The sequence below is a fragment of the Ornithodoros turicata genome, chromosome 4 (genome assembly GCF_037126465.1).
Source record: "Ornithodoros turicata isolate Travis chromosome 4, ASM3712646v1, whole genome shotgun sequence".
NCBI lineage: Eukaryota > Metazoa > Arthropoda > Arachnida > Ixodida > Argasidae > Ornithodoros > Ornithodoros turicata.
Genome location: NC_088204.1, coordinates 56,674,467 through 56,745,641, shown reverse-complemented (window position 1 = coordinate 56,745,641; position 71,175 = coordinate 56,674,467). Strand labels below are relative to the sequence as shown.

Here is a 71,175-nt window from a genome sequence, read left to right as displayed (position 1 = left end):
GATATCAATCGAGCGATCATCTGAAACAAAGTCAAAGCAATAATTAATTCAGGCAAACATTTTCTAAGCAAGCAGTGCGAATACATCACAGAAACATATATATTTCATTCAAGACCCACTAGTGGATTCGAAGTGAGAGAGGGAAGCCGCTAACCATAAAGTTCCCGTACACTTTCGTTAAGGTTCCGCCCTCAGGGAGCAGGGGAATTCTCCCGCTCTCTTGGTACACAATGTAGTTGAAGGCTATAAACTCGCTCCCCACCAAGTCAAGACATCGAGGGTCAGTGTGGCCTTTTGTACACAGCAGAGACAATGGAAGCGTACATTTTTCCTTACACATTGCATCTTATTGTAAACCATTTTGCATAATTCTCACAGCGGGATATTATTAATATTCTAAACCTGATAACATAATAAATTTTTAATCAATAAAATGATTACAGATATGATTTAATTAAGTGTAGAAGCGAACTAGAAAACAGAACAAACAAGGAACTTTCAGCGAAGAGATGGACGGATTTTGTACTCGCTACCATAGGTCATGGGAGGACATGATAAAAAGCTGTTTCGAAAAAGAAGAGCAGCGAAACAATTCTATTATAATAGCAATTTCAATACGTTTTAGACATGGTCGTATTCGGAGATATCGTTCAAATTATGGAATTTAAGGTGCAAGAACTTGTATGCCGAATCTACAATAGTTATAAAAATATTTGCACGTCAACATCGGAAGGGCCGCTGGGATTGATGGTGGAGTTTTTGAGGTTTGCTAACGAAGAATTGAAATACACTAGACCAGATGTAATTGTAATCATTGCAATGGCCATTGCATTAATCAAGAAAGCAATCAGATCGAATTACCATATACAAGTAGTCTATATATCGCACGATTTATTACGGATTTGTTGAAATTACACCTAACGGTTGAAATGGAAAGTACCTAAAAAAATCTTATCACTTGATATATTCGACTGCAGCGTCTGCACAATTATCTTCTTCTACCAGTTCTTGCAATGATGTCGAATGAGAAGAAGTTCAATATTATCGTACAAGGTCTGATGTATCATCACTTATTGAAACTCAACGAACATATCAATTGTGGTGGACCACCGGACGATTTTCATCTAATACTCTCTTGTACACCATTCTAGAATCTTCATACAAAGAAAGGAAACATCAATAAGAGACTGTGCAGGTTCATCGCAACAAAGTGCAAGTTGCTGAAGCAATACAAATACGGCGACAACGTATCGCCTGCATTAATCAACGCTTGATTCAAGCGCCCAATAATAAAACTAAACTATTTGATGTCTTCTGAATTCATCAATCAAGACAACAAACGAAAACTTTAGAGTTTGGAATAGAACAACTGTAATTTATCGAAATGAACAAGTGTATAACTGAAATAATAATAATTGTAATATTCCTCATCAATGTAATGAATTTTACGCATCGAAAACAGCTTATTAGTATGGCTAGATTGAACACAATGATTGCTAAGGAGACGATTATTCCACACTTCGTACAAGGATCCTCGCATGGAATCAGCGCTGACAATGCTGTGCTGAAATGCTGTGATAATAGAATTTCGATAAAGAAATTGTTTCGCTGCTCTTCTTTTTCGAAACAGCTTTTTATCATGTCCTCCCATGACCTATTTATTTATTTGCATATACTGCAACCTCACTAGAGGTTATTGCAGGAGTGCATCAAAAAAACGATCTACAGGCAGTTCGCGAACAGTGCCGTCCAAAGTGTTCCAGACGGTGACACAACACGGAAAAAAACTATACTTGAAGCAGTCTACACGATATGAAAACTGAGTAAGATTTAGATGATGAGCACTTCTGAGAGAGGACGTTCCGGCATAAGAAAGGTATTTATCAAAAGAAATCTTCAGTTTGTTGTTAATGATTGCGTGAAAAGTCCTGAGAGAGAGGGCGCGGCGTTTGGCTTTAAGTGGACCGAGACCAAGATCGTGAAGCGCTGTACTAGGCGAGAACAAAGGGTCGTACCTCGCCAAGATAAATCTGACTGCCTTACTCTGGACCTGCTTGAGCTTTTTTATATCAGAATTGCGGTAAGGGTTCCAGGCTTCGCAAGCATACTCCAGAACTGGACGTACCAGAGTTTTGTACGCAAGCAACTTAGTCTCGACAGTTGAAAATTTCAGAGACCTCCCCAAATAGCCTACCTTTTTCAGAGCTTTAGAGCATGCATTCTCTATGTGAGGAGACCAAGAAAGCTTAGAATTTAAGGTAACCCCTAAATATTTATAAGCATCAACCCTAATTACAGGCAACCCATCAATTTTATAGTCAAAAAGTAGTGGATTATGGCGACGGGTGAAAGTTACCATTGCACATTTTTCTGAATTTATATCCATACCCCAATCACTGCACCAAGTAACTATCTTATTTAGGGATTCTTGAAGTATTAACTGTGTAAACAACACAGTCATCCGCGTACAACCTTATCTCTGCCGGAACGTCCTTTACAATGTCATTGATAAACAAAGAAAAGAGCAATGGCCCCAGCACAGAGTCTTGTGGAACACCAGTTGTCACAAAAACCTGTGCCGAAGTACAGTGGCCAAACGAAACAGTCTGAGTTCGGTAGGAAAGGTATTCCTGAATCCAGTTGACTATGCTCGTATTTCTCAACAAACAACGTAATTTAAATATGAGCTTACGATGACACACACTGTCAAAGGCTTTCCTAAAATCTATAAATATAACATCAGATTGTCTGTTAGCATTTATAGCACATGCAAGACTGTGTACGAGTTCAATAAGCTGAGTAGTGGTAGAATACCCTCGTCGAAATCCATGCTGACGGTCAGATAATAAGGAGTACGATTCCAGGAAATCGGAGATATGATTGCATAATACGTGCTCAAAGAGTTTACAAGTGGAAGAAGTTAATGAGATAGGTCGGTAGTTCTGTACTAACTGCTTGTTGCCCGATTTAAAAATTGGTACAACAATAGCTTCCTTCCAAATACGAGGCACTTGTCCGGAAGAAATTGATTTAGTAAAAATTATTTTTAAGTACTTCGACATCCATTCGGCATATCTCGACAAGAAGACATTTGAAATTGTGTCGGGACCACTGCTCTTTTTACTATCATGTTTCAACAGTTGGTTGAAAATGCCAGAAGCAGAGAACAGCATGTCATTGATGTCCGGGATATCAACACTTACTGTAAAATAAGGAAATTGATCGTTGTGAATACGAAAGACGGAAGAAAAATATTCATTGAAGTGATTGGAAATGACAGAGGCATCCGAGGAGGTAGCGCCATCAATTATGAAGGAATGCAAAGTGACTTCTTTCGGACGGATTGAATGCCAGAACTTCCTTGGATTTGACTTCAAAAAATTACTTAGTGTCACATCGTAGTAAAACTTCTTTGCGGCCCGCATTTTTACTTTCAGAGTCTCCTTTAGAGACCTAAACAAACCGTGAGAATAATGTGAGGATGGGTGATTATTACGTAAGCGCCTTGCCCTATTAAGACGGCGTCTAAGATGTAGTATCTCACGCGTTATCCAAGGGTTGTCCTGATTACGCTTCTTAAATTTAAAAGGAACAAAGCGAGTGATACATGTTGCAACTAACGTTTGTAGTGCTTTATATAAAGTGTCGACGTCAGCTGTCTCACTGAGAAGAACAAAGTCGTCAAAAGCAAATGATAATTCGTCGATGATTGCTGTATCATTGGCTTTCGTGTAATCGAGTACTTGAATCACGTTGCGGTTGACTCTGGCAATACTAACGTTTAAACGAATTAAGATACCTTGATGATCAGAGAGACCATCAATGACTTCGCAAACATAACCCTTCTGAGCAGCACTAGAACTGAGAAAAACCAGGTCAAGGGTTGAGGACTTATCATGTTGAGTGCGTGTGGGGCAGTCAACAACCTGCACCAGGTCTAGTGTGGAAGCAAGATCGATTAGGGACCGACCAATAGCAACGTCCCGATTGCCCGGCGTTAAGGTGGACCAAGACACTGTTGGCAGATTAAAGTCACCCATTAAAATAAATTTGTGATGTGACAGATGATAACGATATACGTAACTCGCCATTAAAGAGAAAATATTACTGATCGAACCGGGAGGACGATAGATAGAAGCAACAATAAAACACTGGCGGTATGCTTGCACTTTGCACCATACCAATTCAATATCTTCTATGGTAGGCAAGAGTGTAACTTGAAAGGTATTTCTAATCAACAGGGCAACGCCTCCTCCACGAGTAGATCTATCTTTTCTAAATGCAAGGAAGTTGTTGGGAACAAACTCGGCATCCAAAACTGATTCCGATAGCCACGTTTCGGAAATAGCGATAATGTCAGGCGCATAAGTGTAGATAACATGCTGTAACTCCAGACTTTTATTGACAATGCTTCTGGCATTTACATTTACCAAACACAAAGAATCATCTCTGATATATGTCAATCTTTCGTCGGACGTACATACCGACTTGAACGCAACAGCACACGTTCATTCGACATATCATCCCACTTGTAACATTCACCGTTAATATAAAGTCGGTCAAACCTCAGTTTCACATTCTCCCCCCTTTGCCTGTTTACATCAGCACTAAGCCACAGCTTTTTTCGGATGTCGCGGAGCCGCCGTGAGAAGTCTTCTTTCAACTGAAAGGCGCTCCCCTTTAACTTGTGGGAGTTACGGAGAATCTGTACCTTTTCACGATAATCCCCTAGCTTGAGAATGACAGGTCGTGTGTTACCAGGTCTTCTAGTGCCTAATCAATGGCACCGCTCAACCGTGCTTACAGTTAGACCAAGTTTATCTTTAAACAACTCATCAACAGCAGAAGAAAGTATGGGTAAAGACTCATCCTGAGTCTCAGGTAAGCCGAAAATTAGCAAGTTATTTCTTCTTTGTCTGTTTTCTAAATCGTCGACTGTGAATTCCAGGGCTGTAATTTTTGAACGAATATCACTAACATTATCGCTGCATTTTTTTACTTCATCAACAAGATTGCTCGAACTAGCAGCCATATTTTCTAATTCCTTCAGTCTGTCATCGAAACTGTCCAACTTCGTATGGATGGAGGCCTGATTCATCTTAAGATCATTAATGGAAGAAGACAGCTTCTTCTGACCATCCAATAACTTACGAAGTATATCATGAACACTGTCATCTAGGACAACGTCGTCACCTCGCGAATCTCCTTTAGCGCCCCCTTTAGGCCCAGGGTTTTCTTCAATATCTCCGGCAAGCAAAAGTATATTGGCAATGTCAAAGCAACAATCCATGAAACAAGATACAATTGCAAGTGGGCCAGGGAGCAGTAACAAAAAGCGATCGTCTGATCTAAAGCATTTATAACGAGATTGATTGTTTACCTGCAAGATAAAATAGAAGTTCGTGAACGGCATGTTCACACTGCTGCCGCAAGGCCCACTGAAGCCGTAACGCTGCTGATGCCCTTTTAAAGCGTCGTAGATGTCGCTGCATGGTGCACGAAGGTCGAGGACGACGGTGACAAATGATAACGTGGAGCTCGGAAGGTTGGTAAACAGTTCCGCATGTTTCATGCGAGAAATCATCAGCGGAGCAAACAAGTGCTATGGTAGCGAGTACAAAATCCGTCCATCTCTTCGCTGAAAGTTCCTTGTTTGTTCTGTTTTCTAGTTCGCTTATACACTTAATTAAATCATATCTGTGATCATTTTATTGATTAAAAATTTATTATGTTATCAGGTTTAGAATATTAATAATATCCCGCTGTGAGAATTATGCAATATGGTTTACAAAAAGATGCAATGTGTAAGGAAAAATGTACGCTTCCATTGTCTCTCCTGTGTACAAAAGGCCACACCGACCCTCGATGTCTTGACTTGGGTGGGGAGCGAGTTTATGGCCTTCAACTCAATTGTGTACCAAGACAGCGGGAGAATTCCCCTACACCCTGAGGGCGGAACCTTAACGAAAGTGTTTCTGTGATGTATTCGCGCTGCTTGTTTAGAAAATGTTTGCCTGAATTAATTATTGCTTTGACTTTGTTTCAGATGATCGCTCGATTGATATTAATAAAAATATTCTACTAGTTGGGCAGGTATTCTTGAGATGTGTGTGTTGATTTCCTCTGTAGAAAGCTTACATTAATTTACATTTCAGATGCGTTGTTTGTTTGTGGCTTCTGTGTGTAGAAATTATTGTTGCAAGTTATCATAAAAATGATGTAATTAAATTTGTTTCTCGTTTTCGAATGAGTATTGTTTCTATCACTGGATAAACTTGACTTTCTCTCTTTGCTTCAGATGTTCACTCGAATGATATTTTGTGAGTTGGGAATTATGTATGCATGATTCATTAGTTGTGTCTGTTGATTTCTTGATTGATTAACAATAATCTGAAATACATTAAATTCACAATGTTTCTCGTTTTGATTGAGTATTGTTTCTGCCATAATATTTCTCGCTTGTTTATATACTACAGTCGACCCCCGTTTATCCGGACGGTGCCGTTCCCGGCGAAATCGTCCGGATACCGGGTCATAAGGATAAATGAAACGACCGAATCCCAGTAAACCATAAACGTCTATTAGACATACCAGAAAGATCCAAACATCTAAGACATTTGGGATGTCTAGTAGACATCCGGATATGTCCAGCTAACGTGGAATGGATGTACTATGGATCGTCGGAAGCTCATCTATAACAGTATAAATGGATATCCTCTGGAGGCATTGCGACGTCTACTATCGTCGTCAACGCCCTATAGATATATCGTCGTAACGTCCTATAGATGTTCCTACCGGATTAACATACGATAATATAGACATATGACGAAACGTTGTTTCGACTATCAATTCAATAGTAATTTTTACGTATCGCGCTAGAAGAAAGCGTATCTATCTTGCGAGAACGTGAGAAATTGGAGAACGAGTAAAAGCAAGTTCTTCTATTTGTTCGCGTCCTGCTCTCTGCAAAGTATCTACGTAGCACTCTTCCACCAACACAGGAAACCTGTCAGTTTGACAGCTCCACTCAGTAGGTAACCTCATTACAGATAATAGCCTGAATTAGAAACACAATATTTGTTAGCAACGAATATCAGAAATGTTAGCGGGCAGTTTGACTCATTGCAGACGTACGAATTAATTGCAGAAACACATCCTCGTCACCGTTACAAACGTTTTCGGCCCCACTACACTTAACAAACATCCCACAACTATTGGCATTTTACTATATGTTCCATCCAGTACGCCAATAGAGGCTACTGAGAAATGCCCAAGCCGTGTCGGGTGGGGTACGGCCACGGCTACGGCATTTGCGCTGTTCATGCACACAAAATAGCTGAAAAAGGTGATTTGCAATCTGGTCTATATATGTTGTCGTATGTTAATCCGGCAGGAACTTCGATAGGACGTATATTAGACGTCGCAATGCCTCACAAGCACGTCCAATGGATGTGCAAATGTCCAGCTGTTACATCCAGAAGATATCCATCAGTTATGGATGATCTTCCGACGATCCAGAGTACGTCCATTCCACGTTAGCTGGACATATCCGGATGTCTACTAGATATCCAAATATCCACGGTGTACCATCCTCTAGATGTCCATTAGACGTTCGTGGTTTATTGGGATAGAAACGTCCTACAGAGCAAGGTTTAATTAAAACACAGAAATCTCGACAATGACAGCTGTTACATAGTAGTGTAGGCACTCGATTCCTGCAAACTTTTGCTAATTGCATAGAGTTGAGACACCCCAATAAACCACGTGTTCTTGAGAATCGACCCAGCAAACCACGAACGTCTAATGGACATCTAGGGGCTGGTACACCGTGGATATTTTGGATATCTAGTAGACATCTGGATATGTCCAGCTAACGTGGAATGAATGTACTATGGATCGTCAGAAGCTCATCCATAACTGTATACATGGATATCTTCTGGATGTAACAGCTGGACATTTGCACATCCAGTGGACATGCTTGTGAGGCATTGCGACGTCTAATATACGTCCTATCGATGTTCCTACTGGATTAACGACAATATATAGACCAGATTGCAAATCTACTTTTTCTGCAATTTTGCGCGCATGAACAGCGCAAATGACGTAGCCGTGGCCGTACCCCACCCGACATGGCTTGGGCATTTCTCAGTAGCCTCTATTGGCGTACTGGATGGAAGATATACTAAAGTACCAATAGTTGCGGGATGTTTGTTAAGTGTAGTGGGGCCGAAAACGTTTGTAGCGGTGACGAGGATGTGATTCTGCAATTAATTCGTACGTCTGCAATGAGTCAAACTGCCCGCTAACATTTCTGATATTCGTTCCTGACAAATATTGTGTTTGTAATTCATGCTATTGTCTATGATGAGGTTACCTACTGAGTGGAGCTGTCAAACTGGCAGGTTTCCTGAGTTGGTGGAAGAGTGCTACGTAGATACTTTGCAGAGAGCAGGACGCCAACAAATCGAAAAACTTGCTTTTACTTGTTCTCCAATTTCTCACGTCCTCGCAAGATAGATTCGCTTTCTTCTAGCGCTATACGTAAAAATTACTATTGAATTGATAATCGAAACAACGTTTCGTAAACGTACGTCTATATTACCGTATGTTAATCCGGTAGGAACATCGATTGGACGTATATTCGATGTCGCAATGCCTCACAAGCACGTCCACCGGATGTGCCAAATATCCCGCTGTTACATCCAGAGGATATCCATTTATACAGTTATGGATGAGCTTCCGACGATCCATAGTACATCCATTCCACGTTAGCTGGACATATCCGGATGTCTACTAGACATCCCAAATGTCATAGACGTTTGGATCTTTCTGGTATGTCTAACAGACGTTTGTGGTTTACTGGGGAGTAAGTATTGCTCCGCTTTTATCCAATATCACCGAACTCCTCATGTAAATATCTCATCCTGGATCACCTGATCGCTCACACTTTTAGATAGCTTTTAACTGTCATACTCACTTGTTATCGTCATCCTCCTCTCTGTTATCCTGGTCCATCTCATCTCTCATACCTGTAGATAGCTTTTAACTACCACACACTCTCTCTCTCCCATAATCATCTCTCACATACTCACCGTAGTTTTGGCGCTCTATGGCCTTTGTTGCCCTTTGTGCCATTAAACCCATAATCTCTCTCTCTCTCTCTCTTGAGAATCGGATAATACTAACATTTATTTGCGATAGTTGATCAATAAAAATTTTTGCCTCTGTGCAAATTGACCAGTCCTAAGAATATTCCCCTTTGGAGGAAAGAATGTGAAAGAGAGTCCCCCACCCATAGACTGACAAAGGACGTGTGGTTTCTTCGCTTTGGGCTGTATAGAGAGAGAGAGAGAGAGAGTGACCCCGCCAGACTCAAGTAGCAAAGATAGCTGGCTTGGTTGTACTGCGTGTAGGATACCTCCGTCAAGGTAATGTTTATAGTGACTGAGTAGGATGAAAATTGTAATATGTTCAACTAGATTAGGTCGCAAGGATGATTTTATGATAGTTCAAAAGATAGATTATTTCCATTTCAAGTTATTAAATTTGTAATGTTTCTAGTTTTGATAGTTTGTTTCGATATTATTTTCTTGCATGTGTCTGTTGTTTACACGTTGGCAGATGCTCTGTTTAGAATGTTTCTTTGCTGTTCAGCGTTAAGTCCGTGCATGTTTATTGTTTTGATAGATTGTTTTTCAATTATTTTCTTGTGTGTACCTCTTGTTTACGTGTTGGATGGTGCATTGGTATGGCTCTTAGCTGTTGATCGTGTTTCTCATTATTTCCTTCCATGTATCTATTGTTTACGTGTGGATGAAGCGCCGTTTAGAGTGTTTCTCTGCTATTCAGCGTTAGCCTCTGTGCTAGTCGCGGTATTAAATTTCTAAGTTTCTTATTTTGATAGATTGTTTTTCAATTATTTTCCTGCATGTATATTTTGTTTGCGTGTTGGATGATGCATAGGTTTTGCTCTGTTAGCTATTGGTCGTGTTTCTCATTATTTCCTTGCATGTGTGCTATTCACGTCATAAGAAATTGATTAATTGTGCAGTGTTAGAATATTCAACCTAGCTTCCCATATTCTTTATTATGTGTATTGCGTTTCTTTTGCTTTCTTTTTTTTAGTGTTTCTCTCAACTTAGCTTCCCATATTCTTTATTATGTGTATTGTATTGTGTTTCTTCGGTTTCATGTTTTTGGCTGGGTTTTTCTTTAAAAAAAATGTGAATGATGTCGGTCCAGATGTGACGGCATCGTCGCTTGGTAGGGTTGCCGGTGCGCATGTCCCTACTTGCATGTAAACCGCCTACCACATGGCTGTTGTAATGAAAACAAAAATATGCCTGTAAAGTTGATCCAGGTCTGATGGTAGCATCGTTTAGGTGTGTTGGTGGTGTGCATGTCTATACTTGCATGTAAACCACCCACCGCGCAGATGTTGTACCGGGAAAAAATACCACTGAAGTCGGCCCGGGGTGAAAAATGTGAATGAAGTTGGCCCAGGTGTTGTCAGTGTGCATGTCCCTACTTGCATGTAAAGTGCCCACGCGCCACCTGAAAAAAAATGCGAACGAAGTCGGCCCAGGCGGAAAATCGCCAAAGAAGTCGGCCCAGGGTGAAAAATGCACAACGATAAGGGCACGCTCAGCCCTTCGGCCCGCTGGTAAGCATCCTGACAGCCCCTCACCCGCGCACCACCCACCGCGCGCTGGAAAAAGAAATTCGCGAGAGAAGTCGGCCCAGGTTGAAAAATGCCCTCCGCCAACGTGCCGACCACCGATCACCTCATCAGTTGGATCCTTGATCCCGTTGCATCTTCCGTCTCTGCTTGGACCCATCTTCACGTTGGATACTTGTTCACGGTGTCACGTGACCCGATTGGATCCTCCTTGTCGTTGGACCCTTGCGCTCGTTGGACCCTCGAGCCACAAGCGATACCGGCATAGCGCGTGCAAAACAGAAGCGAAATTGTACGAATAGGAGACACGGTTACTGCCAGTAGTATAGCGCCGTTACGCACAACAGCCACTTTTTTCTAATCCAGTTCTAGGAATTTCTAATCCACCACTAACCCAATTCTAATCCAACACAAGCCAGGTCTAAGCCATCCGATTGGTGACCCCACTTCGATTGACAGACCCCCTTTTTGGCTCCGCCTCTTCATGCTGAATGGTTGAAGCTGTCATTGATGACCCCACTTTGATTGACAGGCCCCCTTTTTGGCTCTGCCCCTTCACGGTGATCCATTCAATGTCTACTTGATTGGCTATCCTTCATTGCCGCCCTATCAATTCACGTAGTCATAGACACCCAAATGGTCTATTCTATTCATTTCTAAACATAGTGGTTCGCTCATGACATTCTATTCTATTAATTTCTAAGTCTACTGATGGGCCCCCAAATTGCTCACCTCTCTATTGATCCAGGGACTCAATTTCTGAACCTAGTGATTGGCTCAGGATTCCATTGGCTGCCTATTGTACATGCTCCATATACTGATTCGTGAATTCCACTCACAGGTTACTCCCTCATATGCTTGCAACTGCTTATTGGTTCATAATTTCAACCACAACATAGACAACCGCTCGTGGGTCAATTCCATTCATTTCTGGGCCAGCTCACAGGCCCCCCAAATTGCATATTGGCTTGGGATGCTTTCTAGTTAAGCCAGGACAACGCTTCGGAACGGTAGGGACATATAAAAACACGGGAAATAGTTTTCAACATTTATTAAACACATCATGGCATTCTCAGAGAGATTGTAGTTCTCTCTGGGGCACTTCCAGGCACACTGGACATTTCCACCCGCATCCATGGCGTTTTTCGCATAAGTACCATGTGGATCACCCAGGCGTTCGTCCTTCTCCGTCCACGGCCCAGTCCCAGACCGCATGAGAGAACAGCATGTCACTGAAATATCAGTTCTCTTCCTGCACGTCTTCTGGAGCGAAAAAAGAACATTATGAGCTTCATTATTTACATCATCCATTTAAACTTACCATATTCACAGCTTCCGTAAGGGTAGGATTCGATGTCATTGCAGAGGTATCGCTTGTCGTCATATGCCATCAGACTTCTTTTGACGTTTCTGATGGTGTACATGCACTGTTTCTTTCCAACTATTGACACTTGCTCATTCGATACGCTCGTGTGGTTGAATAAGGTATCACAGTATTTCTCATAGAGGAGGTGCTTGCGTACACTATTTTTCTTTACCCCTTTAGCTCTTGCAATTTGCTTTTCTCCAGCTAGTTTGGTGGAGTACATTTTAGCTTTCAAGCATATTACTTCTTCGCTTCTTCGATAGGTACACTACCAGTTTCGCTTTTGAAAGCCCCAAGTCTGCCATGATTCTTTTCACTGTACGGTGGATGATCCCGGTCGAAGGAAGACAAATCTAAGTGGTCGTCGACGATCGCTCGTAACTGATCTTCGTAGTCCTTGCAGAATAGGCCGAGGATCAGAGGATCCGTGTCAAAGTAACAGGTAATCACTGGACAAGTGAGCTTACTCAACAGGGTTTCGTAGTAGAATGAGTACATGATTAATTTACTCAGTTCCAAAATCGTAAACCCAATCTGGAGCAGGAAATCGCATTGCACTTTTCTTTTGCACATTTCGTACATGACACAATCCGGGGACAAAATTTCCATCCTCAGACATTCCGCCCGACTCCCGAGGCGACTCGCCGTCTCCTCATCGCAGGTTACTCGAATGTCCCGCATGTTAAATTTATTTAAAAGCGTTCTTCCGAATACCGTATTATTTGAGAGTTTATAGAATTTTTTTCGAACGTCGTGCTCGAGGCAACGCGTCTGGCAACATTCTCCTCTATGTAGGGACGCAGGAATGGTGCCTGGCAAAATTTTAGAATTCTGTGAATTTTCGTCACTCTCATACGCAATCTACAATAGAGTGCGAGCAGCGCGTCATGAACGACGTATTCGACCTTGTCCTTGCACGTGAGCAGCAGCTTTTTGGTGTTAGCTGGCTGATACATTAACCCTTCGAGGAGCCCTCGCTGGAATGGCGAAAGCCAATCTTTCGGGACGACCATCTTCTCAGGAGCCAGGGGAAAGTACCGTGTCAGTGCGTGGATAGATTTTGGATACTCCAAGTCACATACATACAAGTGACCAACGTCTGAATCAGTGGTGTGACGCATAAAACCCACAGAGCTAAAATCCTCGACCCATTCGAAATCACCGACTCGGAGGTGTTTTGTCATACTGAATCCATAAAGATTGCTGCAATCTACCGTATATTGCCGCGTATAGGTCGACTCCGCGTATAAGTCGACCCCCAAAATTCGACAACGCGTATCGAAAATAACGCCACCGCGCCTTCATCGAAAATAACGTCTTTATTGCAAACGAGCACTTATTCGTCGTCATCACTGGACACTTCTTCCACGATAATGTCTTCTTCATCGGCACTATTCTCCCACAATTCGTCGTCTTCGGTGCCGTCGAGAGCGTTGGAGATGCCGCACTTCAAGAACGCCTTCTGCACCATCTCTTGGGGCAGCAGCTGCCATGCGTCGCTCACCCACTGCGCAATGGTGCCGAGGGACGCCCGCCTCACGCGACCGGATGGAGTCATTGGAAGGTCTTCGCGACTCATCCATTCCTTATAGGACTCTGCCAAGCGGTCCTTAAACGGCTTGTTTAAGGCGACGTCCAAGGGTTGGACGATCGGCGTGAGCCCACCTGGAATGACGACCAAGTCACAGCCGGCGTCAGACATTGCCTTCTTCACCTTCTCGCTGATGTGACCGCGGAAGGAGTCCAACACCAGCATGTTGTTCGGCCGAAACAGCGCCCCCGGACGCCTCCACCAAACCAAACGGAGCCACTCCAGAACGGTGTCTTTGTTGAAAAAGCCCTTCTCGTTGGCTCGCACGATGACGTTCCGAGGAAATTTCTCGTCCTTCGGAAGCGTCTTCCTCCGAAAAACGATGAAGGGCGGCAGCTTGTGGCCATCGGCAGTGCATGCCAGCATCACTGTCAATCGCGTCTTTTCGTTCCCTGTGCTGATGACACTCACTTGTCGATCGCCCGTTTTCGCAACGGTCTGCCGCGATGGCATATCGAACCAAACAGGGGTTGGGTCCGCGTTGCCAATCTGGCTGAGCAGGAATTCCTTCTCCTTGCGGAGACTGATCACGTAACGTTGAAACGCCATCAGTTTTTCTTCGTACGCGTCAGGCAGCTTTTGACTGATCGTTGCTCTCCGTCGCAGCGAAAGTCCGTTCCGCTTCATGAAGTTCGCTACCCACTTTTTCGAAGCTTTAAACACGTCACGCAGAATTCCCAAACTGTTCGCCACGGCTTTAGCTTTCGTGGCTATGTCTTCGTAGTTGACTGCCAGTCTCCGGTCACGCTGCTGGTCGACCCAGTCGGCAACTTCTTTTTCCACTTCCACGTGGTGTCCTTGCTTCGGACCACGGAAGGAGCGCCGCGTGTTGGAACAAGCAAAAAGCTTCTCGCGCTGCGCACGCCATCCCCGTATGCACTTCTCAGACACACCGAACTTCCGCTCCGCCGCAACGTTGTTCGTTTCTTCGGCGTAGAGGATTGCCTGCCGTTTGAATGCGCTTGTGTACTGCCTTCTTGGAGCCATCGCGACGACGAAACACAGAGAGCGTCCGCGGTTGGGGGGCCGGCGCAGCGAATATGACGCACGTGATGACCACGTGGGGTATCGGGCCTCAAGATTGCCAGACTGCTCCGCGTATTGGTCGACTCCGCGTATAAGACGACCCCCGATTTTAGCGACCACGTTTCTAGAAAAAAAGGTCGACTTATACGCGGCAATATACGGTATGTATGATATGGTACACTTCCCCTTTATCAGGATCCTACCCACTGCACAGAGGGTTGTTGGCACGTAAATGACGTCTGCTCGTCTGACAGAGTCCGCCTCTAACACCCGATTCAATGGTTCTGTACATGTCCTCTTCGGTGATCAATTCCAATTTTGCCTGTGTGTAATTTAGGGCGCATTGCCACGAATAGGATGCCAGAGAAACGCAATGAAGCAATTCCAATCCGCGTGCCCCGTAGCACAGGCGTCGGAAGTGCTGCATTATGTCTGCATGTAACAGGGCATCCGTTTTCAGGTACATGCGTTATAATACTGTAAACTCGAGCACCCAAAATGTTCAAATACATGCAGAGCGTACTGGTAGTCTTCGTCACTTATATCTTCCCCAGTTAGATTGTTTTGAAAGGCGGATTTTGCTGGTCGGGACAATTCATCGTACACTGCGAATGAACTAATATAGCTGTACGGGAATACACCTTTACGAAGCAAAATTTCGTAGTCGTCTCCAAATACCTGCTTAAGACATTGGAACGCCTCTGCGCCCCCCTGCATTTGACAGTTTCCACAAGCTCCCCCAGCGACGAATTTAGGTACTGCATGGTATCTCTGAAGAGGAAGGTGCCAATTTCAAATGAACGAATTTTTTCCATGGAGCTGGCTACAATGAAAGGAGGTCGCTTCCACCTGAGAACGTGAAATTCACGTAACAGCCCAGCCAAATCGTAAGACAAATTGTGGACTATGATCGGCAGTTTTTCTACTCTGGTAGTGCACGCGACATTGCAGGGGTTACACAATGTTGCGACATAATTGGTCGCACCAGCGGTACAATGCTTCGAATGATCATGGTGCCGGACACGAGGTAGATCTTTCGTGAACTCCTGTTTACAGTATGCGCAGTGGGTAGCGGCACTGTGCTCTGCGTGTTGCTCATCGCTCAGCACCATAGTGGCAGGGCAAGCATTCAAAGCGATCATCTCATCGCGCATTTCCATGAGTGCCTTCGCACACTGCTTTGCCGCGTCTCCCCCATGGTGTGTTGTAATGCGCATCACCCTTGAGTCGTGGGTGTGCACAAGCACAGCACAGAAGCTAGAGGTAATGTGACGTTGCATGCCAACACCACTGGGTGCGAGTACGCTCTCTGTGTCCAACGCAATGACGTAGTTGTACTGCTGCATGTACTGTATTTTAGTAAACTCTACAAAATTTTTTCCCGGCTCGCAAAATTCCAACAGGTTTTCATTTACCGTGCACCGCTCGCATACGAAACGGTTACTTCTTTTTGTCAACAAATGCTCGAGAGACTTAAAAAAACGCTCATCAACCTCCAAAAGATGAATTTTCTTTTCGAATTCCAGTTTTGCGGGTCGCGACACGTGCACTCCCTGATCGACATAGGCGTAAACGTACACGGATATCTCGTTTTGGACTTCAAATTCATCCCTATCAGAGAATGAAACAGGGAAGCGGCTAGGCCACCAGTACGCTGTTGCATAATTTTCATATTTTTTCCATCTGTTCCTTTCCAGTGGATGCAAGAGGGAGAGTGTATTGTACTTAAAGCACTCGCCCTCCTTACGTGTCGGTAAAGGGACATTCCTTAGGATGTTCCTACGATTAGCCGAATTGGTGGGAAGTACCCCATTGCACCAAAATTTTTTAGTTTTCACAGTGGAAATACACATTTGAACTTTTCGGACGTCAGTGGATACGAACCCACTACCCTCGCGCTGGTAATTTTCAATGCGCCCGGTGGACTCCTGAATCACGTCCATCAAAGTATTTGCGATAGCTTCGTCACTGTGGACTTAGGGAGCAAGCGCCATGAAATGAGCCATGTGTGCGGTTATATGCCCTCGATTTTCTTTCATCATTAGAACGTCAGAACAAATGCAAAACCTAAAGGGTATTCTTTGCGCTCGCAAAATAGCAATTATATTGTGGAGGTGGTTCATTAAATATTGTCGCAAGTCCTCTACTTCCTGATCGTGAACAGATGCCAATAGCACAAACGCCTTGACGATACCTCGAAATGTGCTATCAGTTTGAAAGAAAGGCAGGAACGAAGTGTCCACATAAGGATGAGATCGCTCGACGTGAGCATGCAATGTGGCAGGTGAAATGTCTGGAGAAGATGGTGAATTCTCTTCCAATGGCTCATCATCCCAGGTATCATGAGGATCAAAAAAGCAGAACACGTATCTAGGCACTGAAAAAAAAAAGAAGAAACACTAAGAAAACGTGCGCCACAGAGCGTGGATGAAAAATACTTACTTTTGAAGCGAGCTCCGCCCACTCCCGAAGCGTTGCGAAGACTGCTGCCTCTTTACACGTCCTCCCCACTTATATATAGGGAGTGACTTTTTCAGGTTAAACCCGATTCTGCCCGATTATTCCCCCCGAACTGACCTCCGACCAATTCGGGTTAAACCCAATTTCTCCCCGAATTCCAGTCACTATGAAATCCTCAAGTGACGTTTCCACTGAAGACGAACAAAGGTCGCCACGTGTAATACATGTAAGAATGGGTCACTTGTCTATGCCTCTGGGAATTACCGCTGGAAGGTCACGATCCCGCAAAAAAAAACAAACAAACAAGAGATTAGGAAAGGACTTAATAGACAAGAGGAGAACAAAAACACCCGGATGCACAATTATCGCCTGATTTCTCCCCGAATTACAGATTTAAAAATAGCGCCCGATTTTTACCCCCCGAATCTGAGAAAAGCATTTAACCCGAAAAAGTCACTCCCTACTTATATAGCGGCGACTTCGCTGCATGCCCCAACATGCATGTGTGCGAGGAGTCATCATAGCCTAAAAATAACTTGCTCTGCATGTTCAAGGTCACAGCTTGCCCTTGGCTTCACGTAATGCTCCGTCCGCCTACACCATTGCCGCACCTCAGCGCAAAGTTCGCTCTCATCACATGTCATTCCGATATGCAAGTTGCTTCCATGAGCAGGTACACAACCTTCCTTTTTTGTTCACAGCGGCTGTGGAATTTCAATAATATTAAATATATTAATAAAATAATATTAAATGAAACAAATTGCAGTGAAATGCAGATTCATCTCAGACAGGAATTTCTACCCTCAGCGCTAAACCCTCAGATACCAGCATTTCTGCTCGAATAGCAAAATTGATATGACTTCAAAAATTAAACTACCATCAACTGCTATCAGATAATTCTTGCATAATGCTACATACACAGCCGCATTGTCCCCGCGTAAAGAATGCACAGGACAAGGGCCCTCAAATTCCTTTAAGCGAGCAGAGAAAAGGCTTAAGACTTCAGGAATAATCGCAGAGTCACCGCACATCGCTACGCGGCTAACACAAAACGACAACAACAAGATATTAGCGAAGGGTAAAAATTGCAGCAAGAAAGACACTACTGAACAAGTCTAGACATGCGATATCGAATGCAAAAATACTGGTGATCGGGGAAAAGGCCTAAGCCTGCAACAGAAAATCATAGAGCATACACAACTTCATTTTTCGATTTCGCGTAAACTAAACGTGGTCTGCTTGGAAAACGATGCACAATTTTTTTTAGGGAGCAGAGAAATATAGGAATTTCTACTCCGTGCTCAGATACCAGCATTTCTGCTCAAAAACCTATTACTGCAAAATTAAGCACTGCAAGCAGTGCAAAATTAAGCACTGCTTACTTCATCAAGATATCGAACACCCAACAAAATCAAAGAAACAAACCCACTTTCCGTGATAGAACACTATTCAGCTTTACCAAGCGGTTTTCTTCTGCTTTGGCAGTGAAAGAAGAAAAGAACGGTGAAAAATTTTTTGCACACACTTTTGCTTGAATAGCTATAACTGTAAAAAAAAAAAAAAATAATAATAACGAGGCACACACTAATAAATTGTGACAGAGACATCCATTTCTGCTATCAGATAATTATTGCATAATGCTACATACACAGTCGCATTGCCATTGCGTAAAGAAAGCACAGGACAAGGGTACACAAATCGAATTGGGAAAATCACTTCTACTCGCGCAGCATAAAACGATATACGCTTATTTTTTTTATGGGCGAAAATTGCAATAAGAAGGCACTGCTATGCAAGTGCAACAACCCTTATGTTTAAACCAACCATTTCATGCAATACCACATAAATGTATCACTCGAGTCACACGAAGGCATACACAATGTACTTACTGGTTAAGTGGGGCCACAGCTGCACAAACACAACACTCACTAACGTTTTTTACACACAAAACGCAGACAGAACGAGCGACAGTGAAAAATAAGAAATTACACGCACTTCTGCTCAAATAGTAAAGTGTCAAGCATGGCAAAACACATTTTCTACCTCCAGAAAATTATTGAACGGAAAAATACAATATTCGCTGAAATTAAGCTTGTGTGGCAAACACGCAACCTGAGGGACACACCCATTCACATCTGCTTTCTGAATTTGTTATACAGGCGTGAGCGATTCGATAAGAATAACCATGCAGCTTAGAGAAAGCATATACCGTGTGTAGCTCACCCTACTCTATTGAAAATGCAATAAACCTTATTTTTCAAACAAAAAATTATCACAGTCGGCATAATATACGGCAATATCGGCAATATCACGAAAGTCAAACACAATGAACTTACTTGTCAAGTGGTCCCAGCTGCACAAACACGTACGCACACTCACACATTTTTAGTGCCTCACAACGAGCAAAAACCCAAATTCTATTCACAGCCACATAAATTGATATTATCCTCACGTAAATAATTATCCAACCATCGTCAAAACGGGGAACGCACAACGTTTACTCAAACGTTTTGTCCGTCATGCGACGGACATCATCAGTGCCAAACTGAATGAGAGATTACACAACCGGTGGCTATTTAAGGAGATGGGAGTATTGTTCGGGAAGGGGGCCACGCTTTTTGTTACAAACCGAGGGATCACCACGTATGTGCCAAGACTCTAGAAGCTTTCTGGGTCCCCATCTTTGTTCTCGAGCCAGGGTCACTCCGTTGTCGAAGTAAAAACAATGTCCCGTGTCCCAACAATGTTCTGTAAGCTCCGTCTTAAACTGTGTGGCGTGCGTCGCCCTTTTTATGTCTGGCTTATGTTCTTTGAAACGAGTATTCTGTTTCCTGCCTGTCTCGCCAATGTAGCACGTGTCACAGTCTTGGCATTGTAGTTTGTAGACTACTCCAGACTGGTCTTCCGGGGGGACGGGGTCCTTTGGTTTCGATATGAGACTTCGGAGTCGAACATGCGGTTTGAATGTAGTCCTGATATCCAACGGAAGCAAAGCCCGACGGATACATTCAGAAACGCCTTTGACATAGGGGATGACAACGCGTGTCTGACGGGTGTGGTTCCCGTCCTGTGGTCCAGATGCTTGCATGCGTTTGCGAGTGTTCTCAATAAACCTGCGTGGGTATCCACGTTTGTCCAAGTAATCGGCGATCGTCGCGTCCTCAGAAGCCCGTAACTCGGTGCAGGTTGATAACTGTTCAGATCGGTGAAATAACGTTCGTACCACACTCCGTTTGTGCTCCGTGGGGTGGTGTGAGTAAAAAAAAAGGAAACTGCCGGTATCACAAGGCTTTCTGTAGACACACGTTTGAATGCCTCCCGAGCGCTACATCGGCGCGCACACACATCCAAGAAAGGAAGCTTGCCATTTTGTTCCGTCTCGTAAGTGAAATTGATCGATGGCTCAATGCTGTTTAGAACCGAGTGGAACTCATTAACATGGTCACTGTTGAGAATCACGAACGTGTCGTCGACGTAGCGGCAATAGAACTTGACCGGGTGGCAAAATCGTTCTATGGCAGTTTCGTACAATATGCTCCATGACAACATTAGCTAACGTGACTGACACGCGGCTACCCATCGGGCACCCTTCGATCTGGTGGTAAGTCCTACCGTTGAAGGTGAAGTGCATCTGATTAGGGCAAAACCTCAAAAGAATAACCACCTCTTCAACTGTGAGCGACGTTCGAGCTGGCAGGCTGCTGTCCTGGCGTAGTCGTGCATATCCGTCACCTGTACCGCGAGATCTTTAGGAACGTTGGCGAACAGAGACACCACATCAAAGGATACCATAACCTCATTTTCGTTGAGAACTTGCGTCCGGACCAACTGGCGGACCGTCAGGCTGTTGTTACCGGTGACCAGAGCTATGAGAATTCCACCAAGTATTTGGATAGGTTGTATATCGGTGACCCAACGAACGAGACAATGGGCCTCAAGGGGCATCCTGGCTTGTGTATCTTGGGGAGACCGTAAAGCTTGGGGGTGGCTCCGTCCGAGGAGAAAAGGCATCATCTAGGTATAGCATCATCTATGTGATCCTTCTTCTTTAAAGTATGTAGGTGGTCAACCAACGAGTGTTCCGATTTCGGAGTTGGGTCACGCGGCAAGGCGACAAAATGCGTAGAATCGTCAAGGATCTCCTTCATCTTTGCATCGTAGTGCTCTCTGTCTAGTACAACCGTACCTTTACCTTTGTCAGCTGGAAGGACGATGACGGATTTATCTGAGCGTAGGTCACGCAATGCCGATTGTTCCTGTTTGGACAGATTGGAAGGCAGTCCTTCACGTTGTTCAGTGCGGTCGCGATGTGGCTACGTGTCAGATTGACACCAGTTGAGTCCTTGATGTGGCGGAGCTTGTCTTCGATTTCCACTACGATCTCCCTTATAGGCACAGCAAGTTGCGCGAGGGCAAATCTAAGTCCTTCGAGAGCAGACTCACATGACCGTCGGAAAGTGCCTTCGATGACAAATTGAATACATTGTTGCAGTCCCGAACGAGAGGTTTCTTCGGCAGGAGCAGGGACAGCTTCCTGTCATGAATATCGGTCCGTTTCTGTCTCTCAAGCAGCTCGGCCTGTTTCCGGGCGCTGAAAATCTGGCACATCTCGTCGGGTTGATTACTGGTTGATTACGGATTGGTTACGGGTTGATTACGGGTAGATTACTTGAGAACCGGAACAGGTAAGAATCCGGCTCTTCGGCCACAAGGGGCATGGATGTTTCTTGAGAGGGATGGGCTCGGCAATGTCCATGGTGCCACTGAATGGGCGGTCAGGGCAACAGTGAAGACAGGGATGTTGCCAGATTCTGCTTTAACACATAACTGTTCTTCCGCCTATGGAACCAAAGGGAAGGAGGGGCTCTAGCGCTGTCTTGTACGTAGAATCATTGAAAGCACACATTTTTTCATTACACATCACATCTTTTGTTTTTAAATTGACTTTCATAACTCTAACGTCAGGTGGAACATTATGAACCTGATAATAAAATTTTAATAAATAAAATTAGCACCAATATGATTTAATTAAATGTCGAGGTGCACTACAAAACAGAACAGACAATTGCTAGACATTGAAGAGATGGATGGATTTTGTACTCGTTACCATACATCATGGGAGGACCTGATAAAAAGTTGCTTCGAAAAAGAGGAGCCGCGAAACGATTCATTTATCGATGCATTTCAATACGTCCTAGACATGGTCGTATTCGGAGATATGGTGCAAATTATGGAATTCAAGATGCGAGAACTTGTATGCCGAATCTACAATAGTTATAAAAATATTTGTACGTCAACATCGGAAGGACCATTGGGATTGATGGTGGAGTTTTTGAGGTTTGCTAACGAAGAATTGAAATACACTAGACCAAACGTAATTGTAATCATTGCAATGGGCATTGCATTAATCAAGAAAGCAATCAGATCAAATTATCATATACAAGCAGTCTATATCGCACGATTCATTACGGATTTGTTGAAATTACACCTAACGGTTGAAATGGAAAGTACATAAAAAATCTTATCACGTGATATATTCCACTAGAGCCTCTACACACTTATTTTCTTCTATCAGTTTGCGCAATGATGTCGAATGAACAGAAGTTCAATATTGTCGTGCAAGGTCTGATGTATCATCACTTATTGAAAATCAACAAACATATCAATTGCGGTGGACCACCGGACGATTTTCATCTAATACTCTCTTGTACGCCATTCAAGAATCTTCATACAAAGAAAGGAAACATCAATAAGAGACTGCGCAAGTTCGTCGCAACAAAGTGCAAGTTGTTGAAGCAATACAAACACGGCGACAACATATCACCTGCGTTAATCAACGCCGGATTCAAGCGCACAATGATCAGAATAAATTACTTGATGTCTTCGGAATTCATCAATCAAGATAACAAACGAAAACTTCGGAGTTTGGAATAGAACTGTAATTTATCGAAATAAACAAGTGTATAATTGAAATAATAATTGTATTCTTTGTCATCATTGTAATGTATTCTACACAGCGCAACGAAAACAGCTTATGACTAGATTGAAGATTGCTAAGGAGACACTACGTACAAGGATCTTCGCATGGAATCAGCGCTGGCATTCAAAGAGATTTTTACACGACCACACTCTATACAACACAGACACCCGAAGGAAAGAATTGTAGAAGAATCGATAATAGAAATTTAGAGGCATGTTACATCAATCTTTGTTTACAAAGAGGATCATTAATATTTTGCGAAAGCTTATTTTATGAATTAAATTGCACAGTGTATATATTTTCTCAAACGATTGGACAGTTGACAATACTATATTCAAAGGAATCTATTATCAATGACTTTGATACGCGAAGGTTTTAAGAACTCTTTCACGATGACAAAGAATTTAATCGATTGTATTGATATTTTCTATATACACTCTATAACCTAATGTGAATTCTCCATGACGCGGATAGTAAAAGTTAGTAAAAAACTCTAGTATTAGTAAAAGTAAAATAAATTAGTAAAATTTAGTTATAGTAAAAAACTCTAACACCAAAGGTTCTTGTTTAAATTTTCAAAGTCAAAACTGTATACTATTTCTTACAATTTTTTAATATATAGATTAAAAAGCTGTCTATATAGTCACACATTGTATACAATATATTTGTTTGTACATTAATTGCTAAAATTTATCAGATCACATTCCAGAGCAGTGGTGACTATCGGTAAGTGTTTAATTAAAATTTGAACTGCAGCCGCAATTTACGAACTGAGTTGTAGAAAGTGTAATTTCACAGCTTTAGCTGGCTCACTTTGATACGCGAAGGTTTTAAGAACTCTTTCACGATGTCAAAGAATTTAATCGATTGTATTGATATTTTCTATATACTCTATAACGTAATGTGAATTCTCCATGACGCGGATAGTAAAAGTTACGAATATTTTTCCAACGAAATTTACTTAAAACTCGAAGAAATTGTCATCCGCGTCGTCGAATGCGTTTCGGCAACACGCCGGGCCGCCTTTCCCCAATGCCGTACCCGAAACCGAACGCGATTCTGCGCCCGACGCGTTAACGCGGTACCGCGCGCGAGCGTGTTGCTTTCTTCCGGAAACGGGTTCGACGACGCGGATGACCATTTCTTCGAGTTTTAAGTAAATTTTGTTCGAAAAATATTCGTAACTTTTACTATCCGCGTCATGGAGAATTCACATTAGGTTATAGAGTGTATATAGAAAATATCAATGGAATCGATTAAATTCTTTGTCATCGTGAAAGAGTTCTTAAAACCTTCGCGTATCAAAGTCATTGATAATAGATTCCTTTCAATATAGTATTGTCAACTGTCCAATCGTTTGAGAAAATATATACACTGTGCAATTTAATTCATAAAATAAGCTTTCGCAAAATATTAATGATCCTCTTCGTAAACAAAGATTGATATAACATGCCTCTAAATTTCTATTATCGATTCTTCTACAATTCTTTCCTTCGGGTGTCTGTGTTGTATAGAGTGTGGTCGTGTAAAAATCTCTTTGAATGCCAGCGCTGATTCCATGCGAAGATCCTTGTACGTAGTGTCTCCTTAGCAATCTTCAATCTAGTCATAAGCTGTTTTCGTTGCGCTGTGTAGAATACATTACAATGGTGACAAAGAATACAATTATTATTTTAATTATACACTTGTTTATTTCGATAAATTACAGTTCTATTCCAAACTCCGAAGTTTTCGTTTGTTATCTTGATTGATAAATTCCGAAGACATCAAGTAATTTATTCTGATCATTGTGCGCTTGAATCCGGCGTTGATTAACGCAGGTGATATGTTGTCGCCGTGTTTGTATTGCTTCAACAACTTGCACTTTGTTGCGACGAACTTGCGCAGTCTCTTATTAATGTTTCCTTTCTTTGTATGAAGATTCTTGAATGGCGTACAAGAGAGTATTAGATGAAAATCGTCCGGTGGTCCCCCGCAATTGATATGTTTGTTGATTTTCAATAAATGATGATACATCAGACCTTGCACGACAATATTGAACTTCTGTTCATTCGACATCATTGCGCAAACTGATAGAAGAAAATAAGTGTGTAGAGGCTCTAGTGGAATATATCACGTGATAAGATTTTTTATGTACTTTCCATTTCAACCGTTAGGTGTAATTTCAACAAATCCGTAATGAATCGTGCGATATAGACTGCTTGTATATGATAATTTGATCTGATTGCTTTCTTGATTAATGCAATGCCCATTGCAATGATTACAATTACGTTTGGTCTAGTGTATTTCAATTCTTCGTTAGCAAACCTCAAAAACTCCACCATCAATCCCAATGGTCCTTCCGATGTTGACGTACAAATATTGTTATAACTATTGTAGATTCGGCATACAAGTTCTCGCCATCTTGAATTCCATAATTTGCACCATATCTCCGAATACGACCATGTCTAGGACGTATTGAAATGCATCGATAAATGAATCGTTTCGCGGCTCCTCTTTTTCGAAGCAACTTTTTATCAGGTCCTCCCATGATGTATGGTAACGAGTACAAAATCCATCCATCTCTTCAATGTATAGCAATTGTCTGTTCTGTTTTGTAGTGCAACTCGACCTTTAATTAAATCATATTGGTGCTAATTTTATTTATTAAAATTTTATTATCAGGTTCATAATGTTCCACCTGACGTTAGAGTTATGAAAGTCAATTTAAAAAAAAAGATGTGATGCGTAATGAAAAAATGTGTGCTTTCAATGATTCTACGTACAAGACAGCGCTAGAGCCCCTCCTTCCCTAACTTGACTTGCGGGAGTCAGTTTATGGCTTTAAACTATACGTTGTATATCGAGACCATTGTTGGATTCCCCTACTCCCTGCGGGCGTAACCTTAACGAAAGTGTACGGGAACTCAGCTTCCCTCTCTCACTTCGTTTCCACTAGTGGGTCCTGAATGAAAAAGACGTGTTTCTGTGATGTATATTTGCACTGCGTGATTATGAAAAATGTTTGCCTAAATTAATTACTGCTTTTGACTTTGTTTCGGATGATCACTCGATTGATATTAATAAAAATATTCTACTAGTTGGGAATGTATTTTTTTTTTAGCTGTGTGCGTTGATTTTCGCTGTAGCAAACACAATAATTTACGTTTCAGATGAGTTGTTTGTGGCTTCTGCGTGTAGAAATTACTGTTGCAAAGTTATCATTAAAAATTAGTTAATTAAATTTGTTTCTCGTTTTCGAATTAGTATTGTTTCCATCACTGAATAAACTTGACTTTTACTCATTTGATATGTTTTGAGTTGAGAATAATGAATGCCTAATAGTTGTGTCTGATCTGAAATACATTAAATGCAACGTTTCTCGTTTGGTATTGTTTGCGCCGATAATATTTTCTCGTTTGCTTAGATAATGTTTCTCTAAAATCAGTTTGCACTGACATAAAAATCTATTCTTAGATTTTTTGCGTACTATTGTTTTTTGATAGAATTCTTATTGTGTTCTTGAGAATCGAATAATTCCAATGTCTATTTGCGATCGATAAAAAAATTCGTCTCTGTACACCACTCCTAAGAATATTTCCTTTTGGAGGGAAGAATGTGAAAAAGAGAGAGGGTTTCCCCACCCCATAGATTAACAACGGATTCTTTGCTTTGGGCTGTATAGAGGGAGAGAGTGACCCCTCCTGGCTCCAGTGTGGTTGTACTATGGAAAGCTTAGCTGTGGTGCGTGTTTGGATACCTCTGCCAAGGTAATGTTTATGTGGATGAAAATTCTATATTGTTAGGGCGGTTGATTTTATGATAGTTCAAAAGATATATTATTTCCATTTCAATTTATTAATGTTTGATAGATTGTTTCGCTATTATTTTCCTGTGTGTTGTTTACATGTTGGCAGATGCGCTGTTTAGAGTGTTGCTCTGCTATTCAGCGTTAGCTCCGTGCATGTTTCTCGTTTTGATAGATTGCTTTCAATTATTTATCCTTTGTGTACCTCTTGTTTATGTGATTGGTTTTGGTTCTCTATTAGCTGTTGAATGTGTTTCTCATTATTTCCTTGCGTGTGTGCTATTGTTTACGTTTGGATGGTGTGCTGTTCAAAGTGTTTCTCTGTAATTCATCCGTGCATGTTTATCGTTTTGATAGATTCTTTTTCAATTATTTTTTTCAATTATATTTTTCAGGAGGGACGACACGACACGTCGTCCCTCCTCTGTCCCTTTCTCGGGTTCCAAAGTTTTTTTCACCATGTACCAGCTGGCCTGCACCCTTGCCCTTTTACCAATACTGTGTTCACTTGCACATAATCACCAAGACTATAGCGCTCCTCCGATGTTGCTTTTGTAACGTTGCTACACTGTAAAATAACTGGTCATTGGCAATGTTATCCAAGAGCACTCGCTGTTGGGCACGTTGGTGACTAGACATGAAGATAAAAAAACACAGCGCGAAAAGACACTACGGAAGAGGAGAAGACGGGACAGGCCCTGACTCCAACGAACAGTCTAATGACACATAAAAACCAGAGCACCAACTGTAGTACGCAGGCGCGGTTGGTGCTCTGGTTTTTATGTGTCATTAAACTGTTCGTTGGAGACAGCGCCTGTCCCGTCTTCTGCTCTTCCGTAGTGTCTTTTCGCGTTGTGTTTTTTATCTTCATGATTGGCAATGTTGTATCGCATTGCAATATCGCACTTTTTGCGATGTTGTTTCTGTAATATTGTTGCAAAATAACGAGCAATGTCACATCAGCATTGCAGTGTCCCATTTTTTCAATGTTGTTTCAATAACATCGTTGCAGCATAACGATAGCGGCCACTAGCAACATGACATCAATATTGCATGGCAATATTGGTGCAATGTCACTGCAATAATTTGTGCTGACTGAGCCCAGACAACAAAATGTTATCCCGCAAACATACCAGGGATATTCCTCTATGGATATTCAATATACCACCTGCATTCCAGAAATGTCCCTGGGTAGGCACATGCATGTCCCCGTGGTACCCCTTTGGACGACGCTCTCTATCTCGAAAGCCATTACTTCTCGAAGGCCTACAAGAGAGGTATATTTGGGGATTAACTTGCTATTGTCGCCACGTAAATCACGCTACAACAAGCGTCACGTGCGTACTGGAGATCTCTAATCGAAACAGCGTTCGCGTTCATGTATTGTGCGTTCGTTGTGAGACTCCAATTCACACCGACAGCGTTCGATCGGGGACCGCAATTATCTTCTGTGGTAGTTACCACGTTATTATCCAGGCGTAAACCTGCACTTATTTTGCCTCACAATGACGCAGTATTTCTCCGCTAGCATTTCTATAAGCAATCCCAGGCGAATTTTTCTCGAACTGGTCCCTGTTCGATAACACAGTTCACCCAGTCCCAGTTGCAATCGGTCCCAGTTGAGACTGGAACCGGTTAGAAACCGGTGGGCCAACTGGTACCAGTTGAGACTGGGACCGGCCAGAAACCAGTTGGGTCAACTGGTACCAGTTGATCAAACTGGTCCCTGTTCAATAACACAGTTCGCCCATCAAGCGGGACAAGATTGTTTAAAAATTGGCACTTTGAGCAATTTGGTCACGCCATTATGTAAACATCCTGCATTTGCTTTCTAAGGCTCTATACCGTTCTATATACCGCTCTATACATTATGTATGCGGTATAGTATGGCACACTTACTTTTATGAAAGAAGAAACTTTGCGTCGCAATTAATGAAGCAGTCCAGCAGCCGCGTCTACTTCCACGGTTTCGCATCACTTTCAACTAACTGAACTGCGTCTACTACTGCGTCACTCTAACAAAGCGGCCATTCACTCCGGCCGTAGAAGCCCGGACGGACACTTTCTTCCCTCCGGGCTGTTGACCCACAATTCGCATGAACCTCTAAACACGTCACACCTAACCCTTTAAATACCATGCCAATGATGAGGACGGTGCCCAGAAGAAGAACAGTCTCTGTTCGAAATACCGGCGGCTTCTGTCCTGAGGCAATTCCCTTCCTACATCTCCACCGGTTCGCTGGATTTCTACCCATCTATGAACTGCGTATTGACTGGGCTTCCTGCTTCATCGCCAAACAGGCAACTTCGCCATTCGTCTTCCGGCCCGAAAAAGTGTCATGTGAGTACTGCCAGCGCGAACCTCACTTGCCCCTCAACATTTCCTCCCTCAGAGGAGTGATAATAATAATAATAATTGGGTGTTTACGTCGCGAGACAACTGAGATCATGAGCGACGCCACAGCGGTCGGTCTGTGGATTGCTTTTGCCCACCTGAGGGTTCTTTAACGTGCAATGAAAGCTCATTACACGGCACCCCGTATTTAACGTCCCTCGCGGAAGACGGCGTGTCTAAGCAACTTGTACCCTGCCACCAAGTTGCTGGCGTCCTCGGCCGGGTTCGAACCCGCGATCTCGGGATCAGAAGGCGAACACGCTACCGACTGAGCCACCGAGGCCGGTCCTCAGAGGAGTGAAAGGCCCGACCGCGGTGTTCTCAGTGCATTTCTAGACATATCTTTGTGGAGGCTACCAGAAATACCCTCTTCAGCAATCTTCGAACATTCTTTGGATATATATTTGCGGCCCTCACATGGAATGCCCGCTTCGGCAATTTCCGAATATTGTTTGGAGATATAAATTTTGTCGTGGTTGTCTGGGGGTGGGGGTGTCTTCTCCCGAAATTTTTTTTTATTAAACAAACTTTTTATTTAAAAAAAATTGTTTTTATTTTGAAACTCTTTTTGAAGAAAGGATTCGAAAGATTCCAGATTCGTGGATTTGGATTCGAGAAACCCTGGATTCGTCCAATCTCTAACAAAAAGCATGCAGTTTAGGACATGCTGTACAAAGCCCCAAGAACGCGGTCCCCAGGACATCCTCACAGTGTCATCGTGTCCTCGTCCTTCGATATGTATTCCCAGAATGTCCTGAGGATGACAATCGCGGATTGTCCGTGAAGAGACACCCGCGTACTTCCTATGGCAGTCCCGGTAGGTAGCTCTCGGGATGAGAAATGCCACCTTGTTCAATTTTCCTACTAAGACTAAATATTGAGTGACACATTTGTTTTGCTTTCTGGGCCGATCCCAGGGGCTAATCGACATTCGTCAGAAGAAAGGGCGGTCCTACGTAAAATTTCTTTTCCTCCAAAAAGGTGTCTGTCAATGATACTTGGAGCATTTACAGCGGAAAGAGAGAGAGAGAGAGAGAGAGAGAGAGAGAAAAGTGCGATTCTATAGCACTGCTTTTGACTTTTGAAGGTCCTACCCGAATGTCTCAAACCAAAATAAGTATATATAACATAGACTTCGCATTGCTTGAGAGTTGACACTTCAAGCAATTCCTTGAGCATTGTGTGTTTGCTAAATGTAAGTAAACTTCAATAGCTCACCCTTCGTTTTGTGTCGCAAGCGAGCAGTACTCTCCAACCTACTGAGGGTCGCATAACAAACAATATATAGTGTCTGATTTTTCTGTGGAAGGGAATTCCAGTACCTTTCGAAGTGGGTTTCTGGGTCTTTGTACTCCGGCAAGCCTTTTTAGTTTTTTTTTTTTGCCTTCTAGATTTGTTTTTTCAAATCGCCGAGCTCACTCCCGTTATGGAAAGTACTACACTTTATGCGCCAGTGTATCAATATGAATTGAGAGTAATCAATCAGTGAAACAGACGTTGTCATGTCCGAGTGTGGTTTCTGACGAAAAGAAATGAGTTAAAATAAAACTATGCTAGATTATGTTCCTGCTGTGTTATCACACTCTTACATCGGTCCTCTTGATGACCTCCTAGGGGCAACCAAAAGGATATCGTAAGGACATCTGAGAGTCCCATTTTAACAAATGAGGGATACCCTGAGGACCGATTTCGCCCTCCCGCGGACATCCTGCTTGTCCCGGTTTGATAACCGTTGGATATCCCAGGGACGACAGTGTGTTCTTAGGGAGTGCTCTGTCGACGTCGAGAAGTTTGCCACCTGGAAACCTTGTGCAGAAACGTGAAACGGCAACTTTATTTCACGGCAAATGAAAACAACACAACAAGAAAAAACTCAAACGAAATACATGGCAGTTTGCAGGGAGTCGAGAACTTTGACAGCTTCTACGTACTGATTGGTGTCTCCGTTGCCCTCTGATGAGTCGCTGCTGGAACTTGACACGGGCACTTTGCTAATCACATGGTTCTTAGCTCTGTAGGCAGCCAAATGTGCGTAGTAGACGGGTGCCGGAATACTGACAGAGCGTGCGCAACGCGCGTAAGTGTGGCATAGGTAGTAGCTCAGCTTCTGCAAATCATCCGCAGTAAAGTTTGAATCATCCCACACGACGTAGTAATGAGACGGCCTGCTGGTGCCCTGTATTCCAAAGTGGGAACAGAGGAAAAAGTCAAAGTCCAATGGGTGCGTAACAACAGAATCCACCGTCGTACCTGGCGGAACGTTACGGCACTTGCCCACGCCGTCACGGTCGCTGGAAGGCATGAAACGGGTATGGTGCCTTTTCTGTACAACAATGAATGTAAGAGCAGGCTCATAAGTCTCGTTTGGGGACAACTCCTGGCATGCAAGGCGGATGGCAGACACTTCTCGGTTGCGAACCTCCATGAACTGTCCTTCGCTGACACCGTCTCTGTAGAAGATTATGCGTTCAGGCTTGTGCTTAGTAGCTCGATGGAATGCTTTCAACATGTCTTTCATCATGTCCTTCAGGTCCTTTATTATCTCGACTCTAGATGTAGCAACGGAGTCTTCCATCTGCACACGAATGGTTGCATAGAACTTGGAAGGTATCGAGTCCAGGCTGCCCACGCAGGCTGCGATGGATGGGCGAAGTTTGTCCCCAGGGGCAGGGTGATTCACATCGGCCCCAATTATGATCACTGGCTTCTGGAAGATGTATGGTTTTTCCTGCGCCAGCAGGCTGTTGTTGGTACCTCCCATCTTAGCATTGATCTTCTGGCAGATATTAGTGACAAGAGCTGCATTGCACTTCTTGATCACATTGTTGTCCATGATGCATTGTGTTCGCAGGCCCAGTTCAGTCTCGCATACTTGCTTGATCTCTGAGTAGTTGCTGTTCTTTGCAAGTACGACAAGTACAATCTCCAGCCCAGAATACGTACGCATGACGTCGGTGAAGATATTCGTAATTTGTTTTCTATGAGCGTCAGCTGCTACAATGTCGGCTGGCATCTCAAACTTCATGCCCAGTTCTTGGCCCACTCGCACCAGCATCATGACTAAGTTGTCAATGTCATGCTTTTTTGTAAACCTGCTCAAATTCAGGACAATCCAGCGACTGACAGAGGCTGCTTTGTAGAAGTGTTTGCCACGCAGTTCCCAAGTGCCTTCGCGTGGCTTGGTAACACTGCTGTTCTCAAAAACTAGTGTGGGTGGGTCCAGTACACGACCTTTCAGCTGCGTCAGGTCCGTGCTGATCTTGATGTCGAACTCTTTCAGATAGGGCTCATTGCTGGAGACCAAGTCCTTGACACACTGTCTGATATCGTTGAACCTCTTGGATGGTGGCTGTGCTGTGCGCTTTATCATCTCGGATGTCTGGTTCTCGTCCAGTTTCTTCTTGCAGTGCTGTCCTTCCACAATCTCGCACACTTCAAGGGGTAGGAACACTGGGTGAGATGGGCTGCCACTTTGAACGCACGGCAGGTTCGGGTATTTCAGTCCGCCATACTTGTTCTGGAAGTAGTCTGCAACGCTATTACTAGAACCATCGTCCATGGTGAAACGCAGGTTCCTGGCGGGTTCCTTGGTCACCTTCACCACCTTGTAGCGGCGAGGATAAGGGAGATGATTCACCTGCAATAGTTAATCCCTCAGGTTGATCTAAGGCTGAGAGTTTGAGTTTGATTATAGAAAAAAAAAAAACGAAATATATTGAATTCGGCTAGTTTCTTTCGCACGAATGGGTTGTTTGCAAAAGGACTCTAGGATTCAGAAAATTTGTTCTAGAGCCTGATCACCAAATTAAAAAAAACGTTTTACACAGTTGTTTCCAGTGTTGCGAATTTAAATTCGTGGATTTGATTTAAATTCGTGGATTTGATTTAAATTCGGGGATTTGATTTAAATTCGGGGATTTGATTTAAATTCGGGGATTTGATTTAAATTCGGGGATTTGATTTAAATTCGGGGATTTGATTTAAATCCGGATTTAAATCCATCAAAGGGCTCGTGGATTTGATTTGGGATTTCATTTACAGGGAAAATATGGCGAGGATTTGGATTGAATCACATTTTTCACAGATGATTTGGACTGAATCACAATTTTGGAAGATGATTTGGATTTGGACTGAATTTACGTTTTTTCCGACGGAATTGGATGTGTATTTACTCAAGCTCCTTAAGGGAGATGGCTGAATTTTGACTGCTGCGAAATTTGACGTTGCCGGGCAGGCAGATTCTTTGTCAGTGGTATCTGAGGCAGTCACTATAATTAGGTTTTTACAAGACATTTGGTTGAATTGCATTTCACATATGCTTGCACATGGCGCAGCAACTCTTAATTAGGAGAAGGTTTAAAAAATGTTTGGATTTGGGATGGCTTGACTTCCATCCCGCCATCTCGGTTCCCAATGTCCCGCCGAAACTTCAGTTTCGTTCAAAACGAAATCCCGTGATGTTTTGATTGCGTGAACAGTCTACGGACACTGTCTGTAGAGTGCTTCAAGCTTAAGAGGTGGTCTGTCTGTCAGACAGACCACCTCTGAGGCCTATAGAAATCTTTCCTTCCGAGCACTAAGGGAACGTCATGCGATACGCACACATAATCACATGAGCAGTTCGACATTTAATTCACAACGGTATCACAGCTTTCTATGATTTCTTAGAAATGGCAACCTATTGGAGAAAGCGCACCACTGGGTCGCTGAGCTCAGGCAAAGTACGTTCGAGAAAAGGACTACCAACACACGCAGTTTATCTGTTTTGTTGGTTCTGAACTGTGACTGATGTCGCGTTCTGGTGTCCCAGAGATTGCTAAAATAATTCCTGAAATGTGCACATGAGAACCAGTCGTATGAGGTCGTTGTGTCCAGGAACAGGAATGTGAATGTTGGTAGCATTTTTTCATGGTGGCTGGCTTATGGTCAACTTGACGCCACCGCGGAACTTGTACCGCAAGAACGGACGACGAAATAGTCCTCTACTTAAGCGAATGTACAGTAGATGATGATAATGTTTCCCCTCTCGGCTATTGGATGTCCGCAGCGGCCTGCTACCTGCTGCTTTCGGAAGTTAGCGAAACGTGTATTTGCAGTACGTGTAAGTTCTGGAGCAGTTGAACGAGTGTTCTTTGCAGCCAGCCGGATCAAGACCGTGAAAAGAAACAGGCTGCATCCAGCTACATTGGAGCAGCTGGTCTTTCAAAACAAGAACCTGAGAGAATAAGACTGCTTATGCATGTTGGGCGGATGTACCATTGAGTTTGTTATAACACAACTGCGGTGTGCAGCACGCAGCCATCACATTTAACGTAACATAATTCCCGACAGGTGGCTTTATCATATGTGCCGAGTAGGCGTATTTGACAAATGTTACTCAGATATCCACGTGAAAATAAAATATCAGCTTCGACCTTCGCATCGCTTTGTTGGCTGTTGGTACTCTCCACTGCAGGTGACGTTTATAGGTGTTTGTACCATGTCACGGGTCTTATACAGCAAATGCATGCAGTAGTTGTATACCTTGTAGAGATGGTCAGATGCATGCTACAGTTATTTCGGGAACTTTAGCCCCCGGATTCGTTGACGGATTTGATAAATTTGATTTAGCACACACACAAAAAAAAACCGGATTTAAAATTTTGATTTATTGCTTCAAGTTTAAATCCGGACTTGATTTGGATTTGATTTGCGGTGTTCCGAAAAACATGGATTTGATTTAAATCCGATTTGACTCGGTAAATCCGCAACACTGGTTGTTTCACATAAAACCATTTTACACAGTAGTAATGGTTTCACCTACAAACGTGTTTTGGAGTATCCAGTCCTGACTGGGTCCGGACTAACATCTCGAGATTTTTCTCGCATTTCCAATTCCAGAAATGGTTTCATAAACCACGTGCAATTGATTGCAAACATGTTTCACCTGCATCATGTGCACACCATGCAGCTGGAGGAATAAGCAAGAGTAACAAGTACACGCAAATTCAATGCACCGAGAAAAATAAGCAACTAAATTGAGGGAACTTGAACTGTGGGTGTAGGAAGCATCTTAAGCACAATTACACAGCTAACAGCAGTGCAAAACACCATAAAATAATTGAAGCACGAAATTGTTCACTATATTTTGTGATACTCATCTAGTGGGCGATATCAGTACATTCCAGGTATACTACCTTGATGCGCAGTCCTTTGAGCTCCTTATTGAGGCGAACAGTTTCGAAGTCGCGCAGTTCCTTGAAGTCCGCAGGGCTGCGCTCACGACAGCCGTCTTTGAGGATCCGACACATGAAGGTGAGAAGCGGAATGGGCTCGTAGAAGGCCGTAGCTGACACGTCAATATTGAGCATAGGCTTCCATTGGTTAGGGCGGACGCTGGTGTAGTAGCCGAACCATACTTCCCGGCCACCACCGAGGGTGTTGTTGCCTTCGGGCGGTTTGAAGAAAGACCTGCCCACGGGTGTCAACTTTATGGACGGGCCGTGACGTAAGACGATGTCCACAGCTTGAAGCACCTCCTGCGGCACAGTGTTGACGCGTCCGTCGAAGACTGCGTGCAGAGCGTCCAGGTTGACATTGGCCGCGTACTGAATTTTGACAATGAATTTCTGCACTAGTTGGTCTTCTTCGAAGTCGACTGAGAAGATGCGCTCACTAAAATTGAGCTTCCGTCTTGTATAAAGGTTCTTTCGACCGTCGAAGGCAGGGATGCAGTTGCAGATTTCATGACGATACTTCTTCACCAGCAGCTCAATAACCATCCGGTTTACCTTGGTGCTCATACAGCGATACTTTTGCTTTTCGGGTACCTTTGCTTCCTTGCGGGTTTCGGAGAATATCTCGACGTCGTAGTGGAACACGTTCCCGCTGGGAATTTCTATACTGAAGTGATTTGCAATCAGGTTGATAGCCCTGCCCTGCTTCCCTTGCGACGGTCGCCTGGGGAAGTGCGACGGCAACCTACGCTCCAACTCCTGAATCTTTATCTCATCTGCAGATTTCATGGACGAGTTGTAGGTGGACGTACGCGGAGAGCCCGTATTCTGCTGCAGCGAAGTACTGCCGCCAGAACGAGGCCCCTCAGTTGAAGCCACCGTACGAGGGCCAGCGGTCTGTTGCTGGCTTCGACGCTGCCCGCTTACGACGCGATGCTGGATCGCTTGGGCTCCATAGGGCAGCGGAGCCACCTGACCCCGAGGCACACCCGGACGACCTCCTGCACACAAAGGTCACGTTTGTCAGTGTCACCAAAGTTGCTGGTCCAAGGCCCGCCTGGGCCAGGATAGACGTCAACCCCTTCCCAGAAGAGCCACGGTTTCGAAACGATTAGACCAGTGTTTCGGAAACAGTGGGTCGGGACAGATTCAGCGGAGGGTCCTGAGGTCTAACAAACAAGCCAACTTTAGTGAATAGGAAAGACCATTCTGGCCTGCTGGCATGCTCTTTTTTCTTTTTCATGCATGTAACATTCGTCCTATAGCTTTTATTTTTTTTAATTAATAGATACTACTGGCCTTTGTCAGGCCCAGGTTTGAATGGGAACAAGTGGAGCCCAAACAACATACATAAAATAAATCAACTGATAACTGACTGTGGGAGAGTCAACTACAGCCTGTGGCAAGTCGTTCCGCTCTGTTATTGTCCGAGGAAAGAAAGACAACTTAAAACAGTCTCTTTGTGGCCCTGTACTGCCACGAGTGTGATGATGATGGCTCAGGTTTTCCTGGCGCATAAGAGACGAAGGCCATGATGCGCCAAGACAATGGTAAGAAAGGTACTAGATAAAAGTATAGTGATTTAGTTAAAACAACACTTTACAGTTTGAGTATCAAAGGACATAAAAATCCAATAACTAAACCTACAATACATTTGAAATACCAATGTCTTGAAAGAACTTAAAAACCCGTTCAAACGGGAAAAGAGCCTCATCCCCCAGCAAAAGGGAGGGATGTAGAGGTGCATGGTATGTGTACAGCTCGTGAAAATGGTGAAGTCGGTGTATCGTATGATGGACATGTAATGAGCACGTGAAGGACAGATTTCGTCTCGTCGCATCGCATACAATGCGGGGCCTCTTCATTGCGGAGGAGGTGACTGTGGGTCAATTGAGTGTGCCCAATCCTCAGCCTGGCAGAAACAACCTCATGAAGGCGACTGTTAAAAATATCTGTCCGTTTTACAATGGTGGGCTTAACTAGCTGCGGAGTTTGTTGTTGTGCAGTGTATCCCAGTGCTGCTGCCATTTGTTATTTATGGTCCTTGTAAGTGTAGGTTGGAGATCTTGAGAGGGTACATCAAAACGACTGACCTCAGACGAAAGAGCAGCTGTAGCAGCTGCATCAGCGAGTTAATTCCCGGGTATACCCACATGACTGGGTACCCAGCAGAATGTTAAAGTTAGACCCTTTTTTTTTATTACCTTAGCGGCAACGCACTGTGCCTTCTGTACAAGAAGGTTTTTCGACATCCCTATGTTGCCTACTGCTTGAAAGGAACTCAGAATCTGTGTAAATGACCGATGACTTGGTGTGACTCTCTAAAATGTAGTTCAGTGCGAGGATTATTCCGTATACCTCAGCATTAAAAACAGAGTATGTGAGGTAGACGATATGATTGTGTGAATCCATCGGTCACCATTGCACGTGATACTGAGGTACGTGATACTGAGGTGCGTGTTTTGGAACCGTCGGTGTAAAAAGCTCTGTGTTGCCCAATACTTTCTTTAAGGGACTGAAACTCCTGCTGGAGCACAACAGGTGGTGTGTCTTTTTTTTTTTAGCATAGTCAGGGACCGATTAAAACATGGAGGAGATTGCCAGGGCGGGAGCCGTGGGCTAGCCTGTACAATGGTGAAATCATCATGTGGGAAATTGTAATCCTCACACCCCTGAAGAACACGCATGCTGAATGGGGGAACAATGCTGGGCTTATTACGAAAGAGCTGCTTGAAGCATGTGGCTTCAACAAAGGAAATGGCTGGCTTATTGGGATACCCTTTTACCCTCAAAGGATATGAAACAGACAAGTAAAATCTTCTTTCCAGCGATCATTCATTGCTCTCAACATAGAGGCTTTCCACTAGCGACGTGCGGAAAGCACCAGTTATCACACGCAGTCCCCGGTGATGTATTGGGTCTAAAATCTTCAAGACAGATTTTCGAGCAGCCCCAAAGACAACACATCCATACTCCAGTCTAGACAGCACACATAGTTCCTATGTAGAGTGTCACGATCGTCCCCCCCCCCCCCCCAAGATTTGTGGGACAGCACCTTCAAAGGGTTTAGGGACTTAATGCATTTGGTTTTAGGTTTCTTGATGTGTGATAAGGATGTGAGTTTGCTATCAAGGATGACCCCAAGAAATTTGTGTTCGCTTTTTATAGCGAGGTCCTGTCCGTTCAGCGTAAGGGTAGGTGGTGGAAACAGTCCTCTGACCCTCGGGAAGTGATCACATACCGTTTTCTCATGTGAGAACTTGAATCCATTCTCATGGGACCATTTTGTAAGCTTATTTAAAGTTAGCTGCACCTGTCGCTCACATGTTGCTAGACTAGTGGAAGAGAGGGAAACCTTTCTTTCTTTCTTTACCCTCAGGTCAGCGAATTACAGAGGGGAGTGGCGTAATAAAAGGAACATACAACGAATTACATGCAAAGTAATTGGCCCAGCAGCTTGCGGAAGCTATTAGGGTCCCGGACGACGACGGTGGAGGCGGGAAGACTGTTCCAATCGTTCGCTGTTCTGGGAACAAATGAATTGGCGAAGTGATTTGTGCGATTAAATGGAACAAGTAGTTTCTCTGAGTGGTCGAGGTAGTTGGAAATATGATGGGGTGGTGAGAACAGAAGATACCTGGGCAGAATGTTGTGGTAGTAAAACTTGTGAAGCAATGTGAGGCGAGCTATTTTGCGACGAACAGAAAGAAGGGGAAGGGAGGCTTGTTTCTTGAGTAGCGGTACGCTTGAGTGTCGGGAGTAGTCAGAAAATAGAAGGCTTACAAAATCGAGCAGTTCGCTTTATAATTTCTTAATGAGAGAATCCTGGTCCCAAATAGATGATGCGTATTCTAATTTTGGGCGGACTAATGTAACATAAAGCTGCCGTTTTAGGTCGCAGGGTGCCTTTGAGTAATTGCGTATGATGAAGCCAAGCGTTTGGCTGGCTTTGGAGAGCACAGAATTAATGTGGATGTTCCATCTAAGATTACTCGAAATGTGCACACCTAAATATTTGTAACTAAGTATATACGCTATCCAGCTTAACGTTGTCAAGACGGTAGGAATTAACAAAGTGGTTAGTGTGTCCTGATTGCCATGTGCTTGCATTTGTTAATGTTCAAGGACATGAGCCAAGTTTCACACCAAGAAGATAAGCTGTCAAGATCATTTTGTAATGCAGACACGTCACTGTAGGAGTTAATAATACGGTATATTACGCAATCGTCAGCAAAGAGCCTTATATGCGATGATATAGAGGAAGGTAAATCGTTAATAAACATGAATAAACCTGATAATAAACCCATAATAAACCTGAATGTCATCCACGTACAATGAATAAGACATGGTAGGTGGGATTATCCTAGCTACTGAATTGATTTTCACAAGAAACAGAGTGACACTAAGGACGCATCCCTGCGGCATCCCATTCTCTTGGATGAAGGGACGGGATAGTGTTGTTCCAAGCCGTACTTGGAATGTCCTGTTTTGGAGGAAGTTTGTTATACACCTAAGAAGGCGCCCCCTGATCCCGAAAGCGTACATGTCTTGTAGGATACCATACCGCCAAGCGGTGTCATACGCCTTTTCAAGATCAAAGAACACCGACAGAGTGCTGTCTACGGACGAAGGCTTCACGGATCATTGTTTCTGCTGGTACGAGGTGGTCAGTTGTGGAACAACCCGCGCGAAAACCACACTGCAGTTGAGAAAGAAATTTCTTCTCCTCTAGGAAATGGACCAGCCGAGCATTGACCATACGCTGAAACGTTTTGCCGATGCAGCTCGTGAGAGCGATGGGTCGATAACTGGCCGGGCTTGAAGGTTTCTTTCCCGGTTTTAACAAAGGAATTACGGTAGAAATTTTCCAGGCTGAGGGTAATATACACTGGACCCAAACCTGGTTAAAAAATTTGAGTAAAACATCTTTGGATGCCTCAGACAGATGGCTCAGCATAGAGTACATCACCCTGTCTGAGCCTGGTGACGTTGCCTTTGTGTGTTCTAAGAAACGATTAAGTTCTACTTTGGGGAAAGGCTGATTATACATCAGACTGTCTCCACATTGCATTGAAATTTTCTTGAGTTAATTAGAAAAAGAAAAAAAATGAGAACTTTCTTCTCTGAACTACACTTAACTTTAAGGAAATCATTGGTGTAGTTAGAGGAAGAAGAAACGCTTCAAAATGCTCACCGAGAGCATCGGCTTGTTCCTGTAAGCCTTGACATAGCTGACCGTTAACTACTAAAAGAGGGGTAGCACAGCTCATGTGTACTCCTCTGATCTTATGAAGTCGATCCCAAATAAGTTTAGAAGGAGAGTTGGAAGATAGGAAAGACACAAAACTGCGCCAAGAGGACCGCTTAGCTTGCGTGCGCGCCCACCTGGCCTTGGCTCTCGCCTTTTTAAAGAGAAGAAGGTTTTCACTGGTGGGGTATCTTCGAAATCTACCCCACGCACGATTTTGGGCTTTTCGTGTTTCCTCACACTCCTTGCTCCACCAAGGTTTCGGTCGCTTCGGCAAACGACCAAAAGTTACAGGAATACATTGTGTTGTTGCGTCAAGGATGACATTGGTAATGACACGGTTTGCTTCGTCAGCCGTCATCCTATTAACAGGGATTAAAGACAGGTTGCATTTATTAGAAAAAGTATTCCAATCGGCTCCTTGAAGCTTCCACCTAGGGGGACACGTTGTCAAGATATCTACTTGAGGCATATACATCAATACCTCCGGAAAGTGATCACTTCCCCCCCCCCAATGGATTTTCTTGTACTGCCCATTCTAAAACATTGAAAATAGATGGACTACAGAGGGACAGATCTAATGCTGAGAAGGACTGCGTAGCAGAATGTACATACGTAGGTGCCCCTGTATTCAAAAGGCAGATCGATGACGAGAGCAAGAGTTTTTCTAACATCTTGCCCCGACAATCAGTCCTTGTACTACCCCAGAGGGGATCGTGCGCGTTAAAATCTCCTAAGAGAATGAAAGGGGTTGGTAATTGGCTGCATAAATCTTGTATGTCCTTTTCTGTAATGGTTGCTGTTGGCGGCAGATAAATGAAGCAAATGGTGACTATTTTGTCGAGGCACACCGGCACCGCGACAGCCTCCAACTCTGTAGCAAGATTAACTGCCTTGGCTGGAATGGATGCTCATGTGACAATCGCCACACCACCGGATGCGCGATTTGTATCATTTCGATCCTTTCGAAATATGTTGTGTCTGCGTAAAGGAGTTGGGGCGTTTCTATTGAAGTAAGTTTCCTGAAGACAAAAACATGCTGCATTGTAAGTATCGAAAAGATCATGAACATCATCCAGGTTTGAAAACAAACCACGGCAATTCCACTGGAGGAAGTGGTTCATAATAGTGGCCACTCCAAAGAGAAGGAGAAGGGAGCGCAGCACTTGGTTACGCCGACTAAGAAACACCTGCTCCATTTAGGGAGGTTGGACCCTTCGCAGGGGTTGCTTCTGCGGTTCACCTGTCTTTGAACCTCTTCCTCTGCCTTTTCCCCGTTTTTCTCCTTGTGTATCGGAGAGGCTTGATGATGAGTTGTGTGACATTTTGTCGTCATCATGTACCTTCATGCTTTGCAAGCCCTTTTGGGAGGTGGCTTTAACGCCTCCGTCCCAAATTGATTGTGCGCCATCGACCTTTAAGCAGGCCGTGGCTGCTGCTTTGTGGCCAGTTGGATGGCTGGCCTCCGTTACAGCGGGAGACACCTGAGTGTCTCCAGCTTTCTGTAGGGGAGAGTCGAGTGGAGGCTCAGGACCTGGAAAACAGGTCTGCATCTCCACGGACTTCCTCAGTGGCCCCACTCCCCTGCGCACCACATCGGAAAAGCTGCCTTTCTTGTTAAAGTCGAGCTGTGCTCTTGGTGGTTTGTAAGATATGTTCTGTTCTGTTTTTTTATTTTCAGTATCTGTTTTTCCTCTTTCCAACATGGACAGGACCGAGAATATACTGGATGGCCACCTCCACAGTTTGCGCAATGGAAGTCATTAGTGCACGACTCAGGAGCGTGTTCTTTTCCTGCACATTTGGGACACACCAGGTGTCCTCGACACACTTGAGAACTGTGGCCAAAAATGCTGGCATTCGAAACAACGGCGAGGATTAGGGATGAATGGTCTCACATGACAGTTCACATACCCAGCTTTAATGCTCGAAGGAAGTTGGTGCAATTTAAAGGAAAGGACGATATGCTTTGTGGGTATTTCCTTGCCATCTCTTCACATAACTATTCGCTTTGCGGAGACAACGTCTTAGTCTTTCAAACCCTCCTCAACCTCCGATTCAGTGCAATCGATAAGCTCATCTTCAGAGATGACCCCTTTGACAGTGTTGAGTGTACGATGTGCTGTGATGGACAGTGGTATCGTTCCGATGTTCCTTAGTGACTGGAGTGCTGTACTTTGTGTTTTGTTATTTACTTCGACCTGAATGTCCCCTTCTTTGCCTGGAAGGACTTTCCGATCACCTGTTCAAGTGACCTTGCCACTATAAACGGAGATACTTTAGACAAGGGTTTTGCTTCATTATCTGAGTGTATAATCAGGAACTTTGCAAACCATGGTTCTGGAGAACTTATGTCGAAAAAAATTCAATGACCGTTCCTCGTTGCGGCTGCGTTTTAGTTGCCGATCAGATCTTTTGGAGTTTGTAGTATCCATAAAAATAGAGGTATGTTCAATGCGGCAGGTGTGTCGCCCACCATCGAGCCCAACTGAGGGAGTGCACCCTGCACACTAACACTTGCCTCTGGAATATACCCTAGTGCAGCTTCTGGAGAGTGAAAGGACTACTCAAGGTTGACCCTTGCCGCCAAAGAAGGTGAAGGGAAGAAAAAGAAGATAGTGAAGGAGTGGAGAAAGAAAAGTAATGAAAGGGGAAATTGCGACTAGCTGAGTAATCCTGGCCGGGCCTTCCAGGACCACCCGACTATGGGAAGCAAGGGCAAAAGCGGTGTGTTGCTTTTCCGGAGGGGCCCCGAAGGGTCCTAAACAACCTCAGAGTCCACTCAACCGCCAGGTTCCCCCTTTCCCCAGACACGGGACAGCCACGCACAGCGATACGTGGGGGGTCTCCCTCCTGCGGCGACCCAACCGTGAGTGCAGGAGGGGGCTACTGCGACTGCTGCCGGGCGATGGGGGCGCCAACTTCCCGACGCCGGGACTGCCACGAGTGTGACCGACGTGTCTCCTTCCCATTGAATGGTTGCAGGTAAGCCGACGTACCTATATTTTAAACGTTTAATGGGGAGCAAGATACAAAAACTTCAGACGATTTCTCTTTCGGCGATTTTGCAATAATTCCAAGCGAGCTCTGCGATACAGTGTGGTGACTGAATCTGTTCGTTTGTAACAAGTGAAAATAAATCTTAGGCTCTCCTGTAAATAGCTTCTATAGTGTGGCTATATTCGTTACTGTCTGAGGCTCATTGTGACCCCGACATGCGAACACATTAAACATGCTAAATGCGAACACATTAAAAAAAAAATATATATATATATCACTTTTCCGGGATGAAATCAATTGCAGTATGGCATATGCTAGGAGCACACATATGCTAGGAGCTAGGGCACTCCTTAGGAGGGCATTAGCAAACTCCTAAGGCAATGTCTTAATTAACTTTCAATAATTCACTGTTTCATTATAAGACCTACGAATTTGTCCCAATGCGAGCGTCTGGTCCCATCGGTCACATGATACCGGAGCGGTTTTCAGAACAAAAATCCGTTCGATAGATCGTCCACAAAAAAGTCGTGAGGGAACACCATTTTTTCCCTTTATTTTGTTCAGTGCGCACCTTCGGAGACGCGTATTTCCTTCACCCCCAGTGCGAGTGGGTGAAGGAGCACATTGCCGCCTCATGCGTCGAAGATGAACTTTAACTTGCAGAAACAAAACAAAAACGAATGTATGGGGTGACTCTATCGGAACTGCCCTGTCTGGCAGCATATTGCTCGGTGTGTGTGTGTATGTGCGTGAGAGAGAGAGAGAAAAAGAGAGAGAGGGAGGGAGGTAAGCGTCCTGGACAGACTTCATAGGGAACTGTGCTGACATTTGTCCTGTAGCGTTTGAAGAAAGCCCAGCCTCAAACAGCATAGCCTGCGCCCGGATTCAAACCCGGGTCATCTCCTATAGTCTCGGCATGGTATGGCAACATAAAAGGGCACCTCATATTCTAACACACAGTAACTCGTACCCCAGGAGGGTCACCGCAGGTTCAATAGCGTTCGCGAAGTGACTCGGATTTGACCCCGTTTGGGGCTGCTGGTTCTGCGATTCGTCTTCCAAACTTTGGACGGCTTTAGTAGGATTGTACAAGCTATTGAGCTCTAAAGTAATGACAGTTCTTTTTTTGTTGTTCTTCGTCGTGATGTACTTTGCAGACTTGGCTTCTCTGCGGTGGCGTCGATGACAACAAAGTACAGTGAACCCCCGATAACCCGACCCCCGACAACCCGACATACGCGCTTTACGACCATACTCCTGGGGAACAATGCAGTGAGACCTCTGCAAATCCCCCGTTAATATGACAATTCCGCATTATGACCAAATTTTCGGGAACGACCATGGTCATAATAACGAGTGTTCACTGTACAGGTCACTGCTCAGCATGGAGCGGTCACAGAGCTGCTGAGTGCGCCCTCACTCACTCACTCACTCAGTCAGTGAGAAACGCTCACTTCAGCCAGTAGGAAGAGTCGCTTCTGCTGGCACGTGTTCTTGTTTTCCCCTTTGGTGCGATGGTTTGTAGCCCAGCTGATTCACTCTGATTATATTAACTGTAAAATAAAATGCAGGCGTCAGTTTCGTGTATTGGTGTTATGCTCTTCAATCGAAAGCATGTGGCATCACGAAAAGCCCGGAAAGGGGGGGGGATGGGGAGCAGTGACATATAGTGTATAAGCCCTGTTCTAAAATCGAAAGCAAAAGCATTTGCTTTTACGACGAAGGTATAAAAGAGACAGAGCTCCTATACCGGATGCTACTTTTCGCCTGAACGGGATGTCACCTTCCACTGCCTCTAGTAAGATGTTCGCGACACATACATAGTACACCGCGGCATTTGCTTGGCAAACGGCACGATTACATGTTATGACATGTTTCCTACAAATGTTTCCAATAAATGAAAAAAAAAAAATGAAATGAAGTAAATAAAGAGACGTTCTTCAGCTTGCATAATTTGATGTCAAGAATTGGCTTAGGTATCTGACTGATTTTCCAAATACTCTGCATCGTGTATTAGTACATGTAGCTGTTTTCGGAAATGGCGGATAAAACAAAATTTCAGCATGAATATGGCAAGGATTTGTGTGTCTTTCAGACCGCGACAATAGTCACGCACAAAACTTTATAGATAGTGCATCAGTGTTGCTGCTGTTGTATCACTGCATCATGCGTCAAACGCAATTATGTTCGGGTGTACAATAATGGGGCGTAAAAAAACCCTGCAGCCAAAATTTCAGCAACCTTCTACAGCGTCCCAAAAGGGGAAGATAAGCCGAGTGACATTTCCTTGGAATGCATTGAGACGCTGCCTTTACCACAACATTCCAAAACGCGAAACTCGTCCGTCCGTCCGTCGTAGCCATATCTGCGAAGCGTGACGTATCAGCACGCTCACACTTTTACTTTTCCCCGTACCTGCCGTGGATTGCTTCAATTTCGCTCATCGCGGGCACTCCCAGGTGCTCTGTGCACATGGAGTCACGTGGCCATGAGGGCGCGAGAAGTGGCAGCGAGCCGAACCCTTGGTAGCCTCCTATCGGCAGGCCGGTCGTCATGACCCGGGTTCAGCACACCATTCATTCTAGTTCACCATACGGACGACACAGCAATGTATACTGCGCAAGCGCATTGTCATTCTCGCAGTGTCAAATTTAAGGTGGGGGGGGGGCAAAAGAGGCATATGCCCCGGGGCCCCCACAGTGCTGCGTTCTTGAGTGGAAAGTACAAATGTCTTCAAGGATATGTATACGTCAGAAAAATCCTCTGGCGCGTGGCCTTCTTCAGCGCACTCTCGTAATCTGGTGTCAAGATCAGCTGACGAGTGCTGCCCCCGATGCTGTTAACTTTTTCGGTTTCCTCGAGCAGGAATAAGAGTTCTTTGCAGCATCCACGCATATAGGCCCAATGTGGTGAACGACCTCACCACAATGGTTACCGGCGACTGCCCAGAAAAGCAGCCTGCCAGCACCGAAAAGAGTAATCGGCACACGACGATCCTGCAGAGTGGGTGGTGTGCGAGCCTTATTTAAGCACTACTGTCTTTTCTTAAAAATTGTGGAAGTCATTGCTAGCGATCGAAATGAAACTGCTGAAGTGCGCGTTAAATCCATGGCGGTGTCATTGACACATTGCCAAGATTTGAAATGGGGATTAACACTGCGTTTTGGGACCTTATTTTGAACATAGTCGACAAGACCAGCAAAACGTTACAAAGTCGAAAGATGGACCAGAACAGCACAATTTCCTTACTGAGATCGCTGAAAGTCTTTATTGGCGTATAGAGAGTGAAGCATTCGATCCCTGCCGCATGATGTAACTCGAACGAGGGAAGTTATTGCAGTAAGAAAGCGCAATCTACAATCCACGCCACTGGACTAGGGAATTACACTAGGCAAGGAATAGGCTAGAGAACGACCTGGAAGCACGGAGTAGTTGCCCTTCCGAGGAGTTCTGCATAAAGAACTTCCTGCCGGTAATATATCAGTTTCTAGCTTCTCTTTGTGAACGGTTGACCGCGTACGAAGAAATGTCATCCAGGTTTGAACTCTTCGGAGAAATCGGCATCCTCAGCACAGAATACATCAGGAAGAAGGCAATATGCCTTGCAGAAGTCTACAAAAAGATTTGGTTGCACGTTTTCCTGTCCACGCAGTCACTGTGCAAATGCAATTTTGCAAGACGACGTCGAAACCTGGGAAGAGTTTTTCTACGTGCTGATTATAAAGACGGGAGTGAAGGAAGCTTTCTCTGATGTAGACAAAGCAATACTCGTATACGGGGTGTCCACAGTAACCATAAAAGTAATTTTTTAAAATAGAAAAAAAATCACTTTTTCCGAGTTTTAGCCAACGACGATGTACTCTACGCCTAAAGGCCCACCTTAAGAGCGCGCAGGCAAGCTTCTGTGTCGATGCATTAATTAACTTTCGTTAATTAACTTTAATTACCAACGATACAAGACTGACACAATGAGAATATCGAATCCCTTGGGGGGGGGGGATATATTTATCACACAAAAAGGAAAAAAACGGGGGAAAGGTCAGCCAATCCCTTAGGGTCACTGGTAACATTACAGTTTTCACAACAAAAATCGAGAGTTATAGCGCGGGGAAAGGCCTGGAAATAAGGCGATCTGGTGGTCGTTTCAAGACGCTTAAGTAGAAGCGCTCATTTTTAACGAAACGAAATTAACGAAAGTTAATTAATGCATCGACACAGAAGCTTGCACTTGTACTCGACGCCATTAGGCGTAGAGTACATCGTCGTTGGCTAAAACTGGGAAAAATTGATTTTTCTATTTTTAAAAATTACTTCTATGGTTACGGTGAACACCCTGTATATCCAACTATGATGGTTAGCAACAGTTCCTACGAGCGCTGATTCTGGAAACTGAAGCTGATAAAAAACATTCATCGGGCAACCACGACACACTGCAGATCAATACCTTGTCACTGTTATGTATATAGGACGAGGCATACTTAAAAAGCTTGTTTTTACAGAGTTCATTACTGATTTATCAGTAAGGAAGTCGTGGTGTGTTCCTATTTACGCTAGCAGCGTAATGTGGTCTTGAACAACTTGCATTAGTAGGTGCCATACTTTAGAAGAATAAAAATGGTCCAAATGCCAGGGCTGTCCATGTTTATTTACACTAAAATGTACACTGGAAGCTACAACAGGGCGTGACGCGTACGGATTCCACGGGTCTTTTCGCCCTGAGGATGGAACCCGTATAGGTTCTGAAACGTCGGCTCTAGATTGCTTTTAACCTGTTGTAGCTGCCAGTGTGCATCCTATATAGAAGATGTAAACTGGAAAGGCTAAGTTGGAGTACTCGTTTTAGGAACTGCGTGATAATAAACCAACTACCGTACATTGAATTTTTCTATGTACATATATATCGCACGAAATAGTCGCACTGAGGTCAGGAGAGTCTATAGACTCGGCCATAATTTGTCCTTATGAAGCACCATGAGAAGTACTGACCAAGCAGAAGGGCCTCCACCATGTACGCTGCCCGGTGTCCCCACCACTAAGTCCGGCACTGCTCACTCGCTCGCGTACGGAATTTTTTGTCCCTAGGTTTCCCTTGACCGATCGATTTCCGGTTCGATGACTCACTTCCGCTCAGCCCGGACTCTGCTCCGAGCGAATAAGCATAAACGCCCTAGAGACAAAGCTTGGTCGCTTAAGCGACGTAACAAGCAGGGTTGGTTACCGAAAATATTGTGGTTCAGTTTCCGGTAACTGAAGAACTCGTCTTTTCGTTTCCGTTTCTGGACGATTTTCGTTAGCGGTTTCCGTTTCCTTTTAAGAATTTCGTTTCCGTTTCCGAGATAATTTCAGTACTGGTTTCCGTCTCTCATCCGGAACTCGTACTGTCTGGTTTTGACTTTTTTATGTCAGATATTCTAATTACATAATGAATGCAAAAGGACAGCCACACCAAATACAAACACTGAAGACTTTAATGCAAAATTCGTCACGAATCTTATACACCGCAAGTAGATGCCTCTCTAGGTTGCGGTACATACCTTTAAGCTTCAAAAGTTTCCGCTCGTGCGCAAAAATAACACGTCATCCGAAACTTTCGCGTCCATCTTGCTGCGCAGTGGGCTGTACACGAAAGAAAGACCCGAAAATAAACGAATTAATTAATGATGACTGGAAGAATAGTGCGGATATACAGGGTGTTACCCTATAAAAGTCTACCCGCGCCGGCATGCCGTGCTCGCCAATTACTCAATGCAGGCGGTACAATGTGTTGCCTACGTATAAAACTCATAAGGACATTCCATCATGGTAAATATCGAAGTGATTGAGCACCGTAACGCAAAGTTATAGCGCAAAACGTGATGTTCCTGTAGTGAAAACAGCCAAGATGGCGCCTCTCAGTTAGCAGACGACATCCCTTTTGGGTGTCGTCTGCTGAGTATACGTCGGCATTTTTGGTTCCTCACGTTGCTTACTTCTGAGCAAAATACGACAGTTACACGAAAGCGAAATGAAAACTGCAGTTCCATCCGGCTGGCAGGATATGCGACACGTCGTCGTCTGGGGAGCAGCATGTCAAGTGCTCTTCTCAACGACGCCATCTTGATTGTTTTGACTATGGGAATTGCACGTTTTGAGTTATAACCTCGTGCTGCGACACTCAATCACCGTGAAATTTACCAAGATTAAATGTCCTTATAAGCTTTATATAAAGATCGCACAATGTGCCAACTGCACTGAGTAATTGGCGAATACGGCATGGCGGCACGGGTAGACTTTTATAGGGTAACACCCTGTATATAGTTTTCATATTAACGCGAAAACAATGAGGGAAACGTCCTGCGAATTTGGTTTCCGTTTCAGTTTCTGGTAGTGGAAACTAAAACAATTTTGTTTCCGTTTCCATTTTCGTTTCCTGTTGAATTTCGGTAATTACCGTTTCTCGTTTCCGGTAGCCAACCCTGGTAACAAGTAATGGCGAATTTGCGTGGCCATTTCGTAGCAACATTGCCTAGCGCTTGGAAATTGATAGTCTGGCGACGGCGCTGGATCATGGCACCGTTGCTACCGGAACACGATTGCCGGGGCTCGCTTTTTGCTTTCGTAGCGAGGCCCCATGACGCGGTTCTACAACGTGACCTTGAGTGGGTGGTCGCTGCCGTACGTCGACGGCTGTCCAGTCGTCTCAGAGCACGCACCAGCGTTCCTGATCTTGAAACGGAGGATCCCTTTTTTTCTTCACCCGCTCTTTGCATTTTTTATGCCCTGCGATGGTATTGACATAATGTATATAACAGCGATGTTCCTTGGTTTACTCCGCGAAAATTACATCCTCGACGTAGGTACATAAAAACAAGAAGTGTTCTAAATTGCAAACAAATCAACATCTTGATTTTCATGCTGCTTCTGGTTCTTGCTAATTCGCTGTTCAGTGAATACTCCTTGTTCGAATATTGGTAGTGTGGAAGTAATTCAGCTCTTATTCGTTGTCAGTGACGTAACCAGCAATTGCGTTCGGAGGGGGCTGGGGTGTCGCGGGGTAAATAAATAATAGGATAGAAGTAATTGACCAATGCAAATGTGCACAATGGACGCTGACTTTGCGATCGTGAGGTTATCCCAAGTTGGTGATGATCCGATCCCAGCTTTTCGGCAAACTTCCACGAGTCCACCGCGAAGAAATAGCACAACATTTCGAGGGGATTGGAGGGGGGAGGGTCAAACTACTGAGGCATACTCTAACACTGATCGAACCAATGCTCTAAAAGCAGTGAACTTGGTATCAACGTCTGCATCTCGAAGAGTCCTTCTCAAGTAGTATGGTTTAAAGTTTGCTTTACTCATCACCGTCTGAATTTGTTTATCCCATCGAAGATTATCCTACATACTTGTGTTCTTTAACAGAGCTTAGTACTGATTCATTAACCTTGTAATCACAGTCAAAGCGGTCTTGCTTGCTAGTTATACTCATTTTCACACTTTTGTCACTACTAATGAACATCTGCCATCAACTGCACCATGCAGTAATCATACGTAAAGCTTCCTGGAGATTCATTTGATCTGTTTCCGAAGAAGCTTCGGAATAAATAATGCAATCTTCAACGAAAAGCTTGACATTAACGCTAGTATTATCAGTAATGTCATTGATAAAAATAAGGAACTACAGGGGGTCCGGGAACTGACCCCTGTGGAACTCCTGAGGTTACTCGTGAAAGATCAGAGCTAGCCGCATCATAGGCAACAAATTGGTATCTATTGCTTAGATATGGAGTTAAACACAATAGCAGACGCGAGTTCTTTAGCAGAACCCGTATCTTTACCAATAATTTCGCATGATCGAAAGCTTTCTCGAGATCCAAAAATATCACATCAGCCTGCTTCTTTTCATCAATACACTTGGATAAATAATGTGTAACCTCAATCAATAGCAGGACCGTGGAATATTTTTTCCTGAATCCATATTGTTCATCACTGATTAAATTGCGTGTTCCAAAAGGTGGAACAAAAAAGGTGGACATGTGTGAGTGCAATGCGTGTTCAACCACCTTTAAACAAGTGCAAAGCAACGAAATGGGGCGGTGGTCCTCTAGTAATGTTGCATTCTTCATTTTTCGTACTCGAATAACTTTTGCTATTTTCCATTCATCAGCAAGGGTAGCCGTTATATATTGTTACGGCGTTGGCGATCGCCGTAGAAGAGGAAAAGGGCGCGAGGTCTTTCGGAATACATTCAAACAGAAAACAGAACAGGAACATCCAACATCAGCATGTTGGGTGTTCCTGTTCTGTTTTCCGGCCTGTAACATTTTGGTGGCAGCGGTGGAATGAATCTCCAAGACCCAGAGGAGCCCACTGGAGAGCGGGGACCTACAACGAGGTCCCGGTCCCGACAAATCCTTTCGTCACAAGGCGTGCTGGCTCCAGTAGCGCCGGCACAGGAAGAAGGTGCACAGGGGGATAGTGTCCTGGGAGGGAGCAACGGCCAAGAAACAGTGTCGCAGTGCACAGCTGCGCTGTCAGCCCTTTTTGCACGACAATTCTCTGAGCTTTCGGCAGTCCCTACGGACGCACTATCCGAGATGGGACGGTGGATAGATGCTGGAACAACGTCAAGGGTTGCATCGTCCAGACGCCCGCGGGCAGCACGAAAGGTTACCACTGACACGTGGTGACCCGTCGCCGACACGCCCCCCCCCCCCCCAACCCGCGAATCCTCCATCCCCGTCTCAGCCAAGCGCCGCATCGAAACTTCCAATGTTCGACGGCACTGGATCGCTGGATGCTTATCTTGCACAGTTCACCCTTGTTGCCCGTGCCAACAATTGGAGCGAAGAGACTAAGGTGTTGACGTTAGCGGCACATCTTTACGGATCAGCCTCCGAAGTTGTGCTTACAGCCACAGACACAGTCCATAACTTGACCTTCAACGCGTTAGTGGACGCGTTGGACCAGAGGTTTGGCAACAAACACCTACTGCACCTCCACCACGCTCAACTTCGCTGCCGCACTCAGCAACCTGGAGAAGCACTCGCTGCCCTGGCCGCTGACGTTGATCGCTTGACCCGAAAGGCTTTTCCGTCCTGTCCGCCTGGCAGCCTCGACCTCATAGCTGTAGCGTCCTTCACGGCTGCTATCCGGGATTCAGAAACTCAACGCCTTCTTCGCCTCGCGCGACGACCTACGCTACGTCAGGCCCTTGCTCAAGCGTTGGAAACCGACGCAGCTCAACAGGCTACGCAGGCTATCATATTCCGTCGGTCAACGCGGTCACCTGAAGCTGCGCATAACCCCACAGGCAGTGGGGCCTTGAACTACACTGGATGGCGACAAGATTTGCGGTCAGTGCAGTGCTACAGGTGTGGAGCATACGGTCACTACTCTCGTCAGTGTACGGTACCATCAGCGGGAAACGGAAACGGCGGGCACACCAGGGGGCGTGCCCGCCGCTTTGTCCACACGTCCCCCTCATCGTCGGTACATCAATTTCGTCGACCACTTCCACCGACGACCACACCCTACGCATTCCAGCTGTCCTACGGGGAACTCAGCAAGAGGTAAAGGCTGTTGTGGACACTGGGGCGGTAGTAAGCGTAATCACCACCTCGCACGTTCCAGCTCAAGCACAACTACGGCCCAGTCCACTTATAACTGCTTCAACCTCTGCTGTGATGCTGCTGGGCATAACCCCACTGCCAGTGACAGCCGCGGGAAGAACTGTAATGGTTGGCTTTGTAGTCATCTCAAAGGCATTGTACCCTGTGCTGCTGGGGTGCGGTTGGTGTCTGGTACAAGCGTGAATATCGTTCAGAGATACTCGGTCTGTACAGTCTCAGAGTGAGACGCCCACGTCCCGAAATTACAATGCCACCGCAGCGTATATAAGAGTTAAATGTTTCATTCTTGCACTGTTTGGGCTGTTCCAAGCTTTGCGGTTTTGGCGGAGTCGCCTTCTCAAAAGATGGGAAATGGCAGGGGTACGGCCGGTGCACGACCCTGCGGGCTTCCCCTTCCGGTCGTCGTCAAGGAAACCCAAACGGTTCCTCCCTTAGCAGCCGCCTGCGTGACTGCTACAACTCCCGCACAAACCGAGGACGTAATGTACATCCAGAAAGCCTCGGCCAGGGTTGGCGAAACATTCGTAGCCGCACCCGAGGCTGTCCTAACGTCAGTCAACTGTGAAATGAGCGTGTTCCTCGTGAACACAGGCCGAACCCCACATACATTTCGCGCCGGCGAAACCATCGGCGACGCATTACCACTCTCCCCTGGACATGCCGTAGCTGCGGTAGCGTCCGATATGACGTCAGAGTCGTCCGCGGAACACCTTCAGCCAATTCCATGGCACGAAGTCCAATTCGGGAATGAGCTCGGCCCCTCCGAAAGAGAAGACTTACGACGGCTCCTCCTGAAGTATCGTAAATGCGTCGCAACAAGCCCGACAGATATCGGCTGCACATCCCTTGCCCGTCATACCATAGACACAGGCGCCAGCGGACCCATTCATCAGCACGCACGGCGCGTAGCCCCGTCAGAAAGGAAAGTTATTCGCATCCATGTTGCTCAGATGTTGGAACAAGGAGTAGTTTCCGAGTCAACCAGCCCATGGTCGTCCCCAGTTGTTCTGGTGCGCAAAAAGGATGGCACTTTACGCGTCTGCGTTGACTATAGCAACCTAAACAATGTTACAAAAATGGACGTCAATCCTTTGCCTCGCCTTGATGACGCCTTGGACAGACTCCAAAGGGCTGACTCCTTCACGACCCTCGACTTGCTGTCATGATATTGGCAAGTCGAACTCGACCACAACGACGCCGAAAAAACTGCTTTCGCCACCCTAGACGGATTATACAAGTTCAAAAGGCTCCCCTTTGGTCTCTGCAATGCACCCGCTACCTTCCAGCTAGAGTCACTAAATAAGCTAGCTTTTTTAGTGACTACTTCCAGCGCCTGATGGATCACGTGCTCAGTAATTTAAAGTGGACCATGGCTTTGGTTTACTTAGATGCATTGTTGTCTACGCGTTAGACTTCAGGGAGCATCAGAGACGCCTCGAACTGGTCCTCCAAGCCTTGTGTAGAGCCGGCCTCAAACTGAAACTCGCAAAGTGTCACTTGGGCTTCCGCGAAGTCACGTACCTGGGTCACGTCGTCAACAAAGCGGGCACCAGTCCGGATCCAGAAAAGCTCCGAGCTGTATCTGAATACCCAGCTGCCACAACGCTCAAGGAGCTGATGAGTTTCATTGGATTCGCGTCGTACTTCAGGCGCTTTGTAAGCGACTTTTCGCGTGCACTGCCCTTTTAATCTGCAATATGCCGGTGGTACAAGTGCCACAAAAGCGGTAAACAGTGATACAAAAATATTACACTATATTGTGTTTCTGGCAGAAATGAAATAGAATTCCTAAAAGCGTGTGGAGTGCCCCTTTAATCTGCAATATCCCGGTGGTACCAGTGGCATAAAAGCGGTAGACAGTGATCCAAAAACATTACACTTTTGTGCTTCTGGCAGAAATCAAATAAAATTCCTAAAAGCGTGTGCAGTGCCCCTTTAATCTGCAATATCCCGGTGGTACCAATGGCACGAAAGCGGTAAACAGTGATCCAAAAACATTACACTATTGTGCTTCTGGCAGAAATCAAAGAAATTTCCTAAAAGCGTGTGCAGTGCCCCTTTAATCTGCAATATCCCGGTGGTACCAATGGCACGAAAGCGGTAAACAGTGATCCAAAAACATTACTCTATTGTGCTTCTGGCAGAACTCAAATAAAATTCCTAAAAGCGTGTGCAGTGCCCCTTTAATCTGCAATATCCCGGTGGTACCAATGGCACGAAAGCGGTAAACAGTGATCCAAAAACATTACACTTTTGTGCTTCTGGCAGAAATCAAAGAAATTTCCTAAAAGCGTGTGCAGTGCCCCTTTAATCTGCAATATCCCGGTGGTACCAATGGCACGAAAGCGGTAAACAGTGATCCAAAAACATTACACTTTTGTGCTTCTGGCAGAAATCAAATAAAATTCCTAAAAGCGTGTGCAGTGCCCCTTTAATCTGCAATATCCCGGTGGTACCAATGGCACGAAAGCGGTAAACAGTGATCCAAAATCATAACACTTTTGCGCTTCTGGTAGAACTCAAATAAAATTCCTAAAAGCGTGTGCAGTGCCCCTTTAATCTGCAATATCCCGGTGGTACCAATGGCACGAAAGCGGTAAACAGTGATCCAAAAACATTACACTTTTGTGCTTCTGGCAGAAATCAAATAAAATTCCTAAAAGCGTGTGCAGTGCCCCTTTAATCTGCAATATCCCGGTGGTACCAATGGCACGAAAGCGGTAAACAGTGATCCAAAAACATTACACTTTTGTGCTTCTGGCAGAAATCAAAGAAATTTCCTAAAAGCGTGTGCAGTGCCCCTTTAATCTGCAATATCCCGGTGGTACCAATGGCACGAAAGCGGTAAACAGTGATCCAAAAACATTACTCTATTGTGCTTCTGGCAGAACTCAAATAAAATTCCTAAAAGCGTGTGCAGTGCCCCTTTAATCTGCAATATCCCGGTGGTACCAATGGCACGAAAGCGGTAAACAGTGATCCAAAAACATTACACTTTTGTGCTTCTGGCAGAAATCAAAGAAATTTCCTAAAAGCGTGTGCAGTGCCCCTTTAATCTGCAATATCCCGGTGGTACCAATGGCACGAAAGCGGTAAACAGTGATCCAAAAACATTACACTTTTGTGCTTCTGGCAGAAATCAAATAAAATTCCTAAAAGCGTGTGCAGTGCCCCTTTAATCTGCAATATCCCGGTGGTACCAATGGCACGAAAGCGGTAAACAGTGATCCAAAATCATAACACTTTTGCGCTTCTGGTAGAACTCAAATAAAATTCCTAAAAGCGTGTGCAGTGCCCCTTTAATCTGCAATATCCCGGTGGTACCAGTGGCATAAAAGCGGTAGACAGTGATCCAAAAACATTACACTATTGTGCTTCTGGCAGAAATCAAATAAAATTCCTAAAAGCGTGTGCAGTGCCCCTTTAATCTGCAATATCCCGGTGGTACCAGTGGCATAAAAGCGGTAGACAGTGATCCAAAAACATTACACTTTTGTGCTTCTGGCAGAAATCAAATAAAATTCCTAAAAGCGTGTGCAGTGCCCCTTTAATCTGCAATATCCCGGTGGTACCAGTGGCATAAAAGCGGTAGACAGTGATCCAAAAACATTACACTTTTGCTCTTCAGGCAGAACTCAAATAAAATTCCTAAAAGCGTGTGCAGTGCCCCTTTAATCTGCAATATCCCGGTGGTACCAATGGCACGAAAGCGGTAAACAGTGATCCAAAAACATTATACTATTGTGCTTCTGGCAGAAATCAAATAAAATTCCTAAAAGCGTGTGCAGTGCCCCTTTAATCTGCAATATCCCGGTGGTACCAGTGGCATAAAAGCGGTAGACAGTGATCCAAAAACATTATACTATTGTGCTTCTGGCAGAAATCAAATAAAATTCCTAAAAGCGTGTGCAGTGCCCCTTTAATCTGCAATATCCCGGTGGTACCAATGGCACGAAAGCGGTAAACAGTGATCCAAAAACATTATACTATTGTGCTTCTGGCAGAAATCAAATAAAATTCCTAAAAGCGTGTGCAGTGCCCCTTTAATCTGCAATATCCCGGTGGTACCAGTGGCATAAAAGCGGTAGACAGTGATCCAAAAACATTACACTTTTGTGCTTCTGGCAGAAATCAAATAAAATTCCTAAAAGCGTGTGCAGTGCCCCTTTAATCTGCAATATCCCGGTGGTACCAGTGGCATAAAAGCGGTAGACAGTGATCCAAAAACATTACACTTTTGTGCTTCTGGCAGAAATCAAATAAAATTCCTAAAAGCGTGTGCAGTGCCCCTTTAATCTGCAATATCCCGGTGGTACCAGTGGCATAAAAGCGGTAGACAGTGATCCAAAAACATTACACTTTTGCTCTTCAGGCAGAACTCAAATAAAATTCCTAAAAGCGTGTGCAGTGCCCCTTTAATCTGCAATATCCCGGTGGTACCAATGGCACGAAAGCGGTAAACAGTGATCCAAAAACATTATACTATTGTGCTTCTGGCAGAAATCAAATAAAATTCCTAAAAGCGTGTGCAGTGCCCCTTTAATCTGCAATATCCCGGTGGTACCAGTGGCATAAAAGCGGTAGACAGTGATCCAAAAACATTATACTATTGTGCTTCTGGCAGAAATCAAATAAAATTCCTAAAAGCGTGTGCAGTGCCCCTTTAATCTGCAATATCCCGGTGGTACCAATGGCACGAAAGCGGTAAACAGTGATCAAAAAACATTATACTATTGTGCTTCTGGCAGAAATCAAATAAAATTCCTAAAAGCGTGTGCAGTGCCCCTTTAATCTGCAATATCCCGGTGGTACCAATGGCACGAAAGCGGTAAACAGTGATCCAAAATCATAACACTTTTGCGCTTCTGGTAGAACTCAAATAAAATTCCTAAAAGCGTGTGCAGTGCCCCTTTAATCTGCAATATCCCGGTGGTACCAGTGGCATAAAAGCGGTAGACAGTGATCCAAAAACATTACACTATTGTGCTTCTGGCAGAAATCAAATAAAATTCCTAAAAGCGTGTGCAGTGCCCCTTTAATCTGCAATATCCCGGTGGTACCAATGGCACGAAAGCGGTAAACAGTGATCCAAAAACATTACACTTTTGTGCTTCTGGCAGAAATCAAATAAAATTCCTAAAAGCGTGTGCAGTGCCCCTTTAATCTGCAATATCCCGGTGGTACCAATGGCACGAAAGCGGTAAACAGTGATCCAAAAACATTACACTTTTGTGCTTCTGGCAGAAATCAAATAAAATTCCTAAAAGCGTGTGCAGTGCCCCTTTAATCTGCAATATCCCGGTGGTACCAGTGGCATAAAAGCGGTAGACAGTGATCCAAAAACATTACACTTTTGTGCTTCTGGCAGAAATCAAATTCCTAAAAGCGTGTGCAGTGCCCCTTTAACCTGCAATATGCCGGTGATACCAGTGGCACAAAAGCGGTACACAGTGATCCAAAAACATTATACTATTGTGCTTCTGGCAGAAATCAAATAAAATTCCTAAAAGCGTGTGCAGTGCCCCTTTAATCTGCAATATCCCGGTGGTACCAATGGCACGAAAGCGGTAAACAGTGATCCAAAAACATTACACTTTTGTGCTTTTGGCAGAAATCAAATAAAATTCCTAAAAGCGTGTGCAGTGCCCCTTTAATCTGCAATATCCCGGTGGTACCAATGGCACGAAAGCGGTATACAGTGATCCAAAAACATTACACTTTTGTGCTTTTGGCAGAAATCAAATAAAATTCCTAAAAGCGTGTGCAGTGCCCCTTTAATCTGCAATATCCCGGTGGTACCAATGGCACGAAAGCGGTAAACAGTGATCCAAAAACATTACACTTTTGTGCTTTTGGCAGAAATCAAATAAAATTCCTAAAAGCGTGTGCAGTGCCCCTTTAATCTGCAATATCCCGGTGGTACCAATGGCACGAAAGCGGTATACAGTGATCCAAAAACATTACACTTTTGTGCTTTTGGCAGAAATCAAATAAAATTCCTAAAAGCGTGTGCAGTGCCCCTTTAATCTGCAATATCCCGGTGGTACCAATGGCACGAAAGCGGTATACAGTGATCCAAAAACATTACACTTTTGTGCTGTTGGCAGAAATCAAATAAAATTCCTAAAAGCGTGTGCAGTGCCCCTTTAATCTGCAATATCCCGGTGGTACCAATGGCACGAAAGCGGTAAACAGTGATCCAAAAACATTACACTTTTGTGCTTTTGGCAGAAATCAAATAAAATTCCTAAAAGCGTGTGCAGTGCCCCTTTAATCTGCAATATCCCGGTGGTACCAATGGCACGAAAGCGGTATACAGTGATCCAAAAACATTACACTTTTGTGCTTTTGGCAGAAATCAAATAAAATTCCTAAAAGCGTGTGCAGTGCCCCTTTAATCTGCAATATCCCGGTGGTACCAATGGCACGAAAGCGGTAAACAGTGATCCAAAAACATTACATTTTTGTGCTTTTGGCAGAAATCAAATAAAATTCCTAAAAGCGTGTGCAGTGCCCCTTTAATCTGCAATATCCCGGTGGTACCAATGGCACGAAAGCGGTATACAGTGATCCAAAAACATTACACTTTTGTGCTTTTGGCAGAAATCAAATAAAATTCCTAAAAGCGTGTGCAGTGCCCCTTTAATCTGCAATATCCCGGTGGTACCAATGGCACGAAAGCGGTATACAGTGATCCAAAAACATTACACTTTTGTGCTTTTGGCAGAAATCAAATAAAATTCCTAAAAGCGTGTGCAGTGCCCCTTTAATCTGCAATATCCCGGTGGTACCAATGGCACGAAAGCGGTATACAGTGATCCAAAAACATTACACTTTTGTGCTTTTGGCAGAAATCAAATAAAATTCCTAAAAGCGTGTGCAGTGCCCCTTTAATCTGCAATATCCCGGTGGTACCAATGGCACGAAAGCGGTAAACAGTGATCCAAAAACATTACACTTTTGTGCTTTTGGCAGAAATCAAATAAAATTCCTAAAAGCGTGTGCAGTGCCCCTTTAATCAGCAATATCCCGGTGGTACCAATGGCACGAAAGCGGTATACAGTGATCCAAAAACATTACACTTTTGTGCTTTTGGCAGAAATCAAATAAAATTCCTAAAAGCGTGTGCAGTGCCCCTTTAACCTGCAATATGCCGGTGATACCAGTGGCACAAAAGCGGTATACAGTGATCCAAAAACATTACACTATTGTGCTTCTGGCAGAAGTCACATGAAATTCCTAAAAGCGTGTGCGCTCCCCCTTTAATCTGCAATATGCCGGTGGTACAGGTCCCGACAAAAGTTTACGGAACACGCGAGCGGTGTATTTTCTCCTCGGTACGACACCCTACAGCGGCAAGCGGAAGCTGGCGAAATCAGGCCAGTTCACTTGCTCAGAGGGGTGGACGACTGCGCTCTTAGCGACACACAGCGGTAGTTTCGGTATGATTACGGTTGTATGTGCCCGCAAAGTGAGTTGGATTTTACTGTTGTGCTCGCCAACAACACGTGATTCAACGATTGTTGAGACAGGGAGCTCGCCGCTATCATCGTGATCACAAGGATGAATCACGGTGGCAACACTTTACGGTGTATTGCTTTTATTGGAAAGCCATGATACGTAGACAAGAGAAAGAAAGGTATCTTGTAAAAAGTTGCTTTATTATGGACGACGCGTGACGAGCTGATAAACAATTGACGCTGACATTGATAATTGATTGATTGATTGATAAACAACTGACGTGAGTCCCGAGTTGTTGACGAGCACAACAGTTACATCCAACTCACTTCGCGGGCACATACAAAAGTAATCATACCGAAACTACCGCTGTGTGTCGCTAAGAGCGCAGTCGTCCACCCCTCTGAGGCAGTGAACTGGCCCGATTTCGCCAGCTTCCGCTTGCCGCTAGGGTGTCGTACCGAGGAGAAAATACACCACTCGCGTGTTCCGTAAACTTTTGTCGGAACCTGTACCAGTGGCACGAAAGCGGTAAACAGTGATCCAAAAACATTACACTATTGTGCTTCAGGGAGAAGTCAAATAAAATTCCTAAAAGCGTGTGCACTGTCCCTTTAATCTGCAATATGCCGGTGGTACCAGTGGCACCAAAGCGGTAAACAGTAAACTAAAGTATATAGCTCCGCTGGTCTTCTGCCAGAAGTTGTCCCTAAATGGGTGTGCAGTGTCCCTTTAATCTAATATGCTAGGGGTTGTACCACTGGCACCAGAGCAGTAAACCAAATTACATTGTTCTTCTGTGTTCCTACACACTGTCACACGCCTCATACCCATCAAGGCCTCATCGGTGAGTAGCGTTGTAGCAGACCCACACACTTCAAAGGCCTCATGTGAGTGCACTCATGGTAGGCCTCATGAGGGACAAGGCCTCATGAACGCCCCTCACTGTAGACCTTATGAGCGGCAAGGCCTCATGAGTACACTCACGGTAGACCTCATGATGGACAGGGCCTCATGAGTGCACCCACAGTAGGCCACATCGACAGCTTCGCTTCACTCACCCTCATGGGCGTGAGGTTGAGAGTCAAGGCACTTATGAGGCCCCTCATGTGCCATTTCGCCCAGCTATGATCAATACAATGTGCGATTCATGCACGACAGGGGAGGAAGCGGCAGCTGAATATGTGATTCTGCACTGCAGGGGTCGACCCACAGCCGAAAGAGGGCACACTGAGCTATGAAGGGCGTTGAGTTTCGCAAATGAAGGCTAGGAAATAGATGAGGATGTTTGGAGAATTAATACACGCCTTAATAACTGGTGGGTTAGGAAGGCAAACAGTGAAGACCCAAAGAACGACAAAACAGTTACAAAGGGAAGGCCGACATCCACCAATCCATCGTGCCACTTCCGGTCGAGTGTGCACGACGTCGTGCATATAGCATAGCTTTTCTTTTCGCGATTATTTTTAGTCAAAGAAGAGATGAATTAATAATGATTCACTCTGACCATATTGAATTGTCAAATTAAATATCAGCGTCAATTTTGTGTGTGCATGCACTGAAACCGAAAAGCTTGTAATACAGCGAAAGGCCAGGGGCGTGGGGCGATGGTGGTCGCGACGCGATATCATAGTTTTGATGGGTTGGTAGAATTTTGGAAGCACTGGATTAAGCAACAGCAGCAAACACGGGCAGGCCCAGCCTTGGACAGCATGCTGATGAACTGCCTAAGGTCAGCTGACTATGTGAGGATGAATTGAGGGGAGTAGGACGACCGCGCCTGGTAGCAGACCGTCAGGATTCCCAATCACGTGGTCCTGCCTACACCAACATTGCGATATGTTGGTCCTATCACTAATTCAAAAGTGTATGTTGGGTTTGGAACTCACGTCATTTCGTTACCCCTTCGCCTTACGATAGCGTAACTGGAAGGTCAGCAGACGCTTTACGTTCCACATTCAGAAAACACATCCGACGGCGCGGTGGTTTCAACTGTCCCACGTGTTGAATGCAATGAAGTGGTGATGCTTTGCAACGAGATAAAGACTCTAAACGAAACGAAACTCTAAACTTTATCTGCTTACTTCATTTGAAGTGCACGTACTCGAGAATCGTGTGTAAAACGTCAGCACTCACCTCTCCCTCGGCCCCTGGGTGGTAGGACAGCCACTTCCATTCTGGCGAGAAATATTGCGACCCCGGCGAATGGTTCCACAAGATGAATGCGTGTGTACTCTCCAGAAACCGCACGTGCAATGGGTGGTTTTCAAGTTGAGAAGTGGCGCTGCGCATGCTGGGTCTTCGAACTTCCGGTCCGAAATGTCGCTCAATTGGAGCAAAGCAAAACTTTCATAAACTCTGGCCTAAACGAGAACCAAGATGAGTACGCCAGGGAACGTCTGCCACCCTCCCCCCCCCCCCAAAAAAAAAGTAAGGTACTTTAACAAACACTTCGCACGTATTTTCTTCTGACAAAGTTTACATTTCGTGACACATCGCGCATGTTTCGGTTTCGTTGGCCGTGCGTCTTGAAATAGCGATCTTCTGCTTTGCGAAGTGTTCTGTTACAACGCGGTCGATTTGACGCTTCCGATAACGAAGATAACAAGCAACATTTCAGATATGACACAACAAAATGTACAAACAGTATTCTATGCCGCAATCATCCGCACTCTAAGGACTGTACGCGTTTCCTTTTAGTTTAGGACGACGCTGTGACTTTAGTGATATTCTTTTCCCATTATGGGGGGGGGGGGGGGAGTTGATAATGTTATCACAGCCAGGCACAATTCAACATGACAATTATTAATTCATTTATTTATTTGAAAATACTGTTGGCCTCAGAACAGAGGCCGTTAAAGGAGATGGCACAAAATACACAGAAACAGTCACACTACGGCAGTACTCAAAATACGACAACATTGAAAGCACTCATGCTTCAAAGCAAAGTATTCAATAATCTACTAAATTCCACAAGTGACGACGCGGAGACACAATCCTCGAGCAGAGTATTCCACTCACTTATTACCCTCGGGAAAAATGAGTATTTAAAGGCATTAATGTTGAACCTCTAAGGTTCTAAGTATTTCGAATGTTTGTGTCTGGAAGGACGTGAACTGCCTTTACTTATGTAGGATGCAGGATCGAATTTTAAGTGGCCGTTGAGTAGGAGAAAAAAAAACTTCAGCCTCTTTATTTTTTTACGTTTATTCAAAGGACACAGTTCTGCTCATTTACATCCTGTAAATTAGCATATGCAATTTACGCCTGTATCTGTTATAAATGAACCGTACTGCCTGCCTTTGGACCGTTTCAAGCTTATTTATATTCGACGAAGTTAAAGGGTCCCACACCTCGCATGCATATTCTAAAATTGGTCTGACTAGGGTCTTATATGCCGTAAATTTTGCATGACACGTTGCATCCTTTAATTTCCTTCGTAACATGTATAGTTTAGTTTTGGCTTTGTTAGTAATTTTTTCAACGTGAAAATTCCAACTTAATGAATGAGCAAAATGTACCCCAAGATATTTAGTAGTATTTACCCTGAGAAGATGAAAGTCGTGGAGTTTGTAATCGAATCAAAGCTTATTATTCTTATTTGAAACAGCATAGCCACTGTTTTATTATAGTTAAGCGACATTTGCATCTCATCGCACCACTTTTCTACAACGTTCAGATTGGAATTAAGTTTAACTTGGTCTTCAACTGTTTGTATTTGGTTATAAAGGATGCAATCGTCAGCAAATAATCGTATCTTAACATTAACCCTTTCCGCTAGGTCATTTATAAACACAATACACAGCAGAGGGCCTAAAATTGAGCCTTGGGGCACGCCCGATTTGATCTCAACATAATTTGAGGAATTTGAGTTTATACTAACCAACTGGGTTTCCTTCCAAGAAGATAGTGCTCGATTAATTTAATGAGAGAGGTGTTCTTGAATATGCTGTCTAATTTTCTCAGAAGCTTAGGGTGACTCACAGTGTCAAAAGCCTTCCTAAGGTCAACAAAGATGACATCAGTTTGACCTCTTGCATTAAGTGTCGTAGAAAGGTCGTGTAAAAATTCGACTAGTTGTGCTACAGTAGAACGGCCTTTACAAAAATCGTGCTGTATGCAACTAATAACGTTATGTTGATCGAGGAATTTTGATATATGACAAAAAATAATATGCTCAAAAACTTTACAGCAGCTACCTACTATAGAAATCGGCCTATAGTTAAAGGGGTCGAGTTTACTTCCAGACTTAAAAATGGGAACTACTTTGGTCACTTTCCATTCTCGAGGAATCGTTGAGAATTCCATTATCTTATTAAAGAGCAAATGTAAAAAATTAGCATTCCATCCTGCGTACCGTTTGAGGAAGGCGCCCGGCAACAAGACAGTGCCTGGGGATTTTTTAGGATGGGGATGTTAAGTAGAACAGAAAGAATTCCCTGCACTGTTACACGTAAATTGGGTATGAGGAACAAGCGAGTAGCCCATCAAAAACGGCACATTCTCTTTGTTATCGCGTGTAAAAACAGATGAAAAATAGTCGTGGAAGATGCGAGCAATGTCATTCGGTTCGGTAACAAAATTGCCGCTGATGCAGAGCTTATCGACTGAATGTTTAGAACCAGATAAGTATCTCCAAAATTTTTGAGGGTCGATTGTTAAGAAGTTACTCAGGATAGAATCAAACAAATGTTGTTTTGCACTCTTGATTTGCGATCTCATCTGCCTTTTTAAATCAGAAACAATATTGCGCACCTCGTCTTTATTATCTGATGTCATTCGCCGTTTCCTATGACGAGCGATCCTTCTTTTCAAATGAATGATGTATCGGGTTATCAAAGGATTGAGCCTCCTTACCCGTTTTCTTCTAGTAGGCACGTGCTTTTCTATACACTCAAAGGCAATGCACTTGAAACTAAGCCATAAATCATCGACAGAGGTCTGTCGCATAAGAGACAAATCATAAAAGGGGTCATAAGCGAGGGAGAGACCATCCAAAATCCCATTGTCGTCAGCATTATTAAAATCGTAGTACTGGATATTCTCATGACGAGAGGCCTGCCGATCAGCTTGGACAGTTAAGGTAAAATTAACCATTTTAGGGTCAGAAATACCTGGAACCACTTTGCAACTTCTAAGTGGATTGAGAATTTTGCCATTAAGGAACACAGGGTCCAAAATGGAGCTTTCCATTTCTGAGACGCGTGTGTAGTCTTTCACAATTTGGGTTAAATCATAGGCGTAAATGATGTCAGTGAGCAACTCGGCATTCTGAACATCAGTTGTACCTGAGGAGAGCGGCTCCCACACAATGTTTCTCATATTGAAATCGCCAGCAATATACTAAATTGGAAGATTGAGGCCTCTGTCTGTCGCGGTAGTCGTATAGTCTCTGAAGAAAAGGGAATGGTGCCTGTGGTGGTCGATAAACTACTCCCAGCGTTAAGACAACATCTCGCAAGGAAAGTTTACAAAACACTGCTTCAATGTAAAAGACTGGGCCATTTGCACACAAGTAAATTCATTACGAACAAATATTGCCACACCCCTTCCCCTACGACCTCGGTCCCTCCGGAACACTTGGTATCCAGAACACGCAAGCTCGTCATCAGCAATATCAGGATGAAGCCATGTTTCAGTTACGAAAACAATATAAGGTTCATGCTGTAATAATACACATTCAAAGCTATCTAATTTATTGAGCAAGCTCCTTGCGTTCAGTGAAATACATCGAAGTTAAGGAGCATTCCTAGTTACGTACTGGTGCGGGGGAGAGGACACGTGCAACAATCAGAGTGCGTTAGTAGTACTAGTAACATCACGAACCGAACCCGTTGACAGACTACAATGTCACGTAGCATGGTTGACCTGGGATTCTCTTCGGTAGCTGACAACAGGCACTCGTGATTTTAGTGCACGATCCCACTTGTACAGGGTATTGTTGATTTTTATCTTATCATAGGATAGAATAACCTTGTCCTCTGCCAACTTATTAGGACGTGCACTTTCCAATAGCAGCTTACGAACACGCCTAGTCTCTCTGGAAAAGTCTTCTCCAATAGATATATTGGACCCTTTCAGTTTGTTTCCTCGCCTCAAAATTTCTATGTTCTCGTTATAATTGAACAGCTTCAGAATAACTGGTCTTGATTTCCCTGTATTTCGCTGACCAATACGGGGAATTCTTTGAAAAGACAATGGCATAAAAGTTCAATTTTTCTTTGGACAATCCTTCCATTACGTCCTTTTTTAGCGTTTCAATAGTTTCACTTGGGTCCTCTGGGATGCCAAAAACGACCAAGTTATTTCTTCTCCCTCTGTGTTTAAGTTCAGTAATCTTATCAGTCTGTTGACGTGCGATTCCTTCTAAACAGGAAACAGTCTGCTGCAGGCTGTTAAGAAGCTGGGTATTTTGACTGACCTGCTTCGGCAGTTCGTTCAGCATGTTCAGCTGCACTTTAACTGTCTCCAGTTCCTACCCCAGCGATATTTGCCGATCCTTGATTGTTTTAAGGCGGAATCACCCCAGTGTAATCTCTATGGGTATCACGGTGCCCAGTTCATCTCGCAAACCACTGCTTTTAGGTTGCCAAACTCTGGGCACAAAATAATGGAAGATACCATGTAGGTATTGACACCTTTTTAATTCATCTTCTGCACACGGTTGAATTTATACATTTTTTTGCTTCCTTGGAAACAAATACATTGAGCCCTATGGAACTAGCATGAAAACGGTCGGTATAACGTCGGTGAAGAAAATTTTCCTTTTCAGAATGGTGTCCAGCAGTGCAAATGTTGATTCTGATCACCTTTCAATTGAAGTTTCGTGTCAAGGTACTCAAGTTTCCGCGGTGAAGTGGACATAAATTTGGCTGTTTGTCGTCTGCTCGCCGGGGCTGCACTGTGCTGCCACCACATCCAGCTTCCGCTTTGGGAGAGGGACCTCGGCTTTAGCACCTAGCTGGGAGAGGGGACGGCAGAAGGTGCGCGAGCAAGCGCGTGCAGGGCAAACTGTCTGATAATCAAACTACATTACAAATTCCGACTTCGTTTTTCTTTGCAAACATATCCTCTATGTCACTCAAGGGCTCGTGGCTGAAACAGTTAGTTGAACCTTTGGCTCACGAAACGTATTAGGGATCGTATAGGGTCTCAACTAAATGAAAAAGCTGCCGTTGTTGGTGCTAGCAAGTTTTACTCTTAAGAAAGTTCCCCAGTTGCGTACGATCCGCCTATCCAAAAATGTCTAGATCAAGAAAACGTCCATCAAAGGCAAGAAAGCGAACGAAAAGAGCAAGGAGCATTGCCACAGCTCGCAAGAGGATACGGCTTGTTGCCACATCATTGGCGGAAAACTCTGACAGGTAGGCGTCGCATGACATAATTTATACCTGTCCAATCCCTAAAGTGGAAACATCCCCAAAGGAGTGCAAAACTTGTTCGTAAGTAAAGCACGAGATGCACCGCAAAAAATAAATAAATAAATAAATAAAGAAAACTATAAAATAAAATAAAAGTTCACTTCGTGTTTCCTTTTTAGCTTGGAAAGTGAGTAATGACCAGATGCAGCATTTGCGCTTGCAGCGCGTTGTTGCTGACCCACGTTGGGTATACTAAACGCGTGAGCGTCACCTACTCTCACATACGCTTACAGGTCTTTGTTTGTAATTTCACCTCTAGGAATCAGTCCTGTGCATTTGATGCGGACGTGATGGACACTGAAGCACAATGGGTGTCTACCCCAAAACGTCCAAACACGGGAAAGCCACAGGAATGTACTTTCATGCCACGTCACGTCTGCGATAACAAACGACGCAGGCAGTGATAACCGGCAGCAGTCGCAGAGAAGTGATCTGGAACTACCAGCATCCGCGTCGAGTGTTCACGGCAGATCGGGAAACGACGACAACCGGCACCCGCCTCGTATGGCATCGTTGTCCGCAACCTCTGTGTGCGACTTTCCAGAAACCCCTGTCAACACAAGCCAGTCGATGGTGTCAGAAACCGCAGATGGTGAACGAGCCACCCTATATAGTCATCAACTTTCAACAAGTGATTGAGGAATACGGAAAAGCTGCTGTTACTCATTCACAAGAATGCGTGTTTTGTGGCCAGCTTCGGTTCGACAAAGAAGTTAGAGTGGGGCTGGGTGTCACATTGGAATATCGCTGCACCAAATCACCTCTCTGCACCTTTAGCCATTTTGTGCGCACACAACCTCCACTGGATTCGAAAAACAGCATCAATGCTAATATTGTTCGAGGATGTCTCGCGGTCGGAATTGGGTTCACTCAAGCCCGAGAACTTACAGCGTCAGTTGGTCTTCCCCTCCTTTCTTACAAATTGTATCAGAAGTGCGAGGACAAAGTTGGCGAGAGTTTGCACGCTGCAACGTTGGCCTCTATGAAGGCTGCCGCTCAGGAGGAAATCGAATTGGCGAAGCAACGTAAAGAATGTCCTGATCCTGACAGCTTTTGGCAGATTCCGGTCATAGTGGACGGAGGATGGAGTAAGAGGTCTTTTGGGCACAGCTACAATGCAAACAGCGGTGTCGCGGTTATCGTCGGCAAATATTCACGAAAGATACTGCACATTGGCGTCAGGAACAAGTATTGCACTCTTTGTCAACGTGCGGAGGCTGAAGGGAAAGATCCTTTTCCACACACCTGTGCACGCAACTGGGCTTCATCTTCGACCTCAATGGAGCGCGACATTATCGTCCAGGGTTTCCAAGAAAATGAACGAATGTACGGAATCAGATATACGACACTAATTGGCGATGGAGATAGCAGCGTTTTCGTTGCTGTTCAAACACAAGTTTCATACGGTCGATTGGTAAAGAAAGTTGAATGCGTGAATCACCTGGTCAAAAATTACACTAAAAGACTGTACATCGCTGCAAAAGACACCAAAGCATTCACGTCACCAGATGGAAGGGAAGCCAGGAAGATTTTGTCGTCAGCGAATATCCGAATCCTAAAGGGTCTCGCGAAGTCCACTGTTAGACGACATGCCCAAAACACCCACGCTGTGACGCCTGAAGCGATACAGATGCTACGTCACTAACTGAAAAACGGCCCGTATCATGTTTTCGGCATCCACAGCGGCTGTTCCTCTGAGCATTGTCCCATCAAGAGAGGTGATGCGGTTGAACACGAACGACGGACCGAAAAGGGCAGGCTTCTAATACGATCCGGCATGATGGTAGAAATTCAAAAGACCATTTATATACTCGCTGACAGGAGTGACATGCTCCTTCTGGACGCAACAAGCAATGCGGCAGAGACATACATGAGCATGGTTGCTCGTACAGTAGGCGGAAAGCGTGTGGACTTTGCGAAAAGCAGGGGGTATGGAAATAGGTGTCGCCTTGCAGCCATTGCATACAACATGAGAGGCGCAAAGTGGCACGCATTCTACCTGCAGAAGTCATCCGGGAAGAGGCCGACGTCTTCGTTGATCAACATAATAGAAGAAAGAAAGAGACGAGACGAACACAAGGCACGCAGAAAAGCGGTGCGTCGTGGCAATCCCTGCAGGATGCCAAAATTTTCAAGCGTCGCCGGAGACAAGGACTATGGGCCAGATTCACAAAGGCCGGACCTCGAGAACACCATCTTTCTGCAGAAAGCTAAAGAGCTAGCTGACAAAATAAGACTTACAGCCCACGAAGCGAACACCCTCCAGGAATCTACGCTGGAACAAAGTCAGTGCTCACTTTGGCGTGCAGAAAGAAAGCAGAGGATACCTTCCCCCTCGATTTACAGCATATGTCGGCCGCATCGAGCGACTTTCAACTACTCGTCAATTGTGAAGCAGATATTGTATCCCAGGTCATTCCAGAGCAGGGATTGCCAATACGGTATGAACCACGAGAATGAGGCAGCTTCGGTATTCCAAGCCAGAAATCCAGCCTGTGTGGTGAAGCGCTGTGGTCTTTTTGTGAATCCTGACACGCCGTACGTGGCCACGAGCCCCGATGACGATGACGACTTATTGATGACGATGGCATCCTTGAGATCAAATGCCCTGCAAGCGCTCAAAACTACCCGTCCATCGTGGAAACTGCTAAAAGACATGCCATTGGTGTCAAAGTTTCCAAAGAAGGTTCACTGTACCTGCCGCGATCACATAAATACTTTTATCAGATCCAAGCGCAATTAAATATAACTAAGAGAAGTTATTGCAAGCTTGGGATCTGGTCACCCACGGACATGCAGGTACTTACAATAAGAAAAGACCCATCGTTGTGGGAATGCCTGTTGCCCCAGCTCAAAAAGTTCTACCTACATTACCTGATGCCAGAAATAATCGATCCCCGTGTAACAAGGCATATGAAATTGAGAGCAGATGCTGTGGAAAT

General features: G+C 44.4%; 1 protein-coding gene across 1 annotated transcript; it reads right to left on the bottom strand.

Annotated features, from left to right (window-relative positions):
* Nucleotides 1–31,096: 31,096 nt before the first annotated feature.
* Nucleotides 31,097–63,076, bottom strand: LOC135393219 (protein argonaute-2-like). Its single transcript, XM_064623708.1, has 3 exons — nt 62,949–63,076; nt 35,460–36,499; nt 31,097–32,920 (listed from the first exon to the last, which is right to left on the bottom strand). The coding sequence occupies exons 1-3, from the start codon at nt 62,986–62,988 to the stop codon at nt 31,157–31,159; spliced, it is 2,844 nt and encodes a 947-aa protein (XP_064479778.1). The 5' UTR covers nt 62,989–63,076; the 3' UTR covers nt 31,097–31,156.
* Between the last annotated feature and the right edge of the window lie 8,099 nt (nt 63,077–71,175).

What these genes read in the sequence shown, in the direction of transcription:
- LOC135393219 (XM_064623708.1), bottom strand. Translation starts at nt 62,988, where the DNA reads ATGGAAGTGGCTGTCCTACCACCCAGGGGCCGAGGGAGAG. An exon ending in ACCCAGGGGCCGAGGGAGAG is followed by an intron (nt 36,500 to 62,948) that starts GTGAGTGCTGAC and finishes CTTTGTGTGCAG; the next exon opens with GAGGTCGTCCGGGTGTGCCT. An exon ending in TCAAAGGACTGCGCATCAAG is followed by an intron (nt 32,921 to 35,459) that starts GTAGTATACCTG and finishes TAACTATTGCAG; the next exon opens with GTGAATCATCTCCCTTATCC.